The sequence below is a fragment of the Gymnoscopelus braueri genome (genome assembly GCF_963280865.1).
Source record: "Gymnoscopelus braueri genome assembly, chromosome: 7".
NCBI classification, from domain to species: domain Eukaryota; kingdom Metazoa; phylum Chordata; class Actinopteri; order Myctophiformes; family Myctophidae; genus Gymnoscopelus; species Gymnoscopelus braueri.
The window spans coordinates 28,817,677-28,889,765 of NC_137608.1; the positions used below are offsets into that span (position 1 = coordinate 28,817,677).

The 72,089-nt window shown below is 42.5% G+C and overlaps 2 protein-coding genes across 2 annotated transcripts; one reads left to right on the forward strand and one right to left on the reverse strand.

Annotated features, from left to right (window-relative positions):
• The first annotated feature begins 341 nt into the window (after window positions 1-341).
• Window positions 342-3,262, forward strand: LOC308088686 (uncharacterized protein). The gene is made up of 5 exons (XM_080433236.1): window positions 342-443; window positions 530-599; window positions 727-936; window positions 2,928-3,047; window positions 3,145-3,262. The coding sequence occupies exons 2-5, from the start codon at window positions 531-533 to the stop codon at window positions 3,178-3,180; spliced, it is 435 nt and encodes a 144-aa protein (XP_080289362.1). The 5' UTR covers window positions 342-443; window position 530; the 3' UTR covers window positions 3,181-3,262.
• An 18,727-nt stretch (window positions 3,263-21,989) lies between these two features.
• On the reverse strand, window positions 21,990-39,192 carry LOC308088977 (uncharacterized protein; the record flags this gene model as incomplete). The annotated part of the gene is made up of 6 exons (XM_080433558.1): window positions 21,990-22,090; window positions 22,385-22,480; window positions 23,881-24,390; window positions 31,332-31,517; window positions 38,694-38,842; window positions 39,128-39,192. The coding sequence occupies 6 exons, from the start codon at window positions 39,190-39,192 to the stop codon at window positions 21,990-21,992; spliced, it is 1,107 nt and encodes a 368-aa protein (XP_080289684.1).
• Between the last annotated feature and the right edge of the window lie 32,897 nt (window positions 39,193-72,089).

Here is a 72,089-nt window from a genome sequence, read left to right on the forward strand (position 1 = left end):
AAATCATTTGGTGCTTGTCTTCATTAAATGTTTGTCTTGTATCCTTTTTCATATTTGTTTAAAGCCTTGAATGGCTTAGCTCCACAATACATTTATGATCTGCTTACTGCACCTCCTGCTCTCAGGTCACTTAGGTCATCTTCCCAAAAGCACCTTACAGTTCCCCCAACACACCATAAAACTAAAGGTGACCTTTATCCTTTAGAGCCTTTTCCGTTGTTGCCCCCAGACTCAGGAACAATCTCCCATTACACATAAAGTCCAGATCCACCATTGAACCATTTGAAATCCACCTTAAAAACTCACTTCTTCTCGCCACGCCCCTTCCGGTCATGGCGGCTTCTTAGCCGAGTTGCCTCACTCCAAACAAACAATGTATCGCGACGGAGAAACACGTATTTTGGTACTTTTTTCTGTCAACGGGCGGAGAAAACAAACGAACGGTAAGAAACTCCAACTCAACTCTTTAACTCAAGGCGTTAATGTGTACAGCCGAACGTTTGTATGAGTTGTCTCTTTCTCTTCACAGCATGTCAGAGCGTGCAACAAGTTGTGGTGATGAGAACTGTGGTGATCTTTCTGCTTATCCTGTCTTAAAGGTCAGTCATAACACTGCTGTAGTTATTCAACTTACTCAAATTGTTGTTTGCTATTTGCTGTTGTTTGCTTATGTTACTTATCATAACACAAGTTAGCTTCAATATCGCTTCCATTTGTATTTCATAGACCTGGCTTCCCCCTGGGTATGACTATCATGTCGTCTCCTTTGAGGAGCAAACGTCAGACATGGACCACAGCGCATTTTGTGCTACTTTGCGACTTCCATTTAATACTGAAGAACTCATTAATCAGTGGGTTCTGGAGACAAAGGAGACCGCCGTCACATGGAGGGTCTTAGGCCACGCACTCGCGACTGGCACAAAACATATCCTTAGGGTAATGAACCATAACTACTCTTTTTTTTCCCACATCTACACATGTCTCTGCCAAAAAAGAGCCAACTGCTCTTTTTTTCCCCAGCTACACATCTCTCTGCCGAAAAATAGCCAATCTACAAGCTGACAGCACATAGCGTCAGCTTGTAGAAAAAATATAATGTTGATTAACATACATATCTGTACACAATGTACGTGAGCAATCAGCTACAGCAGGCAACAGAAGGACATCAAAAAACACCAACTGTCCAGCTAGGTTGAGTGTGATTCTGAAGGCAGACCCTACAACGCACCCTAGAAAAGAGGGGGGCAGAGTGTCACGGTGAGTAACATTTTTAATTTATGATGATGAATAAGTGTTGTCATTTGAATGCAATTATTCCACATATTGTTGCTCACATATCTTTGTGCTGCTTGTCTCAGGGCTAAGGTGGACCCACATTTGCCACAGTATCCTACTGTGGTGATTCTCCAAAATGTCCACAACCACAATATACATTCGGCTGCTGCTCTGCAACACAGAGACGTGGGAAGCAAAGCCACTGAGAAGTTAACTGCACTCTTTGAGATTGGTCACTCTGCACCTTCTGCCGTGTCAGTCCTCCAACATGACCTTCAAGCAGAACATGGTGGGGAGTATATATATGCTTCTGCTGACCGAACCATATGCCCAGACCGTGGGTTTGCCAAAAGGTATATTTAACGCTTAAAAAGACATGTTGGCCTGGAAATGTGGTAAAATACTTTGTAAACGTTATGACAATTCAATGTTAATAATAATTTGCGGGAACCCTTTTTTTACAGACTCTTCACAGCAGAGTTTGGTGTGAGGACGGGGCCGGTCATGCTTGCGGCACTGGAGAGACAGATCGCACGGTACAATGACATTTGTGAGCAAAACTGTGCCAAGCTGACCACATCAGCTGCAGGGACTCCTCTCGTTGCCATCTGCAGCCCGTTAATGAAGCGTGTGCACACGCCCAGTCGCAGTGGGGAACTTTGCTTCATTGACTCGTCTGGCAATATGGACAGCGAGAGCACCAGGGTATTCCTGCTCCTCACGCACAGCTGTGCAGGTGGTTTACCTCTGGGAATGATCCTCTGCCAAAGTGAAGATCAGGCCACTATAGTTGAGGGTCTGCAGCTGCTGAAAGAGTTGCTTCCCGAAAAAGCCTTTAATGGAAAAGCAGGCCCCACTCTTTTCATGACCGACGACAGCGCGGCAGAGAGAGGGGCACTGCGCCAAGTCTTTCCCCAGGCAACCCTGCTGCTTTGTTCGTTCCATGTCCTCCAAGCAGTGTGGAGATGGCTGTGGAACAAGGAGCATGGCATAGCCCTCAAGGATAGAAAGGCTGCCAACTACGTTCCCGTAACACCGGAAATGAGGGCGGACCTGCTCAAACTGACAAGAGCAGGTATGGTTTGGGTTTATCACCCGTTGCAATACTCTTAGTTTATGTATGCAGTTTTTTGCTTTTGTTCTCATGCTACAGGACTACAGTAATTAACAAAGATGCAATTACATGCACTGTTTCAGGTGCCAATGGTGCAGTACGCCACCAGTTTCTGATGCCTCTGAAGGCAGCTCAAACTGCTCCCAGTGCAAGGCATCATGACCATTCCTACCCACTCGTGTCTGCTCCAAGTGCAAGCCAGCATGACCATTCCACTCCGCTTGCGTCCACTCCTCATGCAAGCGAAGAAAACACCACCACTCACGAATGTGAAACTGGTAAGAATAATAACAAATACTTAATGACATTTACAATATTAACTGGCCATTGCAGTGTATTTACATCATTTACATCATGTATATTGGCTATACTAAACCGCTTGGTAAGTGTAGTTATAGTGTGATTGGAGAGCGTGGCATTGGAAAAGAAGGGAAACAACGGAAAAGAAGGGAATATGAACAATAATAACAATAATTCACCCTATGGGTGGGTGGTAGCATTGTAATAACAGGAGTACTGTTGTGTCCACCATCTGCAGACTTTAATCAACCTCTTCAACCAAGCCACCATGAACACTCCACCCCGCTCGAGTCTGCTCCAAGTGCAGGTACTCCGCTTGCGTCCACTCCTGACCACCCTGTGCTGCATGATGAAGAGGGTAAGAATAATAAACTAGCTGTATATACAAATACTTCATTATAGAACATTATTTTGTGTACATTTAATTCTAAGCAAAGTTGTACCTGTTTTAACAGACGCACCAGACCGTTGCATCCTCATGGACCTCCTGAGCAACGCCATCACCACCATGCACATCACCTTAAAAAATAATGCCACGCTCTCCAATCACACTATAACTACACTTACCAAGCGGTTTACAGCTGTAAGTAACCTATTAATGGAGAACTCTGCCATTCTCTCCATTTGTGGGTACACCTCAAGCACGACCGTAAGAGCAAGGGCAATCCGACGAGCAGCGACGCGATCAGGCAAAATGATTAAATGTCAGCCAGGAAAGCCTAACCGCCGAAAAGACCCATCCAGGTCCAAGAGGCGTCTGCCGGGCGGTGGGTCAATGCCACAAAGTAGTGGTATTGACGCACTACTATCACTTGATCACTCTTATGGCATGAGCACACCTAGGTTGGCACACCACAGACTAGCTGATTCTGTGGAGAGCAATTGCTCCCATCCAAAGAAGTGAGCACTTTTAAAACAAAAACATGTGTGTATATATCTGTTTGCAGTGATGTATTTTGTACAAGTTTGATACTTTTGTGTGATTGTTGCATGTTTGCACTAACTTTTAACTTGCATGTGTGCTATTTGTATGTACAGTTTTTATATGCTAAAAAGCTAAATTAAGTTTGCACTTGCATGTATGCAACATTTGTTGCAATTGTCCCAAAAGTGTTATTAAGTATAGGGGAAATGCTGCTAATTGTCCCAAAAGTGTTATTAAAGTTATACAATGCAGAATCCCAAATAACGATTTTTAGCAACCTCTGCTGGTCACTACCGTCACTGCATACAATTTCCGTAATCCTCGATTACCCAGAATTCCATTCGTTTTCACCGGAAGCCGGAAGCGTTTCAAAAAGCGATCTTTTAATTGTTTTATACTATCTACGGATCGTTTCTCTTAGCCAGTGGAGCATTAGTTACCATGAGCTGTGCTTTCTTTTTCTGTTCTTTTTCGATCTTCCAATCCTACATTATCTTAACATCAGCGTGAGGTTCCTTTTTGTTATAGCGCGGTAGTTCCTGGCCAAACAGGAAACCGTTGCGGTAGTTCCTGGGGACGTCGGCCACGACGTCATGACGTTGGCCAGGAACGTCATTTCCCCGGGAAAGTCCCCCCAGTCCACTTTCAATAGAAAATATATAAATAAAAGGCTTCCGGGGGTGAAATTCACGGAGTGGGTGTTGTGAAACTTTTGCCACTCGCAAAAGATATACAATTTAACTTTAGTTTTGTTGAAAACGTTACCTAGTATTACTTTAAGTCTAGGAGAAATGCTGCAAATTGTCCCAAAAGTTGGAGTTTCTTACCGTTCGTTTGTTTTCTCCGCCCATTGACAGAAAAAAGTACCAAAATACGTGTTTCTCCGTCGCGATACATTGTTTGTTTGGAGTGAGGCAACTCGGCTAAGAAGCCGCCATGACCGGAAGGGTAAAAATTTATTTTTAAATAGGCTGTCATGATTAATTGACCACATATATGAAGTTAAACAATTAAATTCTATCTAAACGATATCTTATAAGTAAATTCCGTGTCTCAAAAAAGAAGTTTGAGAGCGTTTTATAACCGAAAGTAAGAAGTGAAGGCACTCGCACAAACAACAATGGCTGTTGAATTGTCGGCTGCACTCAGGCTGCACTCGGCTTCATTCGGGCTCACTCGAACTCGCCACCTGATTGGCCAACTGTAGCTGTCAATCACAGAACGATGAGCGACGACGCAGATAGGCTCGTCCATTTGGTGTACGGGCTAGAAACGCCCAGACAAGCCTTCAGGCCAGACTCACTCCTGAAATCAAATGGAAATGAGATTTCCGGAGGGAGGGTTTACCAGGCTATAATGCCTGTGGATCTCACCTCATGTTGTGCAGACCTTTTATGAAAGATCAACATGATCAGATATATATATCGTCTCTGTCGGGTGGAAAACTCAAAAATGTTACTTTTGAGGATAAAAAAAAACTAAAACCTTATTACCATATCTACAAGCTCAAAACGCGTGGCTGCTGCTTTTGATGGTTTAGTGTGACGCTGCAGTATGATCAAGTACGTAGGGCATTAATTTAAGAAAAAAGTTTTAAAAGAATATGGAGATAAGAGGTTTCTGCCAGACAGCAACTGTGTATATATATATATATATAGCATACACCATTTCTAATTTCCATCTCAATATAACAACAAAGGACAATAAAACGTTTTTCCTGCTGAAAGGCCTTTATTGATGTAAATACTGGTACAAACAGTTCCTTCAACTCAATTTGACCAACATCCCCCCCCCCCCCCCACCGTCTAATCAGAGGCTGGATACTGGTGATTATAGTAAGGACTTAATCTAGGTTTCCTTCACCCATTGCATGAACCCCTGGCCTGTATTGTACCAGCGTATGAACAGACACACTTTGCTTAAGAACTATGCAGCACAGCAATGTCAAACACTAGATTGTTTGCTTAACAAAGGAGTATTGTATATTGTAGTCAAAATGATTGCATGTTCCTATATGTCCTTTGCGGAGTATGTTTAGTGCATCATAAACATTACTAGCCAAAAACTAAGTAATCATTCAGTATTATTATAAACTCAAAGTGTGCCCTTAGGAAATAAACAGTAAGGGTTAAATGGTTAAATAGGACACTTTCCTATTTTAAAGAGACTGTCATTGTAGTGATACATGACTGGAGGCACTGTCTTCATGTGGATCTGAGAGAGAGAGAGAGAGAGAGAGAGAGAGAGAGAGAGAGGATAAATACCAATATCAGGATTTTAGATGTTGATCTTTTAATCACTAAATTACTTGAACCCTATACACAGTACTTCTATAATCTATATAGTTGGACAGTTATGATCTCTTTCCCCAAAATGTCCAATATGCAAGCTCACAATAGAGCTTGGGAGATTTTCACCCAATTTTCACCTATGACATTAACAAAATAGGGAAGTTAGGGTTCATGTGGTTAGATGCTATTTTATCAAATGTTTCTATATTTGTGGGGGGGAATCAGGTATATCTGCTATAAAATAAAAATAAATACATACATACAATATTGTCATCACAATATAGCTACCGTCTTAATATCAATATTAAGTTATTTGATCAATAATATTGTGATATTAGATTTTGTCCACATGACCCAGTCCTAGTGGGGAATTCGTATAGGAAAAGCTAATAATCAGGCTGACACACTGACAGCCACCATAGAGCCATGTGTCGCAATGATCTGAGACAGTTAGTGCTAGATTAGATGGACCAGAGGGAGGGGAGCACTCGTTTTGTTTCACTCTCAACTTATTAAAGAACACTTTTACATGTATGACTTTTTACATCACTGATATAAAAACAGAGATAGGACCCATTGCACACACAACCTAACAAAGGAGCCAAACATTGTGTAATTGTTACTGTATTATTTTCAGTACACATTTTTCAGCTATTTATTGTTTTATTGTTTTGTTTTTGTTTGCTTGTTTTAAATATAGTTTTCGCTGCAATTTCAAGAATTCTACTCTCTTTCACGTGTATAATGTGCATTAATGGTATGTAACATTACTATAGAGTACTGGTCTGTACATATTAAAAAAAAAGTTAGATTCAACATCCAAGATTTTGTATCGTTGTGAGTGAAGTAAAACTGTACAAAGACATTAGACTTCAGTTCATAGCCATGGTATTTAGTTATTATACCACACCTATCAACCCATTTTATAAGTGATTTTTAGATTTACCTAAAGTCTTTGTCTTCACTTTTGGAGCCTTTGGGCCGGCCTGACACCTTCTTCTTGGACTTGTTGTCACCCTTCACTCCCAGCAATGAAGGAACCTCTGTACAGAAAATGATACACAATCCAATGCAATTATCCAAATATGAACCTTTATCGTATGCTTCAATAGTGGTATATTTATGAATGATAACTATAAACATCATCAAATAATTATCATCCATTAGTAATGGATATTTTGATGGCAAAAAGCAAATAGCAATAGTAAATGACCAGAAACAAATAAATGCTTGACATCTAAACTCTTTAAAGTAAGGCCTGGTAATGGCTATTATTGTTCCACTCTTTAATAGAGCAGATATACTTAAAAAAATAAAAAGACATATTTTGTCCTCCATACCGTCACTGGGTGCCCCCTGCAGTTCAGAGGTGGTAGTTCGGCTCTTCTTTTTAACAGGGTCTCCATCAGAGGAGGACTGTCGCTGCTTCTTGTCATCTGCTGGAACACACACGAATGATCCTTTTTTAATGTCATTATTATATGTACATAATGTTGTACTACAAAGAATGATAATATTGTTGCTGTCGGGAAGAAACCTTGTTTGTCATGTGTCATTTAATTATGCTTTTTTTCCCTCATAAATGAATGCCCTATTTTATACTTAATTGTATGACAGTGTTGCAGAAAAGTAGTTAAAAATGCAGATTTTCAAGCTCACAATGTTATACGTTGTGAACATGTACATGAGATCATTTCACTATTTAAATGTATTTTTCTTTTGAGTTTTATAAATAGTAAACCAATGAAAGGTATTAAGAAGAACTTGTGCCTAAATAATAACTACATTGGATCCGTTTGAACATTTTTTCCATTTCCTGAAAATAACGGTTTTGAACATACAAGGTTTCTGCCCGACAGCGGCAATAAGATGTTCAGTATTGATATATAATGTGTCAGCTCATACTCCTTATTTGATTCATGATTCAAGAGAGCAAACAGATTGCTCTCTTGTCTTTCTTAACTCTTTGACTGCGGACGACGCGATAACGCGTCAAGTGCTACTTTGTCCAGTTGGCCGTCGACGCGTTCGACGCGCGTTCATTGTTTAATCTCTGATTGCGCTATGCTGCTTAATATTCAATGTTATTTTCGAGTTCCACTTACTTCACCCACATCTGCATCCGGTTTCATGACCTGGATTCCGTTTCCGGTTTTTGATTTTTTTCCCCGGTCATTTTCGTCCAAAATAGGTAAACAAACGTTTTTTCACACGGTATAACAGACAAACGGACAGGTTCTATTCTATAATTTTTTTTTTTTTTATTATTATTTTTTTTTAAATTTGACCCAAAGACCAAGGAGATATGATTTGTCGAAGATCTAGACTCCCATCCACTTCCTTGTTAACTTAAAATTTAAAAATGTTGTATCTCAGCTCCTGAGTACTTTTTTTTTTCAATGTAAAAACCCTGGCATGAAAATGCAAAAAATCTGAAATAATTCTGGCAATCAATGTGTTAAGAGGTGCATTTTGACCAAGGCAATACATTTGCTACAAACTACAAATGGCGTTGTTGTTTTACCTGTATGAGTCTTCATGTGTGTCTTCAGATAATCCTTTCGAGCAAAGCCCCTGGCACAAACTATACAAGTAAAGGGCTTTTCCCCTGTATGAGATCTCATGTGTTTTTTCATATCACCCATTTGAGCAAAGCCCTTGGCACAAACTGCACAAGTATAGGGCTTTTCCCCTGTATGAGATCTCATGTGTTTCTTCAGATCACCCATTTCAACAAAGCCTTTGGCACAGACTGTACAAGTAAAGGGCTTTTCCCCTGTATGAGCCTTCATGTGTGTCTTCAGATGATCCATTCGAGCAAAGCCCTTGGCACAAACTGTACAAGTATAGGGCTTTTCCCCTGTATGAGATCTCATGTGTTTTTTCAGATCACCGTTTTGAGCAAAGCCCTTGGCACAAACTATACAAGTATAGGGCTTTTCCCCTGTATGAAATCGCATGTGTGTCTTCAGAGCACCCATTTCACCAAAGCCTTTGGCACAAACTGTACAAGTAAAGGGTTTTTCCCCCGTATGGCTCCTCATGTGTCGTTTCAGATTTTTCATATCACCGAAACCTTTGGTGCAAACTGTACAAGTAACAGGCTTTTCCCCTGTGTGGGTCCTCAGGTGAATCTTCAACTCATCCCTTCGAGCAAAGCCTTTGGCACAAACTGTACAAGTAAATGGCTTTTCCCCAGTGTGTATCCTCATGTGTCGTTTTAGATATTGCATTCGACCAAAGCCTGTGCCACACTCTGTACAATTAAAGCTTTTCTTCCCTGTGTGACTCCTCATAGATGTAGTTTGTTTTGATGATTTCAGGTCCTGGGACAGCTGGTTGCTCAAAGATCTTTGTTCTTCCACATGTTGTGTCTTGTGTGATTTCAGTGTGTTTAAACCCAACTGATCTTCCCTAGTCTCCCCCCTCACATCACTGTCTTTAGGGTTAGATTCAGAAAAGTGTGAAGAGAGGAGCTGGCCATCACTGGTTGGTTGTGTTGTTCCACAGTCCTCTACATCAGCTTGTGTTTTCATGTGTTCAGTTGAGGTGCTGGCTAGAGGCTCTGTGTCTCTGTTTTTATCATCATCTTCATGTTTCACTGCTAGTAATGTCAGCGTTGACCCAGCAGCCGCCTCTGGTCTTTGAAATAGCTCCTGCTGTTCCTCTTTGATCTGTGGAGCTTCTGGTTCCTCCTGGATCAGACTAGGATTCCTCTCCTGCTGTTCAGTGGAAACCTCCTCTTTAAACACAGGGAGGTACAGGAAGTCTAGACAAAAGATGAAATGAGAGTAAAGCACTGAATTTTTTAATTTGTTATCTAATATAGACTAGAAGACACGGTTGTCACGAAAGTTTTAGGACTTGGGTTTGACCGGACCAGTTGTGCATGCGTCAACGAATGCATGCTGTGAAAGCAGGTGTGCAAAATAGCACATGGGACACAAAGATATTGTATCTATGACAATTCTAGGACTGTATATTTCACTGCACATACTTGTATGATTGAGTGACAAATAAAACCTCTTTGAACATTAACTCCCTTAAACATCCGTTTGTATATCGATACTTGTGCTCACTCCACTACGCATTAAACCTGTCAATGAGGTGAATACAGTGCAATTTCAATAATGTTGTTGCATCAGCGTTTTCAGACACACTGTTGATAATAGGCTATTTATAGGTCCTGTACCATTAATTAATCACACATCAAAGTAAATGCAGATTCTGAAACTCACGTTTAAGCAGTGATATTTTGTACATGTTTTAATTATTTCCATGAGTAAAACACACAGACTGCAAAGAGGGGAAGTGATCTGGGTTGCACCAGAAAACAGAAATAATTGAATTAGAATGGCACCAATGCTGTCGTAGTATTCTGTAACAACTCTACCACTGGCTTCCCTTTCTCGCACATGAGCAGTCCAATTTCTGCATATAATTGAAAAACAGATATTAATAAAATACAAATCTCTTCTCAACCAGTGGACTGCAGTGTGATAGAGTATGGTTAGTAAAATTAACCATTTTGATAGAGGCGGGAGAACAAATTGTTCGTCACTGTGTCTAATGATGTAATTGGAAATGTATCTGTCATCTATTGTCTTCTAAATACACACAACAAGCTGCCAGTGAGGGGGAGAGATAGCGGCCAGAGAGCAGCATCAAGAGTGGTTGCTGTACACATACAGAGTAGATAATAAATTATCATGAATTATTTTCCCCCAAAACATCTTTGGTGGCTGTGCTGATTAACAATTCATGTTTATTTTATTTTATTTTTATATACATATATCAACAAATCAACGCAAAAACATTCTTATTGATTTATTTTATAATTGACAAAATGTATTAATCTGATTAAGAACTAGAGCCCTACTTAATACTTTATAATATAATGATGTCATGCAAAACTAGCAGATCTACAAGCTCACAACATGATACCATCTTTTAGGTATTTTTGAAAGTAAAAAAATTGAGATAACAGGTTGAAAGTTGTTAACTGTTGCAGCCCTATTGGGCTTAGTGGTCCAATAAGGAAAAATTTCAAAATGTCCTCCCAAAATCAATGATTCCTTAACCTGCCAATAACGCATATATGCATTCTTTAGAATCCATCACTTGCCTGCCAAGAACGACTTAAGTCGTTTTTAGAAAAAATAATAATTATAATACTTTTTCTTTTTACATTAAAAAAATTAAATTGACCCAAAGACCAAGGAGATATAATTTTTCGAAGATCTAGACTCCTATCCACTTCCTTGTTAACTTAAAACTTAAAAATTCTGTATCTCGGCTCCTGAGTACTTTTTTGTTTTTTCAATGAAAAATCTCTGGCAGAAAACTGCAAAAAAACTGAAATAATTCTGGCAGTCAATGTGTTGTTAAAAAAACATCTATTAAATTGATTAGTTTGATTAACTGTTGCACCTCTACAGTGATGTTATTTTATTGGGAGCACATCTGATTGGTTTAGAAGATTGACACACAGCAGTAGCACTGGTACAGCTGGCACTAAACAGCAGGTCTTTGCCCTGGTATTTGTACAGCCTGCTGTGGTAAAATCCTCACCTGTCCAATTAAAATGTTTCTCAAGTAGGATAAAAGTGTTGTAAAATGCATGATGAAAACATTTGGTCAGTTTCTGATTTAATGTGGAGGTGGAAAGCTCTGTCAAAGAAACGGGTTGTTGGGAAGTTTGATTTTTGCAGTGGATATTAGTGATGTAACTAAAATACCAATTTTATTTTCACAATAAAGAGAGAAATGCCCTTCACCTCCTCTACAAGTATCCAAAACCATTTCCTGCTAACTAGAATGGCTTCCCTATTTAAAGTAAACCAACCCTGTATAATAAACACCTTTAAACTTAACCAAATGAACCTTAGCGTCCCTATTCTGGACATCTCATAATAGGCAAACATTCGGTGGAAATACATAGCTACAAGCCCGGGATCACTGTATTGAGTATGTGACAAACACCTTGAAACTCTAACTTGACCTTGTTTCTGAACTCACACCCATCTGACCTAACATAATCTAGGGGCTTTTAGACTTAGTCTTGCTAGAGTAGAATTGATAAAGTAATATTTTATTTTTTACCTGAGAGAGTGTCACAGCCCGTACTGTGTAGTAATGTCAATGTTGTCACATCAGCCTCCTTTTCCTGTTCCTCTTTAATCTGTGGAGGTTGTGGTTCCTCCTGGACCAGACTGGAGCTCCTCTCCTCATGTTGTGGAGGTTGTGGTTCCTCCTGGACCAGACTGGAGGTCCTCTCCTCATGTTGTGGAGGTTGTGGTTCCTCCTGGACCAGACTGGAGGTCCTCTCCTCATGTTGTGGAGGTTGTGGTTCCTCCTGGACCAGACTGGGGAAGCTCTCAGGGGAAACCTCTTTACAAACATACAGAAGGAGGAGAGAAGATGTAGCATTAGATTCTGCAGAACAACTAAAACAGTTTTTCTCATTGGATGAGATTCATTCGACATGTATTTATTAATTTGATTGGTCACAATCTATCTTCAGTATTGAAAATACTAAAATTACCTACAGATTCAAACAGTGGTAACCAGGATTTCTCATACTAGTCTAGGACCTGGCTAAGCTATGTATGCACTTAATTTAGGAGAGAACATCTCAACTGTTCTTGGCTAATATGACCCCAGGGAACAACTTAGGAACTTTGACTAATTCTCTATCCGGGACGAAATACCCGAAAATGACCAAACCCTTTTTAAAATGACCATAACCGGTGCACTATGTCCAACATGGTAAACCGTTCGAGCTACAGATTTACTGAGGTGCTCAAAATGTTCAGAATACTTATGTTTAGGGAAACAGTAAAGTGTAACATTTCTAATTTGATATTTTATGACAGAACAGCTAAAAGAAACTCATTACAGTCCAGGGCCATAGGGCTATTTTTGTGCGAATCAAACTGAAAGCACACATTTGTCCCACATGTAACCCAGGGCATGCTCTAATGATTTAGCAAGGGTGCCCGAGCCAGCGACCTTCAGGGTCATCATAGTGGCAATATCGCCACCTGCCAAAGTCTTTGGCTATAACGTTTGAACCACATGAGCTATGAATGCAAACTTGGTGTCTAAATCATGTCAAACAATAGAATGATTTAAGAGTAGAACTCATTCCTAATGATACAGCTAAGGCTAGTACAGTATGTGCAACAATGCTCAGTATAAAATGTAATACTATATACTATTACTATTCTATACACCATTGACTAGCACTACTAGTATGATATCATACTAGTCAAAGGTGTATAGAATTGTTTACAATATGTTTATATCACATTATGGTCTTGGTGTTACAACAGCAACAGCTTTACTGGCACCTGCTAGATCCAGTAAGGTTCACAAGTCTTAGTAATGGAGTCCCAGTACCAGCCCAACCTATTGAAATGTGGGATATTTTGTTGGACGGAGGTCTGATCCAATAGAAGCTGGTCTGAAGCAGTTTTTACATGCTGAATCAGTGCAGCTTGGGTGAGAGGAATGTTCTTGAGGGACTGAGAAAAGCCACTGTCAGGATTCATCTACTCTGCTGTGGCCACAGCTCTTGCTGTATATGATGATGACCATACACTCCAATCTTTGGACATGGAAATTGGAGTTGATCTTTTCAGGCTCCAAGGTGAGGGTGACCAGGGTTTCTGTGAGATACCTGCACTCCTTTTCCCATAGTCAGGGAAGGCTGATGTTGGTCAAATGTTCCCAGGTCCCTTGAGAACCTTCCTCCCACCCAAGTGTCAGAACCTGGGAACCTTACTGGACCCATCTTGCAGATGCCAGTAAAACGTGCGTTATCCTCCTCCACTGTGTCTGCAAAAGTCATTTGGTGGATACAGCAAATGCTGCAAAGCTGGAGTTGCATTTCGATACATAGATGTATGATTAGGACATTAAAAAACGGTCATCATTGTGTGTGTGTGTGTGTGTGTGTGTGTGTGTGTGTGTGTGTGTGTGTGCGTGTGCGTGCGGGGGTGGTGCAGTACTGTATGTATCAGTTATTGCAGAGCTGTTCTGTTGTTGTAGTAACACCAAGACAAATTCCTAGCAACCATTTGTTGTTTAGCAATTAACTTTTATGATTCTAATTTAAACATATTGTTCAAATTCCATACACCTTTGACTTTTATGATAGTGTTCAATGTATGCTGAGCATTGATGTGCATACTGTACTAGCTGTTGCTGTATACTTTGGGTTCTATAGTCATATTATATTGTTTCAATACAATTAAATTGTTTTCTCCAGTTTGATCTTAAATTGATCTCATTCATACAACTACTGTATACACTCAATCTGGATGAAACTTTATGTTACATAACATGTCTGGTATTAGAGATGCACCGATTAATCGGCCGCCAATTAAAAAAGCCGGTTTTAGGTCACACCGGCTGGATCGGTGCTCGGCCGGTCACTGTCATAAATTCCGATTTTATGCCGGTCAAATTGAAACTGCGTTGGCACTGCGCATCAATAGCATGATGATCAAAGTCGTGTGAGTCGACTCAGTAAACATTAGCAAGAGAAGCCCACAGATGGTGCTGATTACCATTGAAATATAAGGATACATATATTGAATATCTATACATTATGGAATATATTATATTCCATAATGTTGCGCGCAGTTATAGCCTAGTCAATGTAGTGACTGTCGGTTCGTCAACCACGGGGAATGTAAAGGCAGTAAGTGCGTCACCAGGCTTCTCATACGGTCCATGCAAAAGATGTTGTAGACTACAGAAAAAAATAGCCTTTAAACATCCCTTTTATTGTAGCCAGTTGCAAAGAAAAATCATCCCCTGACTGTCGTTGCATATGCTGTTGAAAAGACAACTTTGGCACGGACGGGTGGTGTGTGTGTGTGTGTGTGGGGCCCGGGGGTGCATGCGATGCGATGCGTGTGCGCGCACTTCTCTCATACAGACAGTGGCTGGCTGCTCCTCCTACCTGCAGGGTTGCCTCTTATTCCAAATAAATTACTAGGGGCCATCTGAAAAGTCCTTAATGCTGTAAACAGCTTCCAACAACAACTCTAATAGACGTTGTGATGAGATCATGATATCAGCCATCGACACCGCTGGTTTAATTCATGTGCCTACTACAGACGTCTTCTCATCTATCCAGCTGTAGCCTATTAAAGCTCGTTAAGACTCATCTGAAAGTTTAACAAAGTCCACTGAGCAACAGAGTAGTGTAACATTTTTAGTCAGAGGTTAAAACAAGCCAAAACAGTGACATAAGGTGAGCTGAGAGAGATGAAGCAGGGATTGTATGACATTTTTACTTGGTCTGCTCTTTTTTCCCCTCTACACCTATATACCTCTTTGCCAAAAATAGCAGATCTACAAGCTTGTGAGCTTGTAGATCTGCTATTTTTGGCTTTAGTCCTCCTCAGAAATGGGATGCTAGTGGTTAATGTAAAAAACATAATATCACACAAAGATTTGGCGGCCCCCCCTGTAGTAACTCTGGGGACCCCCTAGGGGTCCCGGACCCCCTGTTGAAGACCCCTGGACTAGAGTGACATAAGGTAAATTTCTCACCTTGAAAACAATTAAATGCAGACATGTCCTGCTATGTGTCTGAATGGGAAAACCTTATTTATTTATTTTTGCTTTTAGTTCAAATAAGAAAATAATTTTGCATTAAGATAAGATTTTGTTAGTTAAAAAAGATTACAATTTTAATAAATAATAATTTCAATAACTGATCTCAATATGGACCCATAATAAGTTTTGCCAAAATCATGCAGCTCTATAACAGCGACAGCCATAACAGCAATGGTACAAATAAAAATGATGATATGTGTTTGATAGTGCTCTTTTCCTGGTTTATTATTGGTACTCTGTATTGGCAAATACACAAAATTAAGTACTTGTACTTAGTTCGAAAATAGAATATCGGTATCGGTAAAACCGGTATCGGCAGGTCAGACTTTTAAAAAAACGGTAATCGGAATCGGTGCATCTCTATCTGGTATAGTGGCCATATTTGTAATAAGCAAGTCAGAGTGATCTAGATGGATGCAATCATATATATGAGCATTCCAATGTGTTTCAAATGCTCAAAAAGCATAAAGTAGACACCAAGTTTGCCAAAAATGACAAAGATTAAGGTAAGTAAAACAAATGTTCAAAACGAATATTTATTTGAAATATGTCAAATAGAGGTCCAGCCACAACCAGTCATAAAGATAAGCATTCCAACATGTTTCTAATTGTCAAAAAACATGATTTAGATACCAAGTTTGCATTTATAGCTCATCTGGTTCAAAAGTTATAGCCAAAACCGTTTTTTAGCTGTTCTGTCATAACATTTCAAATTAGAAATATTGCGCTTTTCTATGTTTCCCTAAACATAAGTATTCTGAACATTTTGAGCACCTCAGTAAATCTGTAGCTCAAACGGTTTAGCAGATAGAGCCATGTTGGAAGTAATGCACCGGTTAAGGTCATTTTAAAAAGGGCGTGGTCATTTTGGGGTATTTCGTCCCGGATAGAGAATTAGTCAAAGTTCCTAAGTTGTTCACTGGGGTCATCATACATATCTTAGCCAGGTCCTCTACTATACATATAATCTATTCTGGAAGCCTGCCCAAATAGATAAGTGTTTTATATAGCTCTATATTCTATTAGTACTCATTACTATGTTCAGTAAAAGGAGTCTCCCATGTCTCTCCAGCTCTTTATTAAACAGAAAATGCATTTTCAGTGCTCTCTCCTGATTGGCTTAAATGTTGTCACCTACCTGAAAATGTACTATATTCTGTTTACTAAATAGCTGCTGCCGAACAAACGCTCTGTAGCAATGATTACTATCAAAATATAGTACTTGAACCTTTTTAACCAAAAAAAACATCACTTACCCTACCTTTAACTTTTTATCATTTATGGACAAAACGAATAAGAACACACACCCAAACTGTCTTCCGGGGATGGGAAGTAACTATCTACATTACAGATTATGACATTGGGTGATTGAATAAAACATAAGACTATAAAAGAAACAAATGGATGGATGAATTACTCTCTCTTTGAAGTGATGGACAAACTGCAAACAAAACTCATCTGTTAACTTAGCTATAAGTATCTTAGCCATGAGTACAGTCCAACAGTGGTAAACATGTTAACTTAGCTATAAGTATCTTAGCTATAAGTATGTACAGTCCAACAGTGGTAAACATGTTAACTTAGCTTTAAGTATCTTAGCTATAAGTATGTGCAGTCCAACAGTGGTAAACATGTTAACTTAGCTATAAGTATCTTAAATATAAGTATGTGCAGTCCAACAGTGGTAAACATGTTAACTTAGCTATAAGTATCTTAGCTATGAGTATGTACAGTCCAACAGTGGTAAACATGTTAACTTAGCTATACGTATCTTAGCTATAAGTATGTACAGTCCAACAGTGGTAAACATGTTAACTTAGCTATAAGTATCTTAGCTATAAGTATGTGCAGTCCAACAGTGGTAAACATGTTAACTTAGCTATAAGTATCTTAGCTATGAGTATGTACAGTCCAACAGTGGTAAACATGTGGTATAAATGCAACATTAACAAACCTGCTCTGTGTAGTTTGATGTGTGGCTGTAGCATCACGTGCAGCAGTTTGTTTTGTCTCTCCAGCAGAGTTTCTAGTGTCTCTATCTCTCTCTGGAAGAGGTTGCACATTAATTCTGCAGCCGCACTGAGGCGCTCCAACACAACCACTCTGACAAGCTGAAGCTTCACACAACAAACATCACCACGCTGTTTTTCCAAAACACACAATATCTCCTCTCCCACCAACGTCAGCTGTTCATTTATCAACAGCCGTACAGACTCTATTTGACACATTCTACCTCGTTTATCACGACGTTTCTTCAACGCCATGAAAAAAACAAAGCACTTACTTCCGGTCGTGTCAACGCGTTTCGCACATGTGCTTTAAATGGTCTATGCAATGTTGCTTTCGCCCCCTGGTGGAGGAGGGATATAATTGTCACTGAAGAAAAAAGAGAAAGATAGAAAGAATGAAAGAAATGTCACTGCAGATGGATGGATGGATGGATGGATGGATGGATGGATGGATAGTTAGAACTTTATTGATCCCCTTGGGAAAGAGGGGGTTGAATCAGCAAATGCTGAAACTGTGAAGCACAGGATATGTACAGGTATTAGAACATAAAAAGAAAAGGTCTGACACATCACACAGTCTGAATGATTTATGTATATAATATCAAATGGCTAAATATAAATGTACAATCTATCAACATTGACAGATCACCAGTGGTTTCAAATTGACTGATTTTCATGGATAATGACATGGCCAATAGACACATCAGGTTGAAAGTGGTTCAGTACATCAAGGAGATGAGTGTAGTTAAAGTGTATTTAATATCATTGACATTAAATACAATAATATTTTTTTCATATGAATAAAGAAAAACACAAATATAAAATATGGCTACGAAATTAACATAAATAAATTAATCCTGTAATAAATCAGGCAATAAATACAAGAATACTTTTAAATATAAATATATAAATGAGTCAGTTATAGCCAGGTGATCAAGTTGCCTGCCTGAGATGTCTCTGGTGTTTGACCATAAAGCAGAGCACTGTGGCTGCCAGGGTCTTACCCTCAGTCTTTCTAAGCATGGATGGATTATGGACTGGGCCAATGGGGCCAGTGTCCAGGGGCCCTTGTCTACCATCAACAATTTAACCACATGAACCCTTGCGTCCCTATTCTGGGGAGAACATTTGGGGGAAATAGTAGATCTACAAGCTCACAACACATCACAGCAGTGAACTGGTTAACTGTAAATATATATTTAAATAGAGAACAGAACCACTAGAGGCCGCTATCCCCTTGGGTCACAGAGTACTTTAGAGCCTTACCACACATGCCTTACAACTCAAGGGGGGGGGGGGGGGGGTAACCCTTTTTTTTCACCCGGTGCCAATTTTCTAAGTGATCCTGGGCACTACAGTCCCCCCACCAGCCTAGGGAGCCCAGGGCCGAGCTCATGCCTCCTTCAATGCATGAGAGCCAACTGACCTTCTTGTGGAAGGAACACGTTATTCCAACCAGTTCCCTTCCCCTCCATCAGGCGCCCCGGCTGACCAGGGGGAGGCAGTAGTGACCAGTATTACTACATGTTTTTGTGAGGGTATTAACTACCCTGGGAGACACAAGGAGAACATGCAAACTCCACACAGAGTAGGCCCTTTCGCCAACCCCACCTAGGGTATGGGCACTGGTGACGACAAACTTCCACTGTTATAGAAATGCTTTTACAAACACATCACCACACTATTGTATTGTGCTTGTGTGCATTGTCATATTTCTCTGTGAGGATTTCCATTTCTGTGTTCAGTAATTTTGAAATTACATTTTATTCATACAAAGAAAGTTACATAGTGAGGCTTTAGCTCTTGCGTTTAACCTGTATTGATGTGTATGTTTCTTTTAACTATGCAGTATTTTAAGAGGTCTATGTGATATTATGAATGGAAAGCACTTTGGGTCAACTTCAGTTGTTTTATAAATGTGCTATACAAATAAAGGTGACTTGACTTGTATCCCGGTCTCAATTCAGTGAGGTCCAGACACAGATTGAAAAGCAAGAGCACCTCTGAACCAGTCACACCACTGCACAGCTGGTCAAGTCAACCAACCACACATCAACTGTTGAAACACAACATAATATACCTTTAGTATTTAGGACTTGTCACTGTTGTTAGAGGACACTGAATCATAATACTCCACACTGTTGGACTGAAACCTTGTATCTGCTCATTTCATCTTGTGAATTTCTTGTTCTTTTTCATTTTCATAAATGAGTGTCCTATTTTATACTTGGTCGAATGACAGTTTCATGTAGGAGTAGCCAAAATAGCAAATCAGATCTACAAGCTTGGTTCTTGACTCTTGCCAGTACCTCTGTTGTTTCATTCCCACTGCTGTTGCTGCTATGACACTTGCATTTAATCGAAGGTTTGAATTTAATCGAAGGTTTATCTAATCTAATCTGGATGTGAATGAATTATTACAGTATTACAGTAAATTTGCGCTGTGGAATAATGCCTGTGGATCTCACCTCATGTTGTGCAGACCTTTTATGAAAGATCAACATGATCAGTCATATATATCGTCTGTCGGGTGGAAAACTCAAAACTGTTACTTTTGAGGATAAAAAAAACCTAAAACCTTATTATCATATCTACAAGCTCAAAACGCGTGGATGCTGCTTTTGATGGTTTTGTGTGATGCTGTAGTATGATCAAGTAGGGCATTAATTTAAGTAAAAAATGAATATAGAATATGGAGATAAGAGGTTTCTGCCAGACAGCAACTGTGTGTGTGTGTGTATATATATATATATATATATATATATATATATATATATATATAGCATACACCATTTCTAATTTCCATCTCAATATAACAACGCCTTGCATAGAAAGGACAATAAAACGTTTTTCCTGCTGAAAGGCCTTTATTGATGTAAATACTGGTACAAACAGTTCCTTCAACCAAACCCCCCCCCCCCTTCAACCCCCCCCCCCCCCCCAAAAAAAAAACAATTACATGTACCCCACAATATTTAGGCTAATGTCCCTCTAATCAGAGGCTGGATACTGGTCATTATAGTAAGGACTTAATCTAGGTTTCCTTCACCCATTGCATGAACCCCTGGCCTGTATTGTACCAGCATATGAACAGACACACTTTGCTTAAGAACTATGCAGCACAGAAATGTCAAACACTAGATTGTTTGCTTAACAAAGGAGTATTGTATATTGTAGTCAAAATGATTGCATGTTCCTATATGTCCTTTGCGGAGTATGTTTAGTGCATCATAAACATTACTAGCCAAAAACTAAGTAATCATTCAGTATTATTATAAACTCAAAGTGTGCCCTTAGGAAATAAACAGTAAGGGTTAAATGGTTGAATAGGACACTTTCCTATTTTAAAGAGACTGTCACTGTAGTGAGACATGACTGGAGGCACTGTCTTCATGTGGGTCTGAGAGAGAGAGAGAGAGAGAGAGAGAGAGAGAGGGGGGGGGGAGAGGGAGAGGGAGAGAGAGAGAATAAATACCAATATCAGGATTTTAGATGTTGATCTTTTAATCACTAAATTACTTGAACCCTATACACAGTACTTCTATAATCTATATAGTTCGACAGTTATAATCTCTTTCCCAAAAATGTCCAATATGCAAGCTCACAATAGAGCTTGGGAGATTTTCACCCAATTTTCACCTATGATATGACCAAAATAGGGAAGTTAGGGTTCATGTGGTTAGATGCTATTTTATCAAATCTTCAAATGCTTCTATATTTGTGGGGGGGAAATCAGGTATATCTGCTATAAAATAAAAATAAATACATACATAAAACATTGTCATCACAATATAGCTACCGTCTCAATATCAATATTCAGTTATTTGATCAATAATATTGTGATATTAGATTGTGTCCACATGGCCCAGTCCTAGTGGGGAATTCGTAGGAAAAGCTAATAATCAGGCTGACACACTGACAGCCACCATAGAGCCATGTGTCGCAATGATCTGAGACAGTTAGTGCTAGATTAGATGGACCAGAGGGAGGGGAGCACTCGTTTTGTTTCACTCTCAACTTATTAAAGAACACTTTTACATGTATGACTTTTTACATCACTGATATAAAAACAGAGATAGGACCCATTGCACACAGAACCTAACAAAGGAGCCAAACATTGTGTAATTGTTACTGTATTATTTTCAGTACACATTTTTCAGCTATTTTAATTGTTTTATTGTTTTGTTTTTGTTTGCTTGTTTTCTTGACGCTGCAATTTCAAGGAGCTAAAACTAAAGAATTCTACTCTCTTTCACGTGTATAATGTGCATTAATGGTATGTAACATTACTATAGAAAAAAAAAAGAAACATCCAAGATTCAAGATTTTTTATTGTTGTGAGTGAAGTAAAACTGTACAAAGACATTAGACTTCAGTTCATAGCCATGGTATTTAGTTATTATACCACACCTATCAACCCATTTTATAAGTGATTTTTAGATTTACCTGAAGTCTTTGTCTTCACTTTTGGAGCCTTTGGGCCGGCCTGCCACCTTCTTCTTGGACTTGTTGTCACCCTTCACTCCCAGCAATGAAGGAACCTCTGTACAGAAAATGATACACAATCCAATGCAATTATCCAAATATGAACCTTTATCGTATGCTTCAATAGTGGTATATTTATGAATGATAACTATAAACATCATCAAAGAATTATCATCCATTAGTAATGGATAGTTTGATGCCAAAAAGCAATAATAGTAAAATGGCCAGAAACAAATAAATGCTTGACATCTAAACTCTTTAAAGTAAGGCCTGGTAATGGCTATTATTGTTCCACTCTTTAATAGAGCAGATATACTTCAAAAAAGAAAAATACATATTTTGTCCTCCATACTGTCACTGGGTGCCCCCTGCAGTTCAGAGGTGGTAGTTCGGCTTTTCTTTTTAACAGGGTCTCCATCAGAGGAGGACTGTCGCTGCTTCTTGTCATCTGCTGGAACACACACAAATGATCATTTTTGTATATAATGTTGTACTACAAAGAATGATAATATTGTTGCTGTGGGGAGGAAACCTTGTTTGTCATATGTTATTTAATTATGCTTTGTTTCCCTCTTAAATGAATGCCCTATTTTATACTTAATTGTATGACAGTGTTGCAGAAAAGTAGTTAAAAATGCAGATTTTCAAGCTCACAATGTTATACGTTGTGAACATGTACATGAGATCATTTCACTATTTAAATATATTTTTCTTTTGAGTTTTATAAATAGTAAACCAATGAAAAGTATTAAGAAGAACTTGTGACTAAATAATAACTACATTGGATCCGTTTGAACATAGTTTCTTTTTTCCATTTCCTGAAAATAACGGTTTTGAACATACAAGGTTTCTGCACGACAGCGGCAATAAGATGTTCAGTATTGATATATAATGTGTCAGCTCATACTCCTTATTTGATTCATGATTCAAGAGAGCAAACAGATTGCTCTCTTGTCTTTCTTAAGAGGTGCATTTTGACCAAGGCAATACCTTTGCTACAAACTACAAATGTTGTTGTTGTTTTACCTGTATGAGTCTTCATGTGTGTCTTCAGATTATCCATTCGAGCAAAGCCCCTGGCACAAACTATACAAGTAAAGGGCTTTTCCCCTGTATGAGTCTTCATGTGTGTCTTCAGAAGATCCTTTCGAGCAAAGCCCTTGGCACAAACTATACAAGTAAAGGGCTTTTCCCCTGTATGAGATCTCATGTGTTTCTTCAGAGTACCCATTTCAGCAAAGTCCCTGGCACAAACTATACAAGTAAAGGGCTTTTCCCCTGTATGAGATCTCATGTGTTTTTTCAGATCACCCATTTGAGCAAAGCCCTTGGCACAAACTGTACAAGTATAGGGCTTTTCCCCTGTATGGGTGCTCATGTGAATCTTCAACTCATCCTTTCGAGCAAAGCCCTTGGCACAAACTATACAAGTAAAGGGCTTTTCCCCTGTATGAGATCTCATGTGTTTCTTCAGAGTACCCATTTCAGCAAAGTCCCTGGCACAAACTATACAAGTAAAGGGCTTTTCCCCTGTATGAGATCTCATGTGTTTCTTCAGATCACCCATTTCAGCAAAGCCCCTGGCACAAACTGTACAAGTAAAGGGTTTTTCCCCCGTATGGCTCCTCATGTGTCGTTTCAGATTGCTCATATCACCGAAGCCTTTGGTGCAAACTGTACAAGTAGCGGGCTTTTCCCCTGTGTGGGTCCTCATGTGAATCTTCAACTCATCCTTTCGAGCAAAGCCTTTGGCACAAACTGTACAAGTAAATGGCTTTTCCCCAGTGTGTATCCTCATGTGTCGTTTTAGATATCGCATTTGACCAAAGCTTGTGCCACACTCTCTACAATTAAAGCTTTTCTTCCCTGTGTGACTCCTCATAGATGTAGTTTGTTTTGATGATTTCAGGTCCTGGGACAGCTGGTTGCTCAAAGATCTTTGTTCTTCCACATGTTGTGCCTCCTTGTGTGATTTCAGTGTGTTTAAACCCGACTGATCTTCCCTAGTCTCCCCCCTCGCATCACTGTCTTTAGGGTTAGATTCAGAAAAGTGTGAAGAGAGGAGCTGGCCATCACTGGTTGGTTGTGTTGTTCCACAGTCCTCTACATCAGCTTGTGTTTTCATGTGTTCAGTTGAGGTGCTGGCTAGAGGCTCTGTGTCTCTGTTTTCATCATCATCTTCATGTTTCACTGCTAGTAATATCAGCGTTGACCCAGCAGCCGCCTCTGGTCTTTGAAATAGCTCCTGCTGTTCCTCTTTGATCTGTGGAGCTTCTGGTTCCTCCTGGATCAGACTAGGATTCCTCTCCTGCTGTTCAGTGGAAACCTCCTCTTTAAACACAGGGAGGTACAGGAAGTCTAGACAAAAGAGGAAATGAGAGTAAAGCACTGAATTTTTTAATTTGTTATCTAATATAGACTAGAAGACACGGTTGTCACGAAAGTTTTAGGACTTGGGTTTGACCGGACCAGTTGTGCATGCGTCAACGAATGCATGCTGTGAAAGCAGGTGTGCAAAATAGCACATGGGACACAAAGATATTGTATTTATGACAATTCTAGGACTGTATATTTCACTGCACATACTTGTATGATTGAGTGACAAATAAAACCTCTTTGAACATTAACTCCCTTAAACATCCGTTTGTATATCGATACTTGTGCTCACTCCACTACGCATTAAACCTGTCAATGAGGAGAATACAGTGCAATTTCAATAATGTTGTTGCATCAGCAGAGTTTTCAGACACACTGTTGATAATAGGCTATTTATAGGTCCTGTACCATTAATTAATCACACATCAAAGTAAATGCAGATTCTGAAACTCACGTTTAAGCAGTGATATTTTGTACATGTTTTAATTATTTCCATGAGTAAAACACACAGACTGCAAAGAGGGGAAGTGATCTGGGTTGCACCAGAAAACAGAAATAATTCAATTAGAATGGCACCAATGCTGTCGTAGTATTCTGTAACAACTCTACCGCTGGCTTCCCTTTCTCGCACATGAGCAGTCCAATTTCTGCGTATAATTGAAAAACAGATATTAATAAAATACAAATCTCTTCTCAACCAGTGGACTGCAGTGTGATAGAGTATGGTTAGTAAAATTAACCATTTTGATAGAGGCGGGAGAACAAATTGTTCGTCACTGTGTCTAATGATGTAATTGGACATTTATCTGTCATCTATTGTCTTCTAAATACACACAACAAGCTGCCAGTGAGGGGGAGAGATAGCGGCCAGAGAGCAGCATCAAGAGTGGTTGCTGTACACATACAGAGTAGATAATAAATTATCATGAATTATTTCCCCCCAAAACATCTTTGGTGGCTGTGCTGATTAACAATTCATGTTTTTTTTATTTTATTTTTATATACATATATCAACAAATCGACGCAAAAACATTCTTATTGATTTATTTTATAATTGACAAAATGAATTAATCTGATTAAGAACTAGAGCCCTACTTCATACTTTATCATAATGATGTCATGCAAAACTAGCAGATCTACAAGCTCACAACATGATACCATGTTTTAGGTATTTTTGAAAGTAAAAAAATTGAGATAACAGGTTGAAAGTTGTTAACTGTTGCAGCCCTATTGGGCTTAGTGATCCAATAAGGAAAAATAAAGTAAATTTCAAAATGTCCTCCTAAAATCAATGATTCCTTAAAAAACATCTATTAAAGGGTTAGTTCAGATTTTTTGAGTATTCTCTGTAGGAAATACTTACCATTAATGTAGTGGTTGCAAAGGTATTAATTGATTGCCCGAGTCCCGTGGTCCAAGTTCTGGTCCGGTTCTGATGAATATGAAGTAGTTTTGCTACATTGCTCTCTCGTTGTTCACATATGGGAACAGCGCCCTCTGGCGATGATAACAGAAGCTTCACATCAACTCCCTCAGGGCCAAACCCTTTTTGGCCCGATGGGTCTTCCGTCGCTTTCCGGTAGTCCCTTCCCGAAGGCATTAAAGGAGACCGGAATGCGGAAGTCATTCTATTGGCTTCCCTCTGCCTACGGTGAAGGAGCTTCACGCAAATCAACAAACAAGAACGAGTTCTGCGGGTCATCAAAACTCTATAGCGACTGGTAGGATTCGCGGTCCACAGAGTTCCCCAGAACTCCTTCTCTCCCTCTTCCCCGCTATGTTTTTTTTCCGGACGAGGAAAAGCACAGCCCTTCGAAAGAAAGAAAAAGACGCTAAACCTATCCACTTGTTGGCTCCGCTAACAGCTAGCGGCCTAGTTTAGCCTTCTACCTTAGTGGCTAGTAGCTTAGCTCGCCACCTCCTCTACATGGCTCGACGCCGTACTGCCGTATCTGACCGGCAGGATTACCCCCTGCGTCGCTGCGGCTCCCGTTCCTGTCCTCAGCTCCTGGACGAGTGGGACACACACAGCCACTGCGTCTCCTGCCTGGGCCTCGCCCACGGTGAGGACGCCGCTTACGAGCTACACCCGAGATGCCTCGAATGTGCATCTTTCAACTCGTCCGAGCGCAGGAACCGGTTCCACGAGGCCAGAGGCCTTTTCCAGCCTCCTTCACAGCCCCTGTTCGAGGACTACGAGGAGCAGCGCGGCGGCGACCGCCACTACTTCTCTTCCCGGCGATCTGCGGACCGCATACCTGCTACCCAAGCTGCTCGTCGGCCTCATGCTTCAGCAGCAGCTAGCTGCGCAAGGGCTCTGGAGCCACCGAAGCCTACCCAGGCCCCCCGCTCTCGCTCTCCTCCGAGGAGCGAATATGCTACTGAGCCCTGCGTGGACCCCCCCCCACCCCACCCGGGGGCCACACCGAACACCGTGTGGCCTCCCACTACTCTTCCACCCCGGGGAGCGTCGTTTCGGTCGGCGATTATGGTGTTGATGACGACGTCCTCACTCCCTACCAAGCCGAGCAGCAGGACGTAGGAGACTACCTGGTCGTCAACGAGGTCGAGGAGGACGGGGTGGTCGTCAGGGATGACGCTCTCACCGCGGACCGCGGCCCCCCCAGCCCCAGCTGGGACCCTCCACACTGTCCTTGTTCACGCTGAGGCGCTCACAGCCCCCCCACCGGCCGAAAAAGGTGAGATTTCCCTTCTGGAGCTCTATAAAAAAGCCACCATCAGATGTGGCCTCAAGTGGCCAGGCGACGAGATCAACGAGACCCCTGCTAACACCTCGGAGTTTCAGGGACTCGACTCAGTGGAGGAAAAAGTCGCCAAGAAAAGCAAACTTCCACTGGCGAAGGGTTTCGTTGCGGCTCTCTCCTCGTCTTGGGGCGCTCCTGCGTTCCCCGACGCTGATCCCAGAAGGCTACGGTTCGACATCGACTGTGCGGGTGCGGGCGAACTGGGCCTCGGCCCCCCCCCCACCCATGGATCGCACCTTAGCCATCTCCCTCTGCCACAGCCAGCCTCGCGGCCAGAAGACACCTTTCTCCACGGTGAAAGACATCCCTATCTTCACCAACGAAAAGGACATCGCTGGCTCCGCGGCTACTAAAGCCGTCTACAAGGCGTCAACATCGGGCGGCAGGGCTCTCAATGCCGCCGCTCTTCTGCAGGGCTCCCTGAAGGTGCTTCTGAGCGAGGCGGGAGACGCCGCCACACCCGAGCAGCTGGCCGAGATGCGGCGCCTCACTCAGGAGATGATCAGCTTAAACAAACACTCCACAGAGTGGACGGGCAGAGTGCTGGGGCTCTGCGTCACCCACGAAAGAGCACGATGGCTCGACCATGTTACTTTTCGCGGCCCTGATGACAAGAAAAACTTGCTGCACCTCAAAGTCACCCCAGGAAATCTTTTCCAAGGCGCCATGGGTTACCTGCAGGATGAGGCTGCATTGTCCTGCATCCAAGCCCCATCCAGAGCACCTCCCCCCAGACCCCAGTCCCGTCCTGCACGACAGCCAGACTGAGGTAGGCCGTTGAACCGGCAGGAGGGCCCAGTTCGCCAGGCCCAGTCTTCCTCCGCTCCACCTGCTGCCAGAGAACAGCGGGACCGAAGGGAGGACGACCGCCCTTGCCCCCCACAGAACAGACCCAGCCAGAGAGGCTCCAACAAGGGTCGCGGTGCCAGGACACGTAGGTGACACTGTCACTCCCTGCGTGGAAAGCAGGGAAGTTTTCTCCCCCGGTTCCCTCTCCCCTCAGACGGGGGATTCGCACCTGAATCTAGTGGCCTCGGGCCTCATTTACGGGTCACCGAGGAAGAGGAGGAGATCTTCAACGGAGCTAGCAGACGCGACGGAGGATCGCTCGCCGAGCACCGAAAGAAAGAAAAGATTGCAAAACACACACACACACACACACACACTGCCGGAGCAGATTGTCTGAGTGTGCATGCGTTAAAGAGAAAAAAATTGTAAAATACACATACACATGCCACAGCAGATCGTCTGAGTGTGTCTGCTATTGTTTCTCCTGTGATTGTTGCCAATGTTGTGCTTTTACTGAATGCTCCTGTATTAAAAAAGAACAACAAAAAATTGCAACTAAAAACAGTCGAAATGAAAATGAGCCGGAGACCGTGACGGACCCCCCTTGGGGGGTCCATGGTGATCTCCGGACAGAACAAAGGCTTTGTGGCGGGCCAAAACCGCCACATGCTACATGGGTCACGCCAAAATGTTCCTCGGCGCCACAAGGTAAGACAAAGTCAAACTATTGTCGCAATGACAGTGGGGGGGGCCAAAATGGCCGCCTCAGCTGTTCAACACGTGTCGCTAAACAAGATGGCGGCCCCCACTTACAGACACGTGTCGACAATAGCAATGGCCGGTCCCACGTGTGCAGCCAGGACAATAAAAATGGCCGCGCCCATGAGCACGAATGTAACAACAAGCACGGTAGCCATGCCAACGAGTGCAGCCAAGATGGCGGATCATGTGAGTACGACTACAATAACAATCCCCCCCAATCCTTTGACACTACACATCGAGCGTTTGAAAGAATGCAACGTCAACCCCTGGGTGCTTCGTACAATAGCAAAGGGGTACAGGCTGCAGCTTTCCACAAAACCACCCATGTCCGACAAAGTACTTTTGTCACGAGCGAGTGGTCAAGCGGCGCTGACGTTACGAGAGGAGATAGCCTCCCTATTACGCAAGAACGCCGTACGGGAAGTGTTACCAGGAGAAAGCCGGCTCGGTTTCTACTCGAGATACTTCCTGGTCAAGAAGAAAGGGGGGGGATTACGTCCCATCATGGATCTACGAGCTCTCAACAGGTATTTGAAAACTTTTCAGTTCAAAATGTTGACGGCGGCGGCGTTACTACGCTCGGTCCGTCAGGGCGACTGGTGGAGCTTAATAGATCTCAAGGACGCTTACTTTCACATCCCTATTTACCCACCGCACAGGAAATTCCTGCGGTTCGAGGGTCATGTGTACGAATACCTGGTCCTCCCGTTTGGAATGTCCTTAAGTCCCAGGGTGTTCGTGAAATGTACTCAGGCAGCGATAGCTCCCCTGAGGCAGAGGGGTATTCGCATCGCGAGTTACATCGACGACTGGCTACTGAGTGGGGACTCGTATCAGGAGGCATGTCATCACACCAGTACAGTGGTGTCGCACCTGACCTTCCTAGGTTTCACACTGAACTTCGAGAAGTGCGTGCTCACGCCGTCCCGTCGCGCTACTTTCATAGGTATCGAGCTGGACGCGGTCTCTCTCTGGGCTCGTTTGTCTCAGGAGAGGATAGGTTCCTTTCTGAGATGTCTAGCCATGTTTCAACTGGGACGCAAGGTCCAGTACAAAATCTGCATGAGGGCGGCGGGGCTCATGGCCTCGGCCATTTCCTTGATACGCCTGGGCAGATTGCACATGCGACCTTTTCAGAGATGGGTGGGCTCCCTCGGGGTCCCGGTAACTCAGGGTTTTCGCCGGGTAACGGTGTCCGCAGCGTGCATACAGTCCCTTCAACAATGGAAAGTAGTCTCCTTCCTGTCAGAGGGCGTTCCAATGGGGAGGATCATCTCCAGGAAGATGATAACCACCGACGCCAGTCTGACAGGTTGGGGCGCCACCTTCGAGGGCAGAATGGCCAGGGGTGTGTGGGACCGCAGTATGAGGGCGGCCCACATCAACTACCTGGAGTTGATGGCGGTCTTTTTGGCGCTAAAGCACTTCAGACCCCGCATCAGTGGTTGTCACGTTTTGGTCAAGACGGACAATACTACGACCATGGCCTACATAAACAAGCAAGGAGGCCTGCGGTCTCCTACCTTGGACGGTTTGGCACGGAGGTTGATACTATGGTGCAGCACGCACCTGGAGTCAATCAACGCCTCTCATGTCCCTGGACTTCTGAACAGGGGAGCCGATCTTCTGTCCAGAAGCAAGACTCAGTTTTCAGAATGGTCTCTGCACCCCGCAGTCGCGAACCAGATCTGGGTCAGGTTCGGGCGGCCCCGGGTGGACCTTTTTAATGAGCGGCCACCACTAGATCGACGAGGTAGAACTACTTCATATTAATCAGAACCGGACCAGAACCGGCCCAGAACTCAGACCACGGGACTCGGGCAATCAATTAATACCTTTGCAACCACTACATTAATGGTAAGTATTTCCTACAGAAAATACTCAAAAAATCTGAAGTAACCCTTTAAATTGATTAGTTTGATTAACTGTTGCACCCCTACAGTGATGTTAATTGTATTGGGAGCACATCTGATTGGTTTAGAAGATTGACACACAGCAGTAGCACTGGTACAGCTGGCACAAAACAGCAGGTCTTTGCCCTGGTATTTGTACAGCCTGCTGTGGTAAAATCCTCACCTGTCCAATTAAAATGTTTCTCAAGTAGGATAAAAGTGTTGTAAAATGCATGATGAAAACATTTGGTCAGTTTCTGATTTAATGTGGAGGTGGAAAGCTCTGTCAAAGAAACAGGTTGTTGGGAAGTTTGATTTTTGCAGTGGATATTAGTGATGCAACTAAAATACCAATTTTATTTTCACAATAAAGAGAGAAATGCCCTTCACCTCCTCTACAAGTATCCAAACCCATTTCCTGCTAACTAGAATGGCTTCCCTATTTAAAGTAAACCAACCCTGTATAATAAACACCTTTAAACTTAACCAAATTAACCTTAGCGTCCCTATTCTGGACATCTCATAATAGGCAAACATTCGGTGGAAATACATAGCTACAAGCCCGGGATCACTGTATTGAGTATGTGAAAAACACCTAGAAACTCTAACTTGACCTTGTTTCTGAACACACACCCATCTGACCTAACATAATCTAGGGGCTTTTAGACTTAGTCTTGCTAGAGTAGAATTGATAAAGTGATATTTAATTTTTTACCTGAGAGAGTGTCACAGCCCGTACTGTGTAGTAATGTCAATGTTGTCACATCAGCCTCCTTTTCCTGTTCCTCTTTAATCTGTGGAGGTTGTGGTTCCTCCTGGACCAGACTGGAGCTCCTCTCCTCATGTTGTGGAGGTTGTGGTTCCTCCTGGACCAGACTGGGGAAGCTCTCAGGGGAAACCTCTTTACAAACATACAGAAAGAGGAGAAAAGATGTAGCATTAGATTCAGCAGAACAACTCAAACAGTTTTTCTCATTGGATGACATTCATTCGACATATATTTATTAATTTGATTGGTCAAAATCTTCAGTATTGAAAATACTAAAATTACCTACAGATTCAAACAGTGGTAACCAGGATTTCTCATACTAGTCTAGGACCTGGCTAAGATATGTATGCACTTAATTTAGGAGAGAACATCTCAACTGTTCTTGGCTAATATGACCCCAGGGAACAACTTAGGAACTTTGACTAATTCTCTATCCGGGACGAAATACCCGAAAATGACTACGCCCTTTTTAAAAAGACCGTAACTAGTGTCCAACATGGTAAACCGTTGGAGCTACAGATTTACTGAGGTGCTCAAAATGTTCAGAATACTTATGTTTAGGGAAACAGTAAAGTGTAACATTTCTAATTTTCTATTTTATGACAGAACAGCTAAAAGAAACCGCTAAAAACGTAATAAAGTCCAGGGCCATAGGGCTATTTTTGTGCGAATCAATCTAAAAGCACTACATTTGTCCCTAATGTAACCCAGGGCATGCTCTAATGATTTAGCAAGGGTGCCCGAGCCAGCGACCTTCAGGGTCATCATAGTGGCCAAATCCAATATCGCCACCTGCCAAAGTCTTTGGCTATAACGTTTGAACCACATGAGCTATGAATGCAAACTTGGTGTCTAAATCATGTTTTTTTGACAATTAGAAACATGTTTGAATGCTTATCTTTATGATTTAATCCATCTAGGACACTAATTTGATTATCACAAATATGGCCACAATGTTATGAAACAACCAATGTATCTTACAATGTAATTTTATTGAAACAATAAAATGATTTAAGAGTAGAACTCATTCCTAATGATATAGCTACAGCTAGTACAGTATGTGCAACAATGCTCATCATAAAATGTAATACTATATACTATTACTATTCTATACACCATTGACTAGCACTACTAGTATGATATCATACTAGTCAAAGGTGTATAGAATTGTTTACAATATGGTCTTGGTGTTACAACAGCAACAGCTTTACTGGCACCTGCTAGATCCAGTAAGGTTCACAAGTCTTAGTAATGGAGTCCCCGTACCAGCCCAACCTATTGAAATCTGGGATATTTTGTTGGACGAAGGTCTGATCCAATAGAAGCTGGTCTGAAGCAGTTTTTACATGCTGAATCAGTGCAGCTTGGGTGAGAGGAATGCTCTTGAGGGACTGAAAAAAGCCACTGTCAGGATTCATCTACTCTGCTGTGGCCACAGCTCTTGCTGTATATGATGACCATACACTCCAATCTTTGGACATGGAAATTGGAGTTGATCTTTTCAGGCTCCAAGGTGAGGGTGACCAGGGTTTCTGTGAGATACCTGCACTCCTTTTCCCATAGTCAGGGAAGGCTGATGTTGGTCAAATGGTCCCAGGTCCCTTGAGAACCTTCCTCAAACCCAAGTGTCAGAACCTGGGAACCTTACTGGACCCATCTTGTAGATGCCAGTAAAGCGTGCGTTATCCTCCTCCACTGTGTCTGCAAAAGTCATTTGGTGGACACAGCAAATGCTGCAAAGCTGGAGTCTGTTGCATTTCGATATATAGATGTATGATGTGTGTGTGTGTGTGTGTGTGTGTGCGCGTGCGTGCGTGCGGAGCAGTACTGTATGTATCAGTTATTGCAGAGCTGTTCTGTTGTTGTAGTAACACCAAGACAAATTCCTAGCAACCATTTGTTGTTTAGCAATTCACTTTTCTGATTCTAATAAACACATTGTTCAAATTCCATACACCTTTGACTATTATGATAGTGTTCAATGTATGCTGAGCATTGATGTGCATACTGTACTGGCTGTTGCTGTATACTTTGGGTTCTATAGTCATATTATATTGTTTCAATACAATTAAATTGTTTTCTCCAGTTTGATCTGAATTTGATCTCATTCCTACAACTACTGTATACACTCAATCTGGATGAAACTTTATGTTACATAACATGTCTGGTATAGTGGCCATATTTGTAATAAGCAAGTCAGAGTGATCTAGATGGATGCAATCATATATATGAGCATTCCAATGTGTTTCAAATGCTCAAAAAGCATAAAGTAGACACCACGTTTGCCAAAAATGACAAAGATTAAGGTAAGTAAAACAAATGTTCAAAACTAATATTTCTTTGAAATATGTAAAATAGAGGTCCAGCCACACCCAGTCAGAGGGGCTGGACTTCGCATGACGTGTGTGCAGAGTGACTAGGCCAGTGTTGTCTGGACAGATCGGGCCTAGATGTGAGGGCCGCGAAGCGGCCCTGACATCTAGTGTTTCTAATTGTCAAAAAACATGATTTAGACACCAAGTTTGCATTTATAGCTCATGTGGTTCAAAAGTTATAGCCACATGTAAGACGCGCGAACGCGGGAAGTGAACGCAGCTCGAAAATAACAATAAGAAGAATAGAAAGGAATGAGCAATTGCAGAGAAGTGGGTGGTACAGTGAAATGTGTGAGAACAGGGCCGCCACAAGAAGGCTCCATACCGCTAGCCATCCGGCCTGAAATATGTGAGCGGGTACAGTGCTTTAGGCAGCAAGGGGGCATTTTTACAGATTGAAGTACAGAATATAAGCTTTCATATGATGTATCATTCATTGAAATTGGAACACATTTGAAGAAGATGTGATCATTTGAATCTTGTCATCTATAATAGTCCAAACTGAGATAATCCCTTCTAAAGAATTTCCACTTCTAAGCACCTCTCAACTCCAGGTAATGGGCGTGAACAATGGGTAATTTATTCAACCTAGCCACTCCTCTAATCACTCCCCCATTTTCGGATTTTTACTGTGGAAAGTAACTAAGTACATTTACTCAAGTACTGTACTTAAGTAATTTTTTTTAGGTATTTTATACATAGGCTATTTGAAAATAGCCGATCTACAAGCTCACAATGCGCATTGCAACATGTTGTGAGCTTGTTGATCAGCTATTTTCAAACATTTGAGTACTTTTACTTTAGGTACTAGTATATTTTGATGCCAATACTTTTGTACTTTTACTTTGCTTGAACGTAACATTTTGAGCACAGGCCTTTTACTTTTTATATTGTGGTATTGCCACCACCAAGTGCTTCTTCCACCACTAAATTTGACCCACTGGTAGTCGACTATAGTCGAGGTTTACCTACTAATGATAAAGACACGCACCAGCTAGGTCCTGGATTAACGCCAACCTGGTGTTTGCACTCTCCATTTACATTACATTACAGTCATTTAGCAGACGCTTTTATCCAAAGCGACTTACAATAAGTGCATTCAACATAGGTAGGGAACGAAACTACTAATCACCAGAAGTCTTAAGTGCATTTCCTGCAAAAACAAGCAACCAAGAGTATACCTAGCGCTAAGGTAAAAGTGCAATATATCAGCTACCTACTTTCTTAAACAGATGAGACAAAATAGCAAAATCAAATGAGCACGAGCGAAAACAAATAAGTGTATCGACTAAACAAGATCCAATAAAACAATACAAAAATAAAAAAAGAGTTCATACAACTAGTTAACAACAAGTAGGCCAGGCAAAGAGGAAGGGTAGTGTTTCCTGAAGAGGTGGGTTTTCAGCCTGCGGCGAAAGATGGGCAGTGACTCTGCTGTCCTGACATCAGTGGGAAGTTCATTCCACCACTGTGGGGCCAGAACAGAAAAAAGTCTTGACCGTGTCGATCGACCAGAAGGACTATTGAGTGACGAGGCAATCAGTCGCCCCGAGGTGGCAGACCGAAGTGGTCGGGCAGGGGTGTAGGCATAAAACCACCAGGGTTTTAAACTGAATGCGAGCCGCTACGGGGAGCCAGTGCAGAGAACGGAGAAGGATAGTTGTGTGGGAGAACTTGGGGCGGTTGAACACCAGACGAGCCGCAGCTTTCTGAACAAGCTCCAGAGGTCTGATGGCTGATGCCGGAGCACCAGCAAGGAGGGAGTTGCAGTAGTCCAGGCGGGAGATGACAAGAGCCTGGATGAGCACCTGGGCTGCCTTCTCCGTGAGGAAGAGGCGAATCCTCCTGATGTTGTAGACGAGGAATCTGCAGGACCGTGTCACTGATGCGATGTTAGCCGAGAACGACAGTTGATCGTCCAAGGTCACACCCAGATTCTTCGCAGTCCGAGTTGACGTCACCACAGCATTATCAATGGTGATGGCCATGTCTTGGTGCGGACAGCCCTTCCCCGGGAGGGGAAGGGTCGACGAACCACCAGGTTGAGCTTCAGGTGGTTCGTCGACATCCACTCCGAGATGTCAGCCAGACAAGCAGCAATGCGTGCCTCCACTTGTGTGTCAGAGGGGGGGAATGAGAGGATCAGCTGGGTGTCATCGGCATAGCAGTGGTAGGAAAAGCCATGGGAGTGGATGACAGCACCAAGAGATGTAGTGTAGAGAGAGAAAAGAAGAGGACCCAGAACCGAGCCTTGGGGAACCCCAGTAGTGAGCCTGTGTGGTTCTGACACAGACCCTCTCAGCATCACCTGGTAGGAGCGACCCGTCAGGTAGGATGCAAACAGGGAGAGTGCAGAGCCTGAGACACCCATCCCCTCGAGGGTGGAGAGGAGGATCTGATGGTTCACCGTGTCGAACGCTGCAGACAGGTCCAGGAGTATCAGGACGGAGGAGAGAGAGTTCGCTCTAGCGGCATGGAGCGACTCCGTCACTGCCAGGAGGGCAGTCTCTGTCGAGTGACCCACTTTGAACCCAGACTGGTTGGAGTCCAGGAGGTTGTTCTGGTGGAGGTAGGAGGACAGTTGTTTGAAAATAGCACGTTCGAGAGTTTTAGATAGGAAGGATAGAAGGGAAACCGGTCTGTAGTTCTTGATCTCAGAGGGGTTAAGTGTCGATTTATTCAGGAGGGGGGTGACTCTGGCAGTCTTGAAAGCAGAGGGAAAATAGCCAGACGTCAGAGAGGTGTTAATAAGGTGGGTTAAGAAGGGAAGAAGTTCAGGTGCAATAGACTGCAGCAGAGTGGATGGGACCGGGTCCAGAGAGCATGAGGTGGGGCGACTAGAGGTAACAAGGAGAAGGACCTCGTTAGGGGAGTGTGGGGAGAGGGGGGAGAGGGGGAGGGGGGGGGAAGAGGAGTAGATGAAGGTAGAGAGGGGGGGGTGGCAGGCAGACGGGTGTGGGTAGTGCGCAGGGCACCAGCCGGGGGAGGAGGGAAGGAGGATCGGATATCGTTCACCTTCTTGTCAAAGAAGTTGGCGAAATCGTCAGGGAGGAGGGACCAGGAGGGAGGAGGGGGTGGTGGTTGCAGGAGAGAGGAGAACATTTCAAAGAGTTTTTTAGCGCTGGAAGCAGAAGCCTGAATTTTAGTGCAGAAGAAAGCAGCTTTAGCAGCTGATAGAGAGGAGGAAAAAGTAGAAATGAGAGATTGGAAGGTGAGAAGGTCCTCCAGGAGGTTGCCATTTCTCCATTTGCGCTCAGCCGCTCTCAGGCTCCGTCTCTCAGTCCGCACTGAGTCCGACAACCAGGGGGCAGGTGGAGTTTGGCGTGCAGGCCTGGTGGTGAGGGGACAGAGATGGTCGAGAGAAGAGGATAGAGTAGAGAAAAGAAGATCTGTGGCGGTATCAGGGGATAACCCGTACAACCCGTACATCTACATAAACGTTCAGATTTCAAATATAAAGTGCTTACCTCATGACCACGGATGTTACCATTCACTTCGGGTGGGTACCCATATCTTCCATATTGTTCAATAAAAAGCATTTTAATCCGATCGGCGGCCATTTTCTCATAGTTATAACGTATCAGGAGTGCAATACACCCCCCAACCGATACGGCCGCGTAGTTGAAAAAAAAACGGAGATGGCCGTCAATCGGATCAAAATGCTTTTTATTGAACAATACGGAAGATACGGGTACTTATGAGGGCCCGTACATAATTATAACACCCGTGGCCATGAGATAAGCACTGAATATTTGAAATCTGAACGTTTATGTAGATGTACGAGTTGTAAATGGAGAAATGCAAACACCAGGTGTACGTTCTGCCATGACGCTTGGCGGCGAGCTAACAATGCTAAGCTCCTAGCCTCGTTACTCCACCGTTTTGTCCACATCTTCAGTGAAATACTTCCATACGAACATCGAGCGGCCTGCTGTTTAGCTGGGGCTGCCCTCACCTAGCTGCTGTGTTCGCTACAACGTTATATTGTTTATACAACTAGATTCTGTCCCGAAAAAGACTAACGCAATACTGGCCGCTTCCTAGCCCTAGTCCAGAGCGTTAGTGAGTTCCCTCTCACTAACGCTCTGGACCAGGGCTAGCCGCTTCCCACCGTTGTGAAGTTAGTTTCAGCCTCAGTTTGAATATTCACCCAGTGGATATTACTACAGTAAAGTAAAATACCTCAAAATTGTACTTAAGTACAGTACTTGAGTAAATGTACTTAGTAACTTTACACCACCACAGAGAGGAGCGAAACTGATGGGCGGGGATTAGGCTTGTAACCGGAGAACAATGGGCCAACGACCAACCAAAACCACTCATGCTAATGTTGTCCCTGCAAGTTAAAACCACTCTCCGCCCCCACAAGACCGACAGAAACACACAGAAACACTGCTGTGTTTGTAATGTAATTTAAACGAATTAATGATTATAAAACGGATATCTGTTGGGATTGAAAGCTTCCTCAACATTCGAACTGTGTTAATATGGAAAAAAACAAAAATCAGCCAAGTTATTTAGCTAGTTTTTACTGTTTTTCAACTCGCGAGTTGATGCCCGAAACACCAGGCCTTCTCATATATGCACGAATGACATGGAATTCTTAGATATCCCAATAGCTGAACTTGTCTAGATGATTTTAGATGTTGTTATTTTTGACTGTAGCTGCTATATTTCTCTCAGAGGAGTGTAATTAGTCACCCAGGGGAAGCGGACAGTCCAACAGTGGTAAACATGTTAACTTAGCTATAAGTATCTTAGCTATGAGTATGTACAGTCCAACAGTGGTAAACATGTTAACTTAGCTATAAGTATCTTAGCTCTGAGTATGTACAGTCCAACAGTGGTAAACATGTTAACTTAGCTTTAAGTATCTTAGCCCTGAGTATGTACAGTCCAACAGTGGTAAACATGTGGTATAAATGCAGCAAACCTGTTCTGTGTATTTTGATGTGTGGCTGTAGCATCACGTGCAGCAGTTTGTTTTGTCTCTCCAGCAGAGTTTCTAGTGTCTCTATCTCTCTCTGGAAGAGGTTGCACATGAACTCTGCAGCCGCACTCAGGCGCTCCAACACAACCACTCTGACAAGCTTCACACAAACATCACCACGCTGTTTTTCCAAAACACACAATATCTCCTCTCCCACCAACGTCAGCTGTTCATTTACCAACAGCCGTACAGACTCTATTTTACACATTCTACCTGATTTATCACACATTCTTCACCACGACGTTTCTTCAACGCCATGAAAAAAACAAAGCACTTACTTCCGGTCGTGTAAACGTGTTTCGCACGCGAACGGGCCTTTTGCGTGTTGTTGAAGGCAAGGGGCCGGGGGGGGCGGGGCTGGTGACGCCTCTAGTTACTGCGTCACATCCTGGACGGATAGCCCCGCCCACACCAAGCGAGGGGCAGACAGGCACAGACGCATCGCGGCACAGATGGCTGTGTGGTTGACGGTAGTGATGGGAAAAACAGTTCATTTCGGTGAACGAATGATTCTCGTTCAGTTCACGGCAAAGACTCGTTCAAATGATTCGTTCACGTTCTCGTTCAGTTCCGCTTCAGGTCCCGGCGGAGCGTATGCGATGCGCTACGCTAACTGCATGAAACTGTGTGCATCTGATCCCACTGACTACACTGACATGACTGCACAGTCTACTCTGTACAGAAACACAGCACTGTCATTCACGATCTAATTGCACCATCTTCTTTGTAATATAATGTGTAGAAGTAATATATTTAAATTAATAATAAATATAAATAAATAATAAATAAATAAAGTGTTTTTACTTTACTTGAGTATTTTCAATTATCAGTATTTTTACTTCTACTCAACTACATCTCAGAGGCAAATATTGTACTTTTACTCCACTACAATTATTTGAAAACTTTAGTTACTTGTTACATTACATTACATTATAAAACATACATTTACCACTTTAGCCCTATTTTATATCTACAAGCTCACAACGCATTGTGAGCTTGTAGATCTGCTATTTTCAAACATTTTATTCATTCTGGTTACTATTATTATTTTGGCTATACTATGTGGTTGGCTGTACAGATTGCATCTTGCATTCATTCTGAAACGTGTTAATTGTCCGTGACCTGACAATCATTAGTTGTCTGTATTTCTTTCATAGTTAAATGTTGTGCTATCTGGTCACCACCGGTCTTTTGTACAGGAACAATGAATACAACACTAACAACACAACAGCAGTGCTTCATTTCAATCCACAAAATTTGCAATGCATGTCCGCCTGTCTGTCGCGGGAAGCACGCTGAAGCTCCCGTCCTCCTGTGTGTGTGTGTGTGTGTGTGTGTGTGTGCGACCCTGCGGATCAGGGGGGGCGGGGCATGAACGAACCCGTGAACGCAACGGTTTCGAGTCATGAACGTATTCGTTCACGCTCACGGCAAAGAACTAGTTCTTATGAGCCAATCGATCATGACCGACACATCACTAGTTGACGGACAACGGATGCACGCTTATGAGAAACAGTTGCGTGCATTAGCGCAAGATGAGGATCAAGGAAACATTGAGTCTAAATGTCCAGTTTGCTAATTCACTATTACTACGACTACTTTTGTATTTTACATTTTTAATTTCTCTAAATAAAGAAAACATTGAGTCTAAATGTCCAGTTTGCTCTAAATATTATAAACTTTCAAATATCATTTATGAAAAGGCTACAGTGGAAGTCTGACTGACGTTTTTTCCTTTTTTTACTCTCTTGGTGTGGGGATTATCTGGCACATGTATGTATCGCGCGCGTATGTATCTGTTATGAAAGAAGAGAAATTGAAACGGCTATAGTCCATGGGAAACCATAAACCTACATCTAAATGAGTTGATACTTTTGTGTGATTCTTGCACTAACTTAACTTGCGAAGAAATGCTGCTAATTGTCCCAAAAGTGACTGCAAAAGATTGCTGCTTGTTTGAAAATAAAGCACCTTTGGAATTGAAGCACAATGACAAATATTCTCTGCCTTTCTAATTAAATATCAACACTTTGCTATGTGGACCATCAACCCAAAATAGACCTTTGTTGACCCCCGGAGGAGAATTCACGTCATGGCATCAGGCCACAGGTTCACAAATTGGTGAGTTCAAGAAGCAGGTTTTGGGGATTATTTTTATTTTATATGAATTTCAATTGTAATAAAGGTGCTGTGCAAAGGTGCGGTGCAGATAATCCCCACACCAAGAGAGTAAAAAAAGGAAAAAACGTCAGTCAGACTTCCACTGTAGCCTTTTCATAAATGATATTTGAAAGTTTATAATATTTAGAGAAATACTATAATAATTGTGAATTAGCAAACTGGACATTTAGACTCAATGTTTTCTTTATTTAGAGAAATTAAAAATGTAAAATACAAAAGTAGTCGTAGTAATAGTGAATTAGCAAACTGGACATTTAGACTCAATGTTTCCTTGATCCTCATCTTGCGCTAATGCACGCAACTGTTTCTCATAAGCGTGCATCCGTTGTCCGTCAACCACACAGCCATCTGTGCCGCGATGCGTCTGTGGCTGTGCCTGTCTGCCCCTCGCTTGGTGTGGGCGGGGCTATCCGTCCAGGATGTGACGCAGTAACTAGAGGCGTCACCAGCCCCGCCCCCCCCGGCCCCTTGCCTTCAACAACACGCAAAACATAGATATATATAAAGGCTAGATGACTCACCCGCGCTGCTGGCCAATGGAGTACGACGTTGCCACATGGCGGCCATCTTGAAACAGTCATTCATAACATTATGTCTATGGAGCATATACTTTAAAATAACCATAGCGTGCTCAATTTCCATCTGATTTTCAAACGGTTTGGTGTTTTGTAAACACCAAAGATGTAATAAAATTATAAAATTATAAAATAAAATAAAAAATAAAAAAACATGATTATAATTATAAGTATGCAGTATCATAACTACATCTTTGGTGTTTACAACACACCAAACCGTTTGAAAATCGGATGAAAATTGAGCACGCTATGGTTATTTCAAAGTATATGCCCCATAGACATAATGTTATGAATGACTGTTTCAAGATGGCCGCGGTTGAGCTACGCTTGCGCCGTCCCCTTGAGCCATCTAGCCTTTATATATATCTATGACGCAAAAGGCCCGTTCGCGTTTCGCACATGTGCTTTAAATGGTCAATGCAATGTTGCTTTCGCCCCCTGGTGGAGGAGGGATATAATTGTCACTGAAGAAAAAAGAGAAAGATAGAAAGAATTAAAGAAATGTCACTGCAGATGGATGGATGGATGGATGGATGGATAGTTAGAACTTTATTGATCCCCTTGGGAAAGAGGGGGTTGAATCAGCAAATGCTGAAACTGTGAAGCACAGGATATGTACAGGTATTAGAACATAAAACGAATAGGTCTGACACATCACACAGTCTGAATGATTTATGTATATAATATCAAATGGCTAAATATAAATTTACAATCTATCAACATTGACAGATCACCAGCGGTTTCAAATTGACTGATTTTCATGGATAATGACATGGCCAATAGACACATCAGGTTGAAAGTGGTTCAGTACATCAAGGAGATGAGTGTAGTTAAAGTGTATTTAATGTCATTGACATTAAATACAATAATATTTTTTTCATATGAATAAAGAAAAACACAGCTATAAAATATGGCTACGAAATTAACATAAATAAATAAATCCTGTAATAAATCAAGCAATAAATACAAGAATACTTTTAATATATAAATGAGTCAGTTATAGTCAGGTGATCAAGTTGCCTGCCTGAGATGTCTCTGGTGTTTGACCATAAAGCAGAGCACTGTGGCTGCCAGGGTCTTACCCTCAGTCTTTCTAAGCATGGATGGATTATGGACTGGGCCAATGGGGCCAGTGTCCAGGGGCCCTTGTCTACCATCAACAATTTAACCACATGAACCCTTGCGTCCCTATTCTGGGGAGAAAATTTGGGGGAAATAGTAGATCTAGCTCACAACACATCACAGCAATGAAGTGGTTAACTGTAAATATATATTTAAATAGAGAGAACAGAACCACTAGAGGCCGCTATCCCCTTGGGTCACAGAGTACTTTTTCCATTGAAAATACCATAGGGTCTCAATAGCATCATGGCAAAAAACAACTGTTCCAAAAAAAAACAAATGAGCCCGGCGATTTTACTCATTAATATGGATATGAAGCATCTAATGACTAACTTATCCAAAGTCGGAGTACAAAATATATATATTTTTTTTGTGTTCAAAACACAGTCATTATCAAATGTAACTCAATATCATAAACAACACAGAGCCACATACCATCGCCAGGCTGATTTGTTTGTTTTTGGAACACAGTTCTTATATGACGTGATTCTAAGATGACCCTACGGTATTTTCAATGGAAAAAATACTTCTGTGACCCAGGAGATAATGATGTGACGTCAGAACGTCGTTATAGGTTAATGCAAAAATGTTTGAGCCCTTCATTCTACAGTACAAGTGACCTCCTGTATTAGTCGTCTGACTGACAGAACTGCAAATAAATATTGTGGCGTTTTCATACGCTCATAATCACATTAGATTAGAACACACAGGACGCTCTGACACACGTTTCACAGGGTATATCACTAGACTGATTTATTACCAGGTGCCATTCATTCACAACTCACTTATACCGGCGTGCGCATGCGCATAGCAGACTTGGTATATAATATGTACAATTCACTTTACGTGACACCTCCCCTCTTAAGTAAAGAAACCCCTTTTTGTTTTCAAAGGCAATATCTTTTCAAAACATTCAAAACAGTTTTTCAACTTTCATCAAAATTAACATCAGCTCTTTTTCTTTTTCAATACAAATTAACGTTTGCATCAAAAGTGTCTTTCTATGAACTTGACAATTAACTGTAAATGTAAACAATATGAAACACACAAATTAGCTGTAAACATTTCAGTGCAAAACCTAACTAGGGGAGTGGGTAAACTACCACAACCCCTCGAGAGAGGAGGCAGGGATTATTCTGCCCTTATGCCATCCATCTCTATTTAACTATCATAACGACTGTTAGGCTTCACCACTCTTCCGCTCCTGGTGACAACAGGACCTCCAGGCCCTGCTGCTGGGTGGCTGCTGACAGGCTGTGCAGTGTCCAGTACTGGGGGTACCGGACCAGGGTGTACTGGTGAATAAGGTGCTGGTTCCGGCGGGACCGCTGGTGGCTCTGCTGGAGTCTCTCTGTTGACCAGCTGGATGTTCCTGCGGCTCCGTCTGGGCGTGTCACCTCGGCCTGTCTGCATCGTGAACGACCGTGGCGTCGCTTCCTCGCGCTGCACCACCGCTGTTGTCGCCCACGTCTTCTCTCCGTCGATCTTAAGGCGAACTCGATCACCACAGGTAAGAGGCGGGAGTGGCCTTGTTGAGTACCTGCGGTTGTAAAACTTCTCGTAGGACCGCTTGGCTTGCTTGTCATTGCTCCTGACCTTTTCCAGGTCAGGCCAGGCAGGTTTCAGATTCTCCATGAGGGTCGGCAGGGTTGTACGCAGGTTCCGGCCCATCATGAGCTTGGCAGGGCTCTCCTTTGTTGGCTCTGTAGGTGTTGAGCGATAACACAGGAGTGCCAGGTGAGGGTCATCCTGCTTGAGGATGGCTTTGGCTGCCTGAACCGCGCGTTCAGCCATGCCGTTTGACTGGGGACAATACTGAGGCCTGTTGTCCGTTCGGACCTCCGTGGCGACCCCCCAGCGGCTGAAGGTGCTTTTCAGCTTCCCAATGACTGTTTCACAGTTTGTTTTTGGCAGATTGAGAATTTCCAGCCATCTGGAGAAGTAGTCAATTATGACAAGGTACTGTTGGCCTTTGTACTCACAGAGATCAGCTGCGATTATCTGCCAAGGCAGCTCCGGCAGTGGTGTAGTGATTAAGGGCTCCTTGCGCTGACTTGGTCGGTTGATGTTGCAGTGTCGACATGACTGTATGAGTTCTTTCACGTCATTTCCAATACCTGGCCACCATATGGCATCATTGTAGCGCTGTCTACATTTTTTCAGCCCCTGGTGACCCTGGTGGAACTTTTGGACCATGTTGTCACGCATGCTGCACGGGACAACAATCTGTTTGCCATGCCTCAGGACTCCGTTTAGCTCACTCAGTGTTCCACGCTCGTGGAAGTATGGCTTCATGTGACCTGGCCAGCCGCTCTTTATGTAGCTAAGGACACACTGGAGCTCACTGTCCATCTCTGTTTGCTCTTTGATCTGTTCCAAGACCGGCCTCCTGACTCCTACGCTCTCCTCTATGGCATTAACGTATGCCTGGACTTCCTTTTCCAGGCTGTCCGGTTCTGTGCTCTGTCGGCGGCGACGAGGTTCTTCCCCGGGACATACACAGCTACAGGGTTGAACTTCATCAGTCTGATGAGGAGACGCTGGCAGCGGAGGGGTGTCGTATCCAGATATTTTGAATTAATCAATGAGACCAATGGTTTATGGTCTGTGTATAACTTGTATGACTCTAGGCCACACAGGTACTGGTAGAAACGTTCTGATGCCCACACGCCCGACAGACATTCTTTCTCGATCGAGGCGTATCTTCGTTCAGCATCAGATAGAGTACGGGAACAGAATGCCACAGGCTTCAGTGTCCCATCATGCTCCTGCATCAGTAAGCCTCCCAGGCCATAGCTGCTTGCATCGGCACTGACGACGGTGGGCCTCTGGGGGTCAAAGTAGACTAAAGCTGGTGCTGAGGAGATCAGTGATTTCACCTCAGTGAATGCTCTTTCTTGTTGAGGACCCCAGACCCATTCTCTGTCAGACTTTAGCAGTTCATTTAATGGCTGTAGACAGGTGGACAGGTTTGACAGGTAGCGAAGTATGTAGGTTACCATTCCTAGGAACTGTCTGAGTTCTGGAACGTTCGTTGGGGCACTCATGTCTCTGATAGCAGCAACTCTAGCTGAGTTTGGTTTAATGCCATCTTTGCTTACCACCTGCCCCAAAAAGTCCAATTTTGTTTGAGACATTTTACACTTCTCTTTGTTGAGCTTGAGGCCAGACTTTTTTATGGACTCCATCACCTTGCTGAGTCTCATGTCATGCTGCTGTGCAGTTTCTCCACAAACCAGGATGTCATCCATGTAAACTATTACGCCTTCATGCCCTTGCAGCAGCTCCGACATTTTCCTCTGAAATATTTCGGGCGCTGAAGTGATGCCGAAAGGCAGCCTTTTAAAGCAGTATCTACCCAGCGGGGTGATAAACGTAGTCAGCAGGGCACAGTCCTACTTCAAGGGGATCTGCCAGAATCTGCTGGCCGCATCCAGGCTTGTGAACACCGTACTACCTGCTAGCTTGGGGAGAAGGTCATCAATAGTAGGCAGGATGAACTTTTCTCGTTCAACACACTCGTTCAGCCTCTTCAAGTCAACACATATTCAGATTTTGTTGTTTTTCTTTATAGCTGGGACCATAGGTGCACACCATTGTGTTGGCTGTGTTACCTTCTGTATGATGCCCAGTGACTCCATCCGTTTCAATTCTTCCTCCAAGTCCATGTGCACCACTGATCAACACTTACCACAAACCTTTAGGCACTTTTTGCTGCACAAGGGCTCACACCACATACTGAAAGCAAAGCTTCACTTACTTTTGACGCTCAAAGTCACAGATATGTGAATATCGAGTGAATAATTTCACTCGATACATAAATAAATCACCAAGTATAATCTATCTGTCTCATGTGTTTAATTTAAATCTCTGTATCTGCTTATCAGACATGCGGAAGTCACAAGACATAAACAGTGTCTCTCCACAAACACATTCAAGCTGACTGTGTGAAGAATGTGCTTCTAGTGATCCAGAACCTCAACAGAGCATCATGGTCTTCCTCACAGTGATGAAGGATCTATGGTGAAAAGTCTGCTTCAAGCCACACCTCTGTGCTCTACACTTCAGTGGACAAACTTCCACTGTTTTTTGTTTTTTTATATTGCTTTATCCCACGATTTTTGTAACCCTTTTTTTTCACCCGGTGCCAATTTTCTAAGTGATCCTGGGCACTACAGTCCCCCCACCAGCCTAGGGAGCCCAGGGCCGAGCTCATGCCTCCTTCAATGCATGAGAGCCAACTGACCTTCTTGTGGAAGGAACACGTTATTCCAACCAGTTCCCTTCCCCTCCATCAGGCGCCCCGGCTGACCAGGGGGAGGCAGTATAGTGACCAGTATTACTACATGTTTTTGTGAGGGTATTAACTACCCTGGGAGACACAAGGAGAACATGCAAACTCCACACAGAGTACGCCCTTTCGCCAACCCCACCTAGGGTATGGGCGCTGGTGACGACAAACTTCCACTGTTATAGAAATGCTTTTACAAACACATCACCACACTATTGTATTGTGCTTGTGTGCATTGTCATATTTCTCTGTTCAGTAATTTTGAAAAACATTCTTAATAACATGAGTCCCATGGTCCCTATTCTGGGGGCGAAACATTGGGCGAAATTAGCAGATGCTGTGACACGTTTTTTTCTTGCAAATTTCAGCGAAGAGATACAGTGTAGAGGGAAAGAAGTAGACCCCTAGGACACTGTTTCCCAAACAGTGGGTCGGGCTCCATGATTGGGTCTTAGACCAATTTCTTATGGGTCGTGAGTAAATATCCCACTTTTCTTGTTTCTTACATAAAAAAAATATATATATATTATTACAAAAGATTAAACAAAAAGTTTTAAAAAATCACAACTTTTCATCAATTAAAAACATTGGCAACATTTTTCTAAAGTATTTAATAAATAAAATAAAATCATTTCCATTTATAAAACAAAAACAACTTTTAATAAGTAGTGAAAATAGCAGATCTGCAAGATTGCAGCGTGTCATGAGCTTGTAGATTTGCTATTTTCACTAGTGTGGGTCTTTAGCTAAAGAGTTTTGGAACCACTGCTCTAGGGTACCCTGATCAATGACATATTAGGATTATAATTATTTGTAAAATCATAGCTTTCATTGAAATCATTTGGTGCTTGTCTTCATTAAATGTTTGTCTTGTATCCATTTTCATATTTGTTTAAAGCCTTGAATGGCTTAGCTCCACAATACATTTATGATCTGCTTACTGCACCTCCTGCTCCCAGGTCACTTAGGTCATCTTCCCAAAAGCACCTTACAGTTCCCCCAACACACCATAAAACTAAAGGTGACCTTTATCCTTTAGAGCATTTTCTGTTGTTGCCCCCAGACTCTGGAACAATCTCTCATTACACATAAAGTCCAGATCCACCATTGAACCATTTGAAATCCACCTTAAAAACGCACTTCTTTTCTATTGCTAATTTTCCTCTTCTACCCCGGATTTGAACCCGGTTTTCTGTGCAAGTGCTGATTTTTTTTAGCCATTGAGCTAATGCTTGCTCAGGGGATAAATCGAATCTTGACCATTAGGTCAAAATTCGTGTCAGATCCTGCATCTAGGTGAGACATGACCTTTGACTTGGTCTAAATGTCTCAATAGAAGAGCAGAGAGAAAAAATACAACTGTGAGCTACTGCCGACTGAGTCACATGTAACTGTGTCAATTTACTGGTGGGATAAATGACACCCTTTAACTTATTCACAATGGTTTAGCAACAATAAAATATCAGATGCACAATAAAGTGCGGGGTGCGTAAGTGTTGCGTATACCAATGGAATAAAATGATTAACTTTGCAGACTACGCCACTTAGGTTTGAATTGGAGGAGCCTAAGAACTCCTTGATTAACTCTTTTTGTTTTAACAGGCTTTTCACAGGTTCGAGGTAACTGGGTAAGTACTTAGACTTTAGGAGAACACAACACCAATAAAACCAAGGAGGAACTGAGACCAACAAAGTGGATAAAAAGAGGTAAACATACATTTATTAGGATTCATCCCTGATACAAGAGGCCTCTGGCCTTTAAAACACATACAAAATAATACAATCCTAAAATATAAACCCTAACCTCCTATGGCGCCGCTAAACTAACTAAAATGTATTCACTACCAAACTAAAATGCAAACAATGGACGGGAACAACAATAATAGCAAGAGCGCAAATAAATAGCAAAATAGGCACTTTACAAAAGTAAAGTGCGGTGCTATATAAAGTGCGTTCAGTACTATGTGGACTTTAGGCCATTCAAGTGCAACACTGGGGGTTTTCTTCGGCCAATAGCAGAGTGTGCAAAATAGCAAATTGTGCAAATTAATAGCAAAAGGTGCATCAAATACTTATTAAAAAGTAAAGTGCAGGTGCTATTAAAATACAATAAAATGCTATAAATAATTAAGACAATTGTGTGCAAATACTGGGGGAAAACAGGTGGAGGGAAGCCAAGCCAGGACTCTTCAATGTTCGTCTGTTTCTTTATCACCGTCTGAAAATACAGAAGCAATGGGGCCAATTCATCTGTTTTCGGACAAGGTACTGTGGGCTGCTAGCGGTGGTGGCTATCACAAAATGAGTGTTGCGTGGATTGAAACTTACTCCGAAGGCAGCTTTCGCTGCCGACTGATGGAGTTGCGCGTTGCAACACTTTAGCCTTCCTGTCGTCCGCTCCACTCCAGAACCTGCTTCGCTCCTTATATGGTCTGGTCTCGGCTGCTGTCGTCCTCTCCTTCCCCTCTGCACACACGGTCTTTTACGGGTCTGTCTATAATGGAGCCGTCTGCCAAATGTTTGCTCGTGGCTTTCGGTGGTTGGCAGCACGCGATCTCCCGTCTCTCACGCCCTTCCTCGGCTACGCTCTGGGACTTTCTGTGTCGCACCCGTCCTTTCACACACACTCCTGCTCTGCTTCCTACTCGCTCCTCTTCCTTTTTGAACTGAGCGGTTCTACTCATTTCACAGAGACACTGCGCCCTTCTCCGTCGTGGTAGGCTGTTGATGACGTGACCTGCTGTGGGATTGGGCTGTGGGGACCACGCCCGAGTGTCAGTCAATCTCACAGCTGTTCGCTGTCATTGTCAATTTGGGGCATACCAAGTGGCTTGGGGACTGAGGGAAAACATGTCCATTCATAAATAATACAGTGCTTTCATCAACAATAAGAATAAAAGGGTGTTAAGAGATGAAACAGTGCATCAATATAAATAACAAAAAATAATAATAATGTCCCGTTTTCCACCCTGTCACACAACCACCCCAATTGTATGAGTTATATTGTATTAACATACTCTACCATAAAGATTGGACAAAATTACATTTTATCCATACAAAGAAAGTTACATAGTGAGGCTTTAGCTCTTGTGTTTAACCTGTATTGATGTGTATGTTTCTTTTAACTATGCAGTATTTTAAGAGGTCTATGTGATATTATGAATGGAAAGCACTTTGGGTCAACTTCAGTTGTTTTATAAATGTGCTATACAAATAAAGGTGACTTGACTTATATCCCGGTCTCAATTCAGTGAGGTCCAGACACAGATTGAAAAACAAGAGCACCTCTGAACCAGTCACACCACTGCACAGCTGGTCAAAGTCAACCAACCACACATCAACTGTTGAAACACAACATAATATACCTTTAGTATTTAGGACTTGTCACTGTTATGTTAGAGGACACTGAATCATAATACTCCACACTGTTGGACTGAAACCTTGTATCTGCTTATTTCATCTTGTGAATTTCTTGTTCTTTTTCATTTTCATAAATGAGTGTCCTATTTTATACTCGGTCGAATGACAGTTTCATGTAGGAGTAGCCAAAATAGCAAATCAGATCTACAAGCTTGGTTCTTGACTCTTGCCATTACCTCTGTTGTTTCATTCCCACTGCTGTTGCTGCTATGACACTTGAATTTAATCGAAGGTTTATCTAATCTAATCTGGATGTGAATGAATTATTACAGTATTACAGTAAATTTGCACTGTGGAATAATGCCTGTGGATCTCACCTCATGTTGTGCAGACCTTTTATGAAAGATCAACATGATCAGTCATATATATCGTCTCTGTCGGGTGGAAAACTCAAAACTGTTACTTTTGAGGATAAAAAAAACTAAAACCTTATTACCATATCTACAAGCTCAAAACGCGTGGCTGCTGCTTTTGATGGTTTTGTGTGACGCTGTAGTATGATCAAGTAGGGCATTAATTTAAGTAAAAAATGAATATAGATTATGGAGATAAGAGGTTTCTGCCAGACAGCAACTGTGTGTGTGTGTGTGTGTGTGTGTGTGTGTGTGTGTGTATATATATATATATATATATATATATATATGTGCACCATTTCTAATTTCCATCTCAATATTTACTTATATTTGCCTTGCTTAGAAAGGACAATAATACAGCTAGAAGGTCCTGGGTTCGATTCCCGCCGGGGACGCTGTGGGCGCTGGGGGCGTGTCTTCTCCTCCGTGTCATCAGCGCCCATACCCTAGGTGGGGTTGGCGAAAGGGCCTACTCTGTGTGGAGTTTGCATGCTCTCCCCGTGTCTCCTAGGGTAGTTAATACCCTCACAAAAACATGTAGTAATCCTGGTCACTATACCGCCTCCCCCATGACAGCCGGGGCGCCTGATGGAGGGGAAGGGAACTGGTTGGAATAACGTGTTCCTTCCACGCGCTACGTCCAACCAGGGAAACTCCACCCTGTCAGGTGACAAGAAGGTCAGTTGGCTCTCATGCCTGAAGGAAGCATGAGCTCTGCCCTGGCCTCCCTACTGTGGGGGACTGGTGTAATACTGGTGTAGGGCTGGTGTAGCGCCCAGGATCACTTAGGAAATTGGCACTGGGTGAAAAAAAAAAAAATGGGTTACAAAAATCGCGGGATAAAAAATGTAGTAAAAAAATAAAGGACAATAAAACGTTTTTCCTGCTGAAAGGCCTTTATTGATGTAAATACTGGTACAAACAGTTCCTTCAACCAAAAACATCCCCCCCCCCCAAAAAAAAACAATTACATGTACCCCACAATATTTAGGCTAATATCCCTCTAATCAGAGGCTGGATACTGGTCATTATAGTAAGGACTTAATCTAGGTTTCCTTCACCCATTGCATGAACCCCTGGCCTGTATTGTACCAGCGTATGAACAGACACACTTTGCTTAAGAACTATGCAGCACAGAAATGTCAAACACTACTAGATTGTTTGCTTAACAAAGGAGTATTGTATATTGTAGTCAAAATGATTGCATGTTCCTATATGTCCTTTGCGGAGTATGTTTAGTGCATCATAGACATTACTAGCCAAAAACTAAGTAATCATTCAGTATTATTATAAACTCAAAGTGTGCCCTTAGGAAATAAACAGTAAGGGTTCAATGGTTAAATAGGACACTCTCCTATTTTAAAGAGACTGTCATTGTAGTGATACATGACTGGAGGCACTGTCTTCATGTGGGTCTGAGAGAGAGAGAGAGAGAGAGAGAGAGAGAGAGAGAGAGGATAAATACCAATATCAGGATTTTAGATGTTGATCTTTTAATCACTAAATTACTTGAATCCTATACACAGTACTTCTATAATCTATATAGTTCGACAGTTATAATCTCTTTCCCAAAAATGTCCAATATGCAAGCTCACAATAGAGCTTGGGAGATTTTCACCCAATTTTCACCTATGATATGACCAAAATAGGGAAGTTAGGGTTCATGTGGTTAGATGCTATTTTATCAAATGTTCAAATGTTTCTATATTTGTGGGGGGGAAATCAGGTATATCTGCTATAAAAGAAACATTAAATACATACATAAAACATTGTCATCACAATATAGCTACCGTCTCAATATCAATATTAAGTTATTTGATCAATAATATTGTGATATTAGATTTTGTCCACATGGCCCAGTCCTAGTGGGGAATTCGTAGGAAAAGCTAATAATCAGGCTGACACACTGACAGCCACCATAGAGCCATGTGTCGCAATGATCTGAGACATTTAGTGCTAGATTAGATGGACCAGAGGGAGGGGAGCACTCGTTTTGTTTCACTCTCAACTTATTAAAGAACACCTTTACATGTATGACTTTTTACATCACTGATATAAAAACAGAGATAGGACCCATTGCACACAGAACCTAACAAAGGAGCCAAACATTGTGTAATTGTTACTGTATTATTTTCAGTACACATTTTTCTGCTATTTTAATTGTTTTATTGTTTTGTTTTTGTTTGCTTGTTTTAAATATAGTTTTCTTGATGCTGCAATTTCAAGGAGCTAAAACGAAAGAATTCTACTCTCTTTCACGTGTATAATGTGCATTAATGGTATGTAACATTACTATAGAAAAAAAAAGTTAGATTCAACATCCAAGATTCAAGATTTTTTATTGTTGCGAGTGAAGTAAAACTGTACAAAGACATTAGACTTCAGTTCATATCCATGGTATTTAGTTATTATACCACACCTATCAACCCATTTTATAAGTGATTTTTAGATTTACCTGAAGTCTTTGTCTTCACTTTTGGAGCCTTTGGGCCGGCCTGCCACCTTCTTCTTGGACTTGTTGTCACCCTTCACTCCCAGCAATGAAGGAACCTCTGTACAGAAAATGATACACAACCCAATGCAATTATCCAAATATGAACCTTTATCGTATGCTTCAATAGTGGTATATTTATGAATGATAACTATAAACATCATCAAAGAATTATCATCCATTAGTAATGGAGAGTTTGATGCCAAAAAGCAATAATAGTAAAATGGCCAGAAACAAATAAATGCTTGACATCTAAACTCTTTAAAGTAAGGCCTGGTAATGGCTATTATTTTTCCACTCTTTAATAGAGCAGATATACTTTAAAAAAATCACACCCAGTGTGAAGTGGGCGGTGTCTTGCTAGCTAATCACAATACTGAATGGAGTCAACCAATCATGTACAAAAAATAAATACATTTATTGAAACACTCTTTATGAAAGTCATATTAAAGTTTTTTAGCCTCTGTTGTTGTGTCACATCATAGTGGTTTTAGATTAATTTCATCATATGTCTCACTAGCCAATCACAGCATGTGGAATTGGAGCACTATGTCACTGTTGTTATTTAACAGTGGTCATCACGGTGATGGAAGCTCACTTAAAATAATAATGTGTTTTTTTTAATACCCTTTCCACCCACAATGTGTGATTCACTTAAAAAACTTGAGTGCATAGTCCTATTTATAGGGCTATGCACATGTGTCATGTTTCACTAGCCAATCACAGTCCTGAATAGACAGTGATTGGCCAATCACGGTGCAGGGTTAGGGGGGTACACTGGTGGCCAATCACAGCGCAGGATTGGGGGTTAAAAATATCCAAACCTCACATATAGGGGCGGTTTCACCGCCCAAAAAGAAAAATACATATTTTGTCCTCCATACTGTCACTGGGTGCCCCCTGCAGTTCAGAGGTGGTAGTTCGGCTCTTCTTTTTAACAGGGTCTTCATCAGAGGACTGTCGCTGCTTCTTGTCATCTGCTGGAACACACACAAATGATCCTTTTTTAATGTCATTATTATATGTATATAATGTTGTACTACAAAGAATGATAATATTGTTACTGTCGGAAAGAAACCTTGTTTGTCATGTCATTTAATTATGCTTTTTTCCCTCATAAATGAATGTTATACGTTGTGTTGTGAACATGTACATGAGATCATTTCACTATTTAAATGTATTTTTCTTTTGAGTTTTATAAATAGTAAACCAATGAAAAGTATTAAGAAGAACTTGTGACTAAATAATAACTACATTGGATCCGTTTTTTCCATTTCCTGAAAATAACGGTTTTGAACGTCTCGTTTCTGCCCGACAGCGGCAATAAGAAGATTGATATATAATGTGTCAGCTCATACTCCTAATTTGATTCATGATTTCAAGAGAGCAAACAGATTGCTCTCTTGTCTTTCTCCTTCAAATGGCATTGTTGTTTTACCTGTATGAGTCTTCATGTGTGTCTTCAGATGATCCATTCGAGCAAAGCCCCTGGCACAAACTATACAAGTAAAGGGCTTTTCCCCTGTATGAGTCTTCATGTGTGTCTTCAGACGATCCATTCGAGCAAAGCCCCTGGCACAAACTATACAAGTAAAGGGCTTTTCCCCTGTATGAGATCTCATGTGTGTCTTCAGATCACCCATTTGAGCAAAGCCCTTGGCACAAACTGTACAAGTATAGGGCTTTTCCCCTGCATGATATCTCATGTGTTTTTTCAGATCACCCATTTGAGCAAAGCCCTTGGCACAAACTGTGCAAGTGTAGGGCTTTTCCCCAGTGTGTATCCTCATGTGAATCTTCAACTCATCCTTTCGAGCAAAGCCTTTGGCACAAACTGTACAAGTAAAGGGCTTTTCCCCTGTATGAGTCTTCATGTGTGTCTTCAGATGATCCATTAGAGCAAAGCCCCTGGCACAAACTATACAAGTAAAGGGCTTTTCCCCTGTATGAGATCTCATGTGTTTTTTCAGATCACCCATTTGACCAAAGCCCTTGGCACAAACTGTACAAGTATAGGGCTTTTCCCCTGTATGACATCGCATGTGTGTCTTCAGATTAACTTTTTCAACAAAGCCTTTGGCACAAACTGTACAAGTAAAGGGTTTTTCCCCCGTATGGCTCCTCATGTGTCGTTTCAGATTGCTCATATCGCCGAATTCTTTGGCACAAACTGTACAAGTAAATGGCTTTTCCCCAGTGTGTATCCTCATGTGTCGTTTTAGATATCGCATTTGACCAAAGCCTGTGCCACACTCTGTACAATTAAAGCTTTTCTTCCCTGTGTGACTCCTCATAGATGTAGTTTGTTTTGATGATTTCAGGTCCTGGGACAGCTGGTTGCTCAAAGATCTTTGTTCTTCCACATGTTGTGTCTTGTGTGATTTCAGTGTGTTTAAACCCGACTGATCTTCCCTAGTCTCCCCCCTCGCATCACTGTCTTTAGGGATAGATTCAGAAAAGTGTGAAGAGAGGAGCTGGCCATCACTAGTTGGTTGTGTTGTTCCACAGTCCTCTACATCAGATTGTGTTTTCATGTGTTCAGTTGAGGTGCTGGCTAGAGGCTCTGTGTCTCTGTTTTCATCATCATCTTCATGTTTCACTGCTAGTAATGTCAGCGTTGACCCAGCAGCCGCCTCTGGTCTTTGAAATAGCTCCTGCTGTTCCTCTTTGATCTGTGGAGCTTCTGGTTCCTCCTGGATCAGACTAGGATTCCTCTCCTGCTGTTCAGTGGCAACCTCCTCTTTAAACACAGGGAGGTACAGGAAGTCTAGACAAAAGATGAAATGAGAGTAAAGCACTGAATTTTTTAATTTGTTATCTAATATAGACTAGAAGACACGGTTGTCACGAAAGTTTTAGGACTTGGGTTTGACCGGACCAGTTGTGCATGCGTCAACGAATGCATGCTGTGAAAGCAGGTGTGCAAAATAGCACATGGGCCACAAATATATTGTATCTATGACAATTCTAGGACTGTATATTTCACTGCACATACTTGTATGATTGAGTGACAAATAAAACCTCTTTGAACATTAACTCCCTTAAACATCCGTTTGTATATCGATACTTGTGCTCACTCCACTACGCATTAAACCTGTCAATGAGGAGAATACAGTGCAATTTCAATAATGTTGTTGCATCAGCAGAGTTTTCAGACACACTGTTGATAATAGGCTATTTATAGGTCCTGTACCATTAATTAATCACACATCAAAGTAAATGCAGATTCTGAAACTCACGTTTAAGCAGTGATATTTTGTACATGTTTTAATTATTTCCATGAGTAAAACACACAGACTGCAAAGAGGGGAAGTGATCTGGGTTGCACCAGAAAACAGAAATAATTGAATTAGAATGGCACCAATGCTGTCGTAGTATTCTGTAACAACTCTACCACTGGCTTCCCTTTCTCGCACATGAGCAGTCCAATTTCTGCATGTAATTGAAAAACAGATATTAATAAAATACAAATCTCTTCTCAACCAGTGGACTGCAGTGTGATAGAGTATGTTTAGTACAATTAACCATTTTGATAGAGGCGGGAGAACAAATTGTTCGTCACTGTGTCTAATGATGTAATTGGAAATGTAACTGTCATCTATTGTCTTCTAAATACACACAACAAGCTGCCAGTGAGGGGGAGAGATAGCGGCCAGAGAGCAGCATCAAGAGTGGTTGCTGTACACATACAGAGTAGACAATAAATTATCATGAGTTATTTTCCCCCAAAACATCTTTGGTGGCTGTGCTGATTAACAATTCATGTTTTTTTAATTTTATTTCTATATACACATATCAACAAATCGACGCAAAAACATTCTTATTGATTTATTTTATAATTGACAAAATGAATTAATCTGATTAAGAACTAGATTCCTACTTCATACTTTATCATGATGTCATGCAAAACTAGCAGATCTACAAACTCACAACATGATACCATCTTTTAGGTATTTTTTTAAGTAAAACAAGTAAAAAAGAGATAACAGGTTGAAAGTTATTAACTGTTGCAGCCCTATTGGGCTTAGTGATCCAATAAGGAAAAATAAAGGACATTTCAAAATGTCCTCCCAAAATCAATGATTACTTAAAAAAACATCTATTAAATTGATTAGTTTGATTAACTGTTGCACCCCTACAGTGAAGTTAATTTTATTGGGAGCACATCTGATTGGTTTAGAAGATTGACACAGCAGTAGCACTGGTACAGCTGGCACTAAACAGCAGGTCTTTGCCCTGGTATTTGTACATTCTGCTGTGGTAAAATCCTCACCTGTCCAATTAAAATGTTTCTCAAGTAGGATAAAAGTGTTGTAAAATGCATGATGAAAACATTTGGTCAGTTTCTGATTTAATGTGGAGGTGGAAAGCTCTGTCAAAGAAAAGGGTTGTTGGGAAGTTTGATTTTTGCAGTGGATATTAGTGATGTAACTAAAATAACAATTTTTTTTCACAATAAAGAGAGAAATGCCCTTCACCTCCTCTACAAGTATCCAAACCCATTTCCTGCTAACTAGAATGGCTTCCCTATTTAAAGTAAACCAACCCTGTATAATAAACACCTTTAAACTTAACCAAATGAACCTTAGCGTCCCTATTCTGGACATCTCATAATAGGCAAACATTCGGTGGAAATACATAGCTACAAGCCCGGGATCACTGTATTGAGTATGTGACAAACACCTTGAAACTCTAACTTGACCTTGTTTCTGAACACACACCCATCTGACCTAATATAATCTAGGGGCTTTTAGACTTAGTCTTGCTAGAGTAGAATTGATAAAGTGATATTTTATTTTTTACCTGAGAGAGTGTCACAGCCCGTACTGTGTAGTAATGTCAATGTTGTCACATCAGCCTCCTTTTCCTGTTCCTCTTTAATCTGTGGAGGTTGTGGTTCCTCCTGGACCAGACTGGAGCTCCTCTCCTCATGTTGTGGAGGTTGTGGTTCCTCCTGGACCAGACTGGAGGTCCTCTCCTCATGTTGTGGAGGTTGTTGTTCCTCCTGGACCAGACTGGGGAAGCTCTCAGGGGAAACCTCTTTACAAACATACAGAAGGAGGAGAGAAGATGTAGCATTAGATTCATTAGAACAGCTCAAACAGTTTTTCTCATTGGATGAGATTCATTCGACATGTATTTATTAATTTGATTGGTCACAATCTTCAGTATTGAAAATAAAAAAATTACCTACAGATTCAAACAGTGGTAACCAGGATTTCTCATACTAATCTAGGACCTGGCTAAGATATGTATGCACTTAATTTAGGAGAGAACATCTCAACTGTTCTTGGCTAATATGACCCCAGGGAACAACTTAGGAACTTTGACTAATTCTCTATGCGGGACGAAATACCCGAAAATGACCACGCACTTTCAAAATGACCATAACCGGTGCACTATGTCCAACATGGTAAACCGTTGGAGCTACAGATTTACTGAGGTGCTCAAAATGTTCAGAATACTTATGTTTAGGGAAACAGTAAAGTGTAACATTTCAAATTTAATATTTTATGACAGAACAGCTAAAAGAAACCGCTAAAAACGTATTACAGTCCAGGGCAATAGGGCTATTTTTGTGCGAATCAATCTAAAAGCACTGCATTTGTCCCACATGTAACCCAGGGCATGCTCTAATGATTTAGCAAGGGTGCCCGAGCCAGCGACCTTCAGGGTCATCATAGTGGCCAAATCCAATATCGCCACTTGCCAAAGTCTTTGGCTATAACGTTTGAACCACATGAGCTATGAATGCAAACTTGGTGTCTAAATCATGTTTTTTTGACAATTAGAAACATGTTTGAATGCTCATCTTTATGATTTAATCTATCTAGGACACTAATTTGATTATCACAAATATGGCCACTATGTAATGAAACAACCAATGTATCTTACAATGTAATTTTATTGAAACAATACAATGATTTAAGAGTAGAACTCATTCCTAATGATACAGCTACAGCTAGTACAGTATGTGCAACAATGCTCAGCATAAAATGTAATACTATATACTATTACTATTCTATACACCATTGACTAGCACTATTAGTATGATATCATACTAGTCAAAGGTGTATATCATTGTTTACAATATGTTTATATCACATTATGGTCTTGGTGTTACAACAGCAACAGCTTTACTGGCACCTGCTACATCCAGTAAGGTTCACAAATCTTAGTAATGGAGTCCCAGTACCAGCCCAACCTATTGAAACCTGGGATATTTTGTTGGACGGATGTCTGATCCAATAGAAGCTGGTCTGAAGCAGTTTTTACATGCTGAATCAGTGCAGCTTGGGTGAGAGGAATGTTTGAAGTAGCTAGCAGTATATGTTTAAAGGTCAAGACCACTTTAGTAGAGGTTTGGGTTGTGTAGTTACCTTGCCATGATGTAACTCCAAAGGTGGGCAAGAAATCAAAAATAATTGCTCCATTGATTAGAAATTGATAATTCAAAATATGCTCCTCATTGACTTACATTGTACGGTAAAACTGCTCTCAAAGTCACTCTTTTAGCACAAAAACGAACGCAAACAAAGTTGATTCAGACAATATAGAACATCACCAAACCCAGTACTGTTTTTTTTTTAAATAAAAATGACAACTTCCTGTTGATTTAGCCATTTTTAATAAGTAGAAAACCCGGACTGGATCGGCGGATCCGGATCTTCAAATAGTAAAATCAACAGGAAGTTGAAATTTTTATTTAAAAAAACAAACAGTACTGGGTTTGGTGATGCTCTATATTGTCTGAATCAGCTATGTTTGGGTTCATTTATGTGCTAAAAGAGTGACTTTGAGAGCTGTTTTACCGCACAATGTAAGTCAATGAGGAGCATATTTAGAATGATCAATTTCTAATCAATGGAGCAATTATTTTTGATTACTTGCCCAGTGCCCACCTTTGGAGTTACATCATGGCAAGGTAACTACACAACCCAAACCTCTACTAAAGTGGTCTTACCCTTTAAAAGGAAAGATGAGAAGCACATCTGTGTGTGTGTGTGTGTGTGTGTGTGTGTGTGTGTGTGTGTGTGTGTGTGTGTGTGTGTGTGTGTGTGTGTGTGTGTGTGTGTGTGTGTGTGTGTGTGTGTGTGTGTGTGTGTGTGTGTGTGTGTGTGCGTGCGTGCGTGCGTGCGTGCGTGCGTGCGTGCGTGCGTGCGTGCGTGCGTGCGTGCGTGCGTGCGTGCGTGCAGTACTGTATGTATCAGTTATTGCAGAGCTGTTCTGTTGTTGTAGTAACACCAAGACAAATTCCTAGCAACCATTTGTTGTTTAGCAAATAACTTTTCTGATTCTAATTTAAACATATTGTTCAAATAGAGCCCTACTTCATACTTTATCATAATGATGTCATGCAAAACTAGCAGATCTACAAGCTCACAACATGATACCATCTTTTAGGTATTTTTTAAAGTAAAAAAATTGAGATAACAGGTTGAAAGTTGTTAACTGTTGCAGCCCTATTGGGCTTAGTGGTCCAATAAGGAAAAATAAAGGACATTTCAAAATGTCCTCCCAAAATCAATGATTCCTTAAAAAAAACATCTATTAAATTGATTAGTTTGATTAACTGTTGCACCCCTACAGTGAAGTTAATTTTATTGGGAGCACATCTGATTGGTTTAGAAGATTGACACACAGCAGTAGCACTGGTACAGCTGGCACTAAACAGCAGGTCTTTGCCCTGGTATTTGTACAGCCTGCTGTGGTAAAATCCTCACCTGTCCAATTAAAATGTTTCTCAAGTAGGATAAAAGTGTTGTAAAATGCATGATGAAAACATTTGGTCAGTTTCTGATTTAATGTGGAGGTGGAAAGCTCTGTCAAAGAAACGGGTTGTTGGGAAGTTTGATTTTTGCAGTGGATATTAGTGATGTAACTAAAATACCATTTTTTTTTCACAATAAAGAGAGAAATGCCCTTCACCTCCTCTACAAGTATCCAAACCCATTTCCTGCTAACTAGAATGGCTATAGTCATATTATAGTCATATTATATTGTTTCAATACAATTAAATTGTTTTCTCCAGTTTGATCTTTATTTGATCTCATTCCTACAACTACTGTATACACTCAATCTGGATGAAACTTTATGTTACATAACATGTCTGGTATAGTGGCCAGATTTGTAATAAGCAAGTCAGAGTTATCTAGATGGATGCAATCATATATATGAGCATTCCAATGTGTTTCAAATGCACAAAAAGCATAAAGTAGACACCAAGTTTGCCAAAAATGACAAAGATTAAGGTAAGTAAAACAAATGTTCAAAACTAATATTTCTTTGAAATATGTAAAATAGAGGTCCAGCCACACCCAGTCATAAAGATAAGCATTCCAACATGTTTCTAATTGTCAAAAAATATGATTTAGACACCAAGTTTGCATTTATAGCTCATCTGGTTCAAAAGTTATAGCCAAAACCGTTTTTTAGCTGTTCTGTCATAACATTTCAAATTATAAATATTGCACTTTTCTATGTTTCCATAAACATAAGTATTCTGAACATTTTGAGCACCTCAGTAAATCTGTAGCTCCAAAAGTTTAGCAGGTTAAGGTCATTTTAAAAAGGGCGTGGTTTTTGGGGTATTTCGTCCCGGATAGAGAATTAGTCAAAGTTCCTAAGTTGTTCCCTGGGGTCATCATACATATCTTAACCAGGTCCTCTACTATACATAGAAACTATTCTGGAAGCCTGCCCAAATAGATAAGTGTTATATAGCTCTATATTCTATTAGTACTCATTGCTATAGAGTGTTTGTTCAGTAAAAGTTGTCTCCCATGTCTCTCCAGCTCTTTATTAAACAGAAAATGCATTTTCAGTGCTCTCTCCTGATTGGCTTAAATGTTGTCACCTACCTGAAAATGTACTATATTCTGTTTACTAAATAGCTGCTGCTGGAAAGACCCTTGTGACCGAACAAACGCTCTGTAGCAATGATTACTATCAAAATATAGTACTTGAACCTTTTTAACAAAAAAACAAAAAACATCACTTGCACTACCTTTAACTTTTTATCATTTATGGACAAAGCGAATAAGAACACACACCAAGTCACATCAAGTGTCTTCCGGGGATGGGAAGTTTATCTACATTACAGATTATGACATTGGGTGATTGAATAAAACATAAGACTGTAAAAGAAACAAATGGATGGATGAATTTGAAGTGATGGACAAACTGCAAACAAAACTCATCTGTTAACTTAGCTATAAGTATCTTAGCTATGAGTATGTACAGTCCAACAGTGGTAAACATATTAACTTAGCTATAAGTATCTTAGCTATAAGTATGTGCAGTCCAACAGTGGTAAACATGTTAACTTAGCTATACGTATCTTAGCTATGAGTATGTATACAGTGGTAAACATGTGGTATAAATGCAGCATTAACAAACCTGCTCTGTGTAGTTTGATGTGTGGCTGTAGCATCACGTGCAGCAGTTTGTTTTGTCTCTCCAGCAGAGTTTCTAGTGTCTCTATCTCTCTCTGGAAGAGGTTGCACATGAACTCTGCAGCCGCACTGAGGCGCTCCAACACAACCACTCTGACAAGCTTCACACAAACATCACCACGCTGTTTTTCCAAAACACACAATATCTCCTCTCCCACCAACGTCAGCTGTTCATTTATCAACAACCGTACAGACTCTATTTGACACATTTTACCTCGTTTATCGCACATTCTTCACCACGACGTTTCTTCAACGCCATGAAAAAAACAAAGCACTTACTTCCGGTCGTGTCAACGTGTTTCACACATGTGCTTTAAATGGTCAATGCAATGTTGCTTTCGCCCCCTGGTGGAAGAGGGATATAATTGTCATTGAAGAAAAAAGAGAAAGATAGAAAGAATGAAAGAAATGTCACTGCAGTGCAGATGGATGGATGGATGGATAGATAGTTAGAACTTTATTGATCCCCTTGGGAAAGAGGGGGTTGAATCAGCAAATGCTGAAACTGTGAAGCACAGGATATGTACAGGTATTAGAACATAAAACGAATAGGTCTGACACATCACACAGTCTGAATGATTTATGTATAATATCAAATGGCTAAATATAAATTTACAATCTATCAACATTGACAGATCACCAGTGGTTTCAAATTGACTGATTTTCATAGATAATGACATGGCCAATAGACACATCAGGTTGAAAGTGGTTCAGTACATCAAGGAGATGAGTGTAGTTAAAGTTTATTTAATGTCATTGACATTAAATACAATAATATTTTTTTCATAGGAATAAAGAAAAACACAGCTATAAAATATGGCTACGAAATTAACATAAATAAATCAATCCTGTAATAAATCAGGCAACAAATACAAGAATACTTTTAAATATAAATATATAAATGAGTCAGTTATAGTCAGGTGATCAAGTTGCCTGCCTGAGATGTCTCTGGTGTTTGACCATAAAGCAGAGCACTGTGTCTGCCAGGGTCTTACCCTCAGTCTTTCTAAGCATGGATGGATTATGGACTGGGCCAATGGGGCCAGTGTCCAGGGGCCCTTGTCTACCATCAACAATTTAACCACATGAACCCTTGCGTCCCTATTCTGGGGAGAAAATGTGGGGGAAATAGTAGATCTACAAGCTCACAACACATCACAGCAGTGAAGTGGTTAACTGTAAATATATATTTAAATAGAGAACAGAACCACTAGAGGCCGCTATCCCCTTGGGTCACAGAGTACTTTTTCCATTGAAAATACCATAGGGTCTCAATAGCATCATGGCAAAAAACAACTGTTCCAAAAAAAAAACAAATGAGCCCGGCGATTTTACTCATTAATATGGATATGAAGCATCTAATGACTTATCCACTTATCCAAAGTCCGAGTACAAAATAAATCTTTTTTTTTTGTTCAAAACACAGTCATTATCAAATGTAACTCAATATCATAAACACAGAGCCACATACCATCGCCAGGCTGGTTTGTTTGTTTTGGAACACAGTTCTTATATGACGTGATTCTAAGATGGCCCTACGGTATTTTCAATGGAAAAAATACTTCTGTGACCCAGGAGATAATGATGTGACGTCAGAACTTTGTTATAGGTTAATGCAAAAATGTGTGAGCCCTTCATTCTACAGTACAAGTGACCTCCTGTATTAGTCGTCTGACTGACAGAACTGCAAATAAATATTGTGGCGTTTTCATACGCTCATAATCACATTAGATTAGAACACACAGGACGCTCTGACACACGTTCCACAGGGTATATCACTAGACTGATTTATTACCAGGTGCCATTCATTCACAACTCACGCATACCGACGCGCGCATGCGCATAGCAGACTTGGTATATAATATATACAATTCACTTTACGTGACACCTCCCCTCTTAAGTAAAGAAACCACTTTTTGTTTTCAAAGGCAATATCTTTTGTGGGTAAACAACCACAACCCCTCGAGAGAGAGGAGGCAGGGTTTATTCTGCCCTTATGCCATCCATCTCTATCTAACTATCATAACGACTGTTAGGCTTCACCACTCTTCCGCTCCTGGTGACAACAGGACCTCCAGGCCCTGCTGCTGGGTGGCTGCTGACAGGCTGTGCAGTGTCCAGTACTGGGGGTACCGGACCAGGGTGTACTGGTGAATAAGGTGCTGGTTCCGGCGGGACCGCTGGTGGCTCTGCTGGAGTCTCTCTGTTGACCAGCTGGATGTTCCTGCGGTTCCGTCTGGGCGTGTCACCTCGGCCACTCTGCATCGTGAACGACCGTGGTGTCGCTTCCTCGAGCTGCACCATCGCTGTTGTCGCCTGCGTCTTCTCTCCGTCGATCTTAAGACGAACTCGATCACCACAGGTAAGAGGCGGGAGTGGCCTTGTTGAGTACCTGCGGTTGTAAAACTTCTCGTAGGACCGCTTGGCTTGCTTGTCATTGCTCCTGACCTTTTCCAGGTTAGGCCAGGCAGGTTTCAGATTCTCCATGAGGGTCGGCAGGGTTGTACGCAGGTTCCGGCCCATCATGAGCTTGGCAGGGCTCTCCTTTGTTGGCTCTGTAGGTGTTGAGCGATAACACAGGAGTGCCAGGTGAGGGTCATCCTGCTTGAGGATGGCTTTGGCTGCCTGAACCGCGCGTTCAGCCATGCCGTTTGACTGGGGACAATAGGGACTGGACGTGACATGTTGGAAATCGAACTCTGCCGCGAACCTCTTGAACAGCTCCGCAGAGAACTGAGGCCTGTCGTCCGTTCGGACCTCCGTGGCGACCCCCCAGCGGCTGAAGGTGCTTTTCAGCTTCACAGTTTGTCTTTGGCAGATTGAGAATTTCCAGCCATCTGGAGAAGTAGTCAATTATGACAAGGTACTGTTGGCCTTTGTACTCACAGAGATCAGCTGCGATTATCTGCCAAGGCAGCTCCGGCAGTGGTGTAGTGATTAAGGGCTCCTTGCGCTGACTGGGTCGGTTGATGTTGCAGTGTCGACATGACTGTATGAGTTCTTTCACGTCATTTCCAATACCTGGCCACCATATGGCATCATTGTAGCGCTGTCTACATTTTGTCAGCCCCTGGTGACCCTGGTGGAACTTTTGGACCATGTTGTCACGCATGCTGCACGGGACAACAATCTGTTTGCCATGCCTCAGGACTCCGTTTAGCTCACTCAGTGTTCCACGCTCGTGGAAGTATGGCTTCGCCAATATGGCTACGCTTTTGATGTGACCTGGCCAGCCGCTCTTTATGTAGCTAAGGACACACTGGAGCTCACAGTCCATCTGTTTGTTCTTTGATCTGTTCCAAGACCGGCCTCCTGACTCCTACGCTCTCCTCTATGGCATTAACGTATGCCTGGACTTACTTTTCCAGGCTGTCCGGTTCTGTGCTCTGTAGCGGTTGCCGCAACAGTGCGTCGGCGGCGACGAGGTTCTTCCCCGGGACATAGACAGCTACAGGGTTGAACTTCATCAATCTGATGAGGAGACGCTGGCAGCGGAGGGGTGTCGTATCCAGATCTTTTGAATTAATCAATGAGACCAATGGTTTATGGTCTGTGTATAACTTGTATGACTCTAGGCCACACAGGTACTGGTAGAAACGTTCTGATGCCCACACGCCCGCCAGACATTCTTTCTCGATCGAGGCGTATCTTCGTTCAGCATCAGATAGCGTACGGGAACAGAATGCCACGGGCTTCAGTGTCCCATCATGCTCCTGCATCAGTAAGCCTCCCAGGCCATAGCTGCTTGCATCGGCACTGACGACGGTGGGCCTCTGGGGGTCAAAGTAGGAGGGACAGCGAGTGCATTTTCCGGCAGCGGCTGCTGCCGGTGGCGGCGGCGGAGGCGGCGGCTGGAGCTGCCGGTGGCGTCAGCTTTGGGAGTGTGCTGCGTTTGTGTAACGCAGTCCCCACCAATATTATTTACGATTCTGTGCCTATCGGTACATAACTCGGACGGCGCTTAGTCAAATAGCAGACCTTGAGGCCAAGGAGTCGCGCCCGAGCGCCTCCAGGCGCGAGTGCCCGCGACGACCGGCCGATTCGGAGCGCCTCTGTATGGTCCAAAACTATACTTTATCGGCGGAAAAAATAAGTTGACTGCCGCTCCTCCACCGGCAGTTCCGCTGCTGCCGCTCCTCCACCGGCAGTTTCCGCGGCAGTTCCGCCACTCCACCGCCGGCAGTCACTGCCGGGAGCTGCCGCTCCTCCACCGGAAGTTCCGCGGACGTTCCGCGGCTGTTGCCGCTGCCGGAGAATGCACTCGCTCCTTCTGCAAAGTAGACTAAAGCTGGTGCTGAGGAGATCAGTGATTTCACCTCAGTGAATGCTCTTTCTTGTTGAGGACCCCAGACCCATTCTCTGTCAGACTTTAGCAGTTCATTCAATGGCTGTAGACAGGTGGACAGTTTTGACAGGTAGCGAAGTATGTAGGTTACCATTCCTAGGAACTGTCTGAGTTCTGGAACGTTCGTTGGGGCGCTCATGTCTCTGATAGCAGCAACTCTAGCTGAGTTTGGTTTAATGCCATCTTTGCTTACCACCTGGCCCAAAAAGTCAAATTTTGTTTGAGACATTTTACACTTCTCTTTGTTGAGCTTGAGGCCAGACTTTTTTATGGACTCCATCACCTTGCTGAGTCTCATGTCATGCTGCTGTGCGGTTTCTCCACAAACCAGGATGTCATCCATGTAAACTATTACGCCTTCATGCCCTTGTAGCAGCTCCGACATTTTCCTCTGAAATATTTCGGGCGCTGAAGTGATGCCGAAAGGCAGCCTTTTAAAGCAGTATCTACCCAGCGGGGTGATAAACGTAGTCAGCAGGGCACAGTCCTACTTCAAGGGGATCTGCCAGAATCTGCTGGCCGCATCCAGGCTTGTGAACACCGTACTACCTGCTAGCTTGGGGAGAAGGTCATCAATAGTAGGCAGGATGAACTTTTCTCGTTCAACACACTCGTTCAGCCTCTTCAAGTCAACACATATTCAGATTTTGTTGTTTTTCTTTATAACTGGGACCATAGGTGCACACCATTGTGTTGGCTGTGTTACCTTCTGTATGATGCCCAGTGACTCCATCCGTTTCAATTCTTCCTCCAAGTCCATGTGCACCACTGATCAACACTTACCACAAACCTTTAGGCACTTATTGCTGCACAAGGGCTCACACCACATACTGAAAGCAAAGCTTCACTTACTTTTGACACTCAAAGTCACAGATATGTGAATATTGAGTGAATAATTTCACTCGATACATAAATAAATCACCAAGTATAATCTATCTGTCTCATGTGTTTAATTTAAATCTCTGTATCTGCTTATCAGACATGCGGAAGTCACAAGACATAAACAGTGTCTCTCCACAAACACATTCAAGCTGACTGTGTGAAGAATGTGCTTCTAGTGATCCAGAACCTCAACAGAGCATCATGGTCTTCCTCACAGTGATGAAGGATCTATGGTGAAAAGTCTGCTTCAAGCCACACCTCTGTGCTCTACACTTCAGTGGACAAACTTCCACTGTTTTTTTTTTTATATTGCTTTATCCCACGATTTTTGTAACCCTTTTTTTTCACCTGGTGCCCATTTTCTAAGTGATCCTGGGCACTACAGTCCCCCCACCAGCCTAGGGAGCCCAGGGCAGAGCTCATGCCTCCTTCAATGCATGAGAGCCAACTGACCTTCTTGTGGAAGGAACACGTTATTCCAACCAGTTCCCTTCCCCTCCATCAGGCGCCCCGGCTGACCAGGGGGAGGCAGTATAGTGACCAGTATTACTACATGTTTTTGTGAGGGTATTAACTACCCTGGGAGACACAAGGAGAACATGCAAACTCCACACAGAGTAGGCCCTTTCGCCAACCCCACCTAGGGTATGGGCGCTGGTGACGACAAACTTCCACTGTTATAGAAATGCTTTTACAAACACATCACCACACTATTGTATTGTGCTTGTGTGCATTGTCTTATTTCTCTGTGAGGATTTCCATTTCTGTGTTCAGTAATTTTGAAAAAGATTATTAATCACATGAATCCCATGGTCCCTATTCTGGGGGCGAAACATTGGGCGAAATTAAAAGACGCTGTGACACGTTTTTTCTTGCTAATTTCAGCGAAGAGATACAGTGTAGAGGGAAAGAAGTAGACCCCTAGGACACTGTTTAAAGCCTTGAATGGCTTAGCTCCACAATACATTTATGATCTGCTTACTGCACCTCCTGCTCCCAGGTCACTAAGGTCATCTTCCCAAAAGCACCTTACAGTTCCCCCAACACACCAAAAATGAATGGGAGCGCCATGAAGAAAGGCTGCATCCGTACACGCTCCGGAGCGTCGCAATGTTTTTTCGTCCTTTTAGTATTTTTTAGCCTTCTCTTTTTTCCCTACACCGTCGGGTGTCTAAGGAGTTATGACAGACAAGCACTTATGGACATCAGCACAGCGATTACACACAGAATTCCGGACTTTTTTGCCTTAAACCTTCCACTCGGCTGGGTGGGGGGAGGGCTTCCCTTTGTTCCAGCTGGAACAAACCCGAGACGGCGAAAAAGACGACCAGGACGACGAGGGACAAGAGCGGGTCTCCTCGTAAGAACAACAAAACGTGGATATAAACCTGCACTGCCTTCAATCCTGCTAGCGAACGTTAGATCTCTGTGTGAATCAAGAACAGTGACCACTATGGACGACTTACTGGCGCGCGTTAAATACAACACCGAGACGAGGAGCACAACACCGAGACGAGGAGCACGTCTATTGTTGTGCTAACAGAGACGTGGCTAACGGAGTTAGCATCTGATTCTTCCATCACTCCCCCTGGTTTCACCGTGTATAGGAAAGACAGAGACCCTGTACTAAGTGGTAAGCAACGTGGGGGGGGAGTTTGTGCCTTGATCAACAACAACTGGTGCAAAGATGTTAAAATCCTGGATAGTCACTGCTCTCCAGACCTTGAACTTTTAATCATAGCCTGCCGTCCTTTCTACCTACCACGCGACTTCAGCATTGTGATTGTAGCCGTTGTTTACATTCATCCTGGAGCTAATAAGGACACAGCTATGAGGGAATTACACCAGGCGATCAGTGCACAAGAAAATCGCCACCCGGACTGCGCAGTCATCTGCCTAGGCGACTTCAACCGGACAGACTTAAAAAAGGTCTTTCCCAAATTCCACCAGCATGTCACCTGCAGTACCCGTGGTGACAATATTCTTGACCACTGCTACACGCCCTTCAAGGATGGATACAAAGCTCTCCGCCGCCCACCGCTAGGAAGCTCTGACCACTACGCCATCCAGCTGCTACCTGCCTACAAACAGAGGCTAAAAAGGGAGCCGGTCGTTGAGAAGGAAATCCGAATCTGGTCTGAGGACACAGACGCTATGCTACAATCCTGCTTCTACCAGACTGACTGGGGGATGTTTAAGAACGCCGCTGGGAATAACATCAACGAACTCTCAGACTCAGTCACTGGCTTTATCAGTAAGTGCATAGATGACATAGTCCCAAAAAAGACAGTTCGGATCTATCCCAATCAGAAACCATGGATGGACAGCGGAGTACGTGCACATCTGCATGAACGGGATGCTGGTTTCAAATCTGGCGATGTAGAAACGCGCAACACGACGCGCGCGGCCCTAAACAGCGCCATCAGGAAGGCGAAAAAGGCCTACACAAAAAAGATGCAAGACAAACTCAGCAATGGCGACATCAGGAGCACATGGCAGGCGGTACACACCTTGACAGACTGCAAAACAAGAACCAGAAGCGAGGTGAACCCGCCTGCCTCCCTCCCCAACGAACTGAACACTTTCTACGGCCGGTTTGAGATCAGCCCCAACCGCGGCAGCCAAGCGGGGCCATCAGCAACACCAGCAGAGGAGAACCCTCTAACCATCTCGGAGAGAGAAGTGCGTACAGCCTTCGCACGGGTCAACATCCACAAGGCAGCCGGACCTGATGGGATTCCAGGCCGGGTCCTTAAGGCATGTGCAGACCAGCTGGCGGGTGTCTTCGCTGACATCTTTAACCTCTCCCTCTCCCAGGCTGTGGTCCCTGCAGGGTTCAAAATGTCAACCATTGTGCCCATTCCCAAAAAGGCCAAAGTGACATGCCTGAACGACTGGAGACCTGTCGCTCTCACCCCGATCGTCAGCAAGTGCTTCGAGAAACTGGTGAGGGAATACATCAGCTCCACGCTACCTGCCTCGCTGGATCCGTGGCAGTATGCATACCGCAAAAACAGATCCACCGACGACGCTATTGCCATGGCTCTCCACACCGTCCTCTCGCACATGGACAACAAGCTGCTGAAGGACAAATATGTACGTATGCTGTTCGTGGACTACAGCTCAGCATTCAACACCATTGTCCCAGCAATACTTGACAAAAAGCTCAGAGACCTAGGGCTACACCCAAGCATGTGCGACTGGATACAGGACTTCTTGTCCAACCGACATCAGGTGGTGAGAATGGGCAGCATCACATCCGACCCCCTGACCCTCAACACCGGAGCACCCCAGGGATGCGTGCTGAGCCCTCTCCTCTACTCCCTGTACACGTATGACTGCATAGCCACACATGTCTCCAACACCATCATAAAGTACGCGGACGACTCGACAGTGATAGGCCGAATCGTCAACAACGACGAGTCTGACTATAGAGAGGAGATCAACTCACTGGCACTCTGGTGCCGGGAGAACAACCTCTCTCTTAACGTCGACAAGACCAAAGAACTGATCGTGGACTTCAGGAGGCCGCGGAGAGACCATGCGCCCATCCTCATCGACGGTGTTGCAGTGGAAAGGGTCAGCGAGTTCAAGTTCCTCGGAGTACACATCGAGGAGGACCTCAAATGGGAGACGCACACCACACACGTGAGGAAAAAGGCTCAGCAGCGACTGTACTGGCTCCGCCGCCTGAAGAAGCTCGGAGTAGGACATCGCATCCTCAGGCTGTATTACAACAGTTCTGTTGAAGGCATCCTAACAGGCTGTGTCACGGCCTGGTACGGGAACTGCACTGCCCGAGAAAAGATCAGTCTACAGCGAGTAGTGCGATCGGCAGAGCGGATAATGGGAATCGAGCTCCCAGCGCTCCAGGAACTGTACAAAAAGCGGTGCGTGGTCAAAGCCAAGCGCATCATCAAGGACAAGCACCACCCAAGTCACAGACTGTTCAAACCCCTACAACGACCGCGACCGGGCAAGGGGCTCTACCGCAGTATCAAGAGTTCCACCACCAGGTACTGGTGCAGTTTTAATCCGGCTGCTGTCAGAATGCTGAATGGGGCATAAGCCTGAATGAGGCATAGGCCTTGTTCAGCAGCCTGTCAACAGGCGTTGCAGACTTTTCTGGCTCTTCCTGAACACACCTGTGGATTATACCAGGGACAATGACTTGGACTTAGCTCCCCCTCGGACACACCTGTGGACTACACCAGGTACAAATGA

What these genes read in the sequence shown, in the direction of transcription:
- LOC308088686 (XM_080433236.1), top strand. Translation starts at nt 531, where the DNA reads ATGTCAGAGCGTGCAACAAGTTGTGGTGATGAGAACTGTGGTGATCTT. An exon ending in CTGCTTATCCTGTCTTAAAG is followed by an intron (nt 600 to 726) that starts GTCAGTCATAAC and finishes TGTATTTCATAG; the next exon opens with ACCTGGCTTCCCCCTGGGTA. An exon ending in GCACAAAACATATCCTTAGG is followed by an intron (nt 937 to 2,927) that starts GTAATGAACCAT and finishes CACCATCTGCAG; the next exon opens with ACTTTAATCAACCTCTTCAA.